We start from the raw sequence: 71,507 nt of genomic DNA, 5'->3' as shown, positions 1-71,507 counted from the left end.
CTATGGGCGGCAACTAGCAATTATTTTCATTATTCTTTAGTTGGCTGTTTAATCAGTTTGTCCATAAAATGTCAGAAAATAAATTTCCCAAAATGCAAGGTGACATATTCAAATGGTCAAAAACTCAAACATATTCAGGTTAATATTATATAAGACAAAGTAATGCAACAAATCTTCACATTTTAGATGCTGGAATCAGCAAATATTTAGTATTTTGTTTGAAAAATTGAAACTTGCACGATTTATCAATTATCAAAAGGATTGCTGATCAATTTCCTTTTCGACTGACAAATCAATCAATGATCTACATGAGATTGGTAGTAAACACGCACTCTTCTTCCACACACATACTGGGCCAGTACCAATCACTTTTTTTTATCTTTTGGTATTTATGCCAGGTTTATAAGAAGAGTAACTGGGGGCCCAGGAGAGACCCTAGAGGAGCTCCTTATCAGGAAAGAGCTGTAGATGAGGAGGAGAACGTAACACTTTTGATAGTTTTGAAATGTCATAAGAGGAAAATCAAAACTAAGAGTGGATAAATAACTCCAGTTGACTCGTGCCAAGTTCAAATAACTGTCATTGACACGAACATGTGTGCAAAACTACAGGTTTGTGGTCTTGCAGTGTTAAATCACTCATTACAGCTTTTTGTACTACATTACACACCGTCACACACACATAAACAACGCATACTATGTACTATACAACAGCTATTATACATACATATATATATATATATATATATATATATATATATATATATATATATATATAGTGTTTACATACATACATCCGAGGCTATTCATATAGGATACATGATTTTATATAAAGCTTGAAATTCCCAATAAAAATATCTAATCACGACTAATATTGAACTGGTGATGTTATCACAGATAAACAACAAACTCATAAGTGAGCAACATGGATTTTAAACCAGTAACAGAGGAACATAAAGGGATTGTAAGATAGATCTTTTTGTTCAGATAAAGGGTCTCGTTAGGCTTTACCTTACAACAGCCTGTAGACGGTGACACAGCCTCCTCTGCTCCCTGTCGTCTGTCTGAAGATGCTGTCGAGCCTCCAATAGACACAAACTGAGGACACAAATGACCAAAATCAAGCGAGTGTGTCCGTCGTTTCCCGTACCATCTTCGATTAAGTTATCAGTTGTCTCAGGCTGGAAATCGGTATTTAGAAAGCAAATCCTCCCACAGGGGGATCGTTCAGCGCCTGTTGCGAGTGGTCAGTTTTCAGATATGCAACCGAAAACCTTGTCCTGTGAGTAGTTTTCTCTCAAAATTAGAGTGACATAGGCTAAAGAAATCAGTGACGAGGGGAGGGGAAACTAAGTGTCATTCAGATCGTGAGGCTGCAGGCTGCGATGTGAATGTCAAATCCGCTGCGAAGAGGTGAAGGCTCTCCTGGAGGCGCATCGCCCAGTTGCGACGCTGGTCAACTGAGCTTCCAGCGGCGGCGCTGAGGAGGGAAGAGGCTGTCTGGGTGGGGGGTGGGGGGTGGGGGGGGGAGACACTGAGAGAGAGCGAGAGAGAGAGACAACTTCCTCCGCCAGCTGTTGACTCTCACGATAGTCTGAACTGTGTGTGTGTGTGTGTGTGTGTGTGTGTGTGTTATCCTACCACCTTCACTGACTGATTTGAAGCTGTGTGACACACATTGCTGAAGAAAAACGAACGAAAGGAAAACAGCGGACACAAAATGAACCCGAATGGCGATTATAATACAAACGGCTTGTATAAGAGAAGAATGCGATGCTGTGCAAGCTGAAGCGAGCTGATACCGTAGCGTATGAACACGGATCGATACAGGAGCTGCAGCTGTCAGTTTGTTCTTCAAAGAAAAGTGCAAAGAGAAGTTTAAAGAATAGATACACAAGTCTCTCTTAAGACAATACCACATATAATATAATTACACTGAGATTTATTCGTTGCTGTAATAATTATTCCTCTCCACACATGCTGGAAAAAATCCCTTGTAATGTGTTTCCAATGTAAGAAATGGGAGATAAGATCCATAGTCCTCTTTTCGTGAAAAATGCATTTTAAAGTTCTGCTAAAGTCAATGTAAGTGGGTATCTTCCTTAGTTACAGTCATTCTAGAACAAAATGACAGCGAACAATAACTCAAACAGCACATACAAATGAGTCAGTGATTAATTAGTTGTTTATTAAAGTCACAGAATTGAAATTGAAAATTGAAAATTTGAATAAGTGTATGTCATTATTTTCCTAGTGAGGACTACATGTTGTATACACGTTACATGTGCTCAAAATCAACACTATGTGTGTGTCATAGGTATATCAGTAAAAACTAACTTTGTGTTTTTACCGAGCAGAAGTTAAAGAGAACAACAGAGGGCCCAGGACTGAACCCTGGGGTGCACCATGTCTGGCATGAGCTAGAGAGAGAGGACAATGTACTTTAACTAGGGCTCTTCATTATCAATGATTAAACATTTTGTCAATGAAATGGCAGACCAATAACTCACATGAATTTAAGACAGATGTGAAAAAATGCAAATCTATTCTCTAAAGGCCAACACAGGTGTTTGACTTATTATTATTGGTGGAGCAATGCCAGGTGAGGTGCCTCACCTATGAGGACGGTAAAGGTGAGTTTGCTCAACAGTAGTACTGTCGGTGCAGGAGAGTGAAGGAGATGTCAATCAAGTACAGTCAGTACACTCCCAGTCCTGAGAACACGTCTCATTGGGTAAAATAAATGAAAACGCCTGTGGGGTTGAACAGTAGTGGTTCCCAACCTGGGGGTCCTGACCCCCATCAGGGGTCGGCAAAGCTCGACGGGGGGTCATGAAGCCCTCTTGAATTTAAGGGTGTAAGAATTTTTATGTATATATATATATATATGTAATATACATGCATTTAATTAATTTCTGTGAAGAAGACAACTAAATTTAATTGTTATTTTAGAAGTTTATGTCTTTATTTATTTCTCATAAAGCCAGGCTGCTTGGACTATTAAAACTTATTTGTGATAGTGAAATTAAAAGAAAATCATAATACAGACATTGTGTTCCTAAAAATATAAGGAAATATCTTCTGATACATTGCAATATCCACAAGAAATAGCCTGTTCAGAATTGTATACAAATTGCTAGTTTTACACAAACTTCCTGCAGGTATTTAGGTTAATTGTTCTGTGCTGTTTTTGTTTTTCATGCAATGGATATAATGAAATATATATACAATATTTCAAAAGAAGGAGGCTACTTTTTCCCCTTTTTATGTGGGTGGGGGGTCGTCAGTATGTAGGGCTTTTATAACACTAAGATGATGACTTGTTTACCATATTTAGCAGCTCGATATTGGTCAGTGCCACTTAATGAGGTCAACAGTTCAGTTGAAAATACAGACAGGGAAAAAATGACATTCAGATTCATGAGGATAATGCAATACATGCACTCTTCTTACAACACACATGCTGCCTCATGCATTTGGCCCTGCTGCAGTCTAACTGTACTTTGTTTCCCTCTAGTGGTTTTAAGTGGGAACTGACAATTTGGAGTCCACTCAGTAATGATGAACCACACTGTAAAACAACAAACCAGATAGTTCACATTGTTTCAGCCAATAACTGTTAAGACATAATGACACCAGTTAGGATTGAAACTGACCTGAGATTATTTTTTTCATCAGTTTCAATCCTAACTGGTGACTCTCCTGTTAGTTCACTCTCACCGCTCTTTAGCAAAAAGGCTCCAAAATCCAACTGTACGCTACCTGCTCAGCACCAAGCAGCAGACAGACACAGTTAGCGACCAGCTGGTGAACATAGTGGAGCATTTAGCAGCTGAAAAAACTAATATTTCCCTCAGGTTTTGGTAGAGAGACCAAAAAATAGAATAAATGGAATATTAACTGTCAATAAAAAGGCAAATTGTCAGCCCTGGGTAATGTCTGCAGGTATTCTTTTCAGGTTGCATAGCACCCCAACAACATTTATATTTTCTATCTTTGCTTTACTGGTAGATAGCTGGCATTCCCTATTTGACTAAATATTGTTGTATTTATTAGAGGTGATTTATATTTTGAGCCCCATTTACATGATGGGATGATTTAAGAGATGGTGGATCACGCTTTTTTATTATGAATGCTATACTTATAATACATTATGTCCATCACTTATAATACTTTATAAACATTGCTATAAGTTGTCATGTATGATTATAAACATTTATAAAGAGTTTTATGAAGCCCTATCAATGCATTATAATGTCTTATGAATGTGCTTATGATGCATTATAGACATGACCTTCATATAAAGTGTTACCAACATGGCAACGTCACATTCAGATATTGTGGGTCAGAGCTCTTATAGCTCTCAGCAGAATGCTAATAAGTCTTAAGTATAACACATGCTGACCACACTCATGTGCAGTTTAAATATTAGCTGGAAGGTTGATGTTGGAAACTTAATGAAGATGCATTTTGCTGATATGTAAGTTTATACGACGGATGTGTGACTGTTGCCAGGAAATTAAAGGTCCGGAGATGTACTAGGAAATCAAGTAATGGAGGGTTTTCTAAGAAAATTGGGTGTTAAAACTGTGTATAAAACTGTACATATATATATCTATAAAATATAAAACTCACTATGATGATTTACAGTAAGTGAGTGACCTTTTTACATTGTAAAAAGACGGCTGTTTTGACTGGTGAGTTATAGTTCTATTTTTGGGGGGATTTGCATGAGTGCATTGCATTGTGATGACATCAGTACAAATACTGTCATTCAATGTTTCTGATTATAAGTTTAGAGACTACTACAGCCATGTTGTCGGCAGAAGTTGGGTGTTTGTTCTGGGTTTCATCCTGCATATATGATGTGAATGATTTTTATCCCCTTTTATACCATACTAAATTATTAACCTGATACTCAATGTACAAGAGATGTGACATATGATTCTTAGAGGGGCATTCCACAGATTTCACACATGAAGTTCACTTAGTTCACTATAGTACTCATCACAAGCTGCTCAGCCTGCGAAAACACTTTTATAATGTCCTCTGTGTCTCGGGGGAGAGCTTGAAGTCTACAGAGGCTCTATGAGGCTGCACTGAATAATAGTGCTTTGCGCTAAATGCTAACATCAGCATGCTAACATGCTCACCATGACAATGCTATGCTGATACTAAAAGGCTGTAATGTTTACCATGAATGTTATCAGTTTTGCGTTGGACAAATAGAAATTTGGCCACACGATGGCGCTAGAAGAAAAGTTAAGTGATGATTAAAGTGATAACAATATATGAAATGTAGGATCCAGCATTTTTGGAGCTTGGCCGATTCTAGAGACTAAAAGTTAGGACATCTAAGCAAGAACTTTTCCTATTTTTAGTGTGTCTCTTGTGGGTCTCCCAATGGCATTGAAGTGCAACACTAAATCACTGTAGCACTCCTTTGACTGTAATCTGTCAAGTGCAGAAGTTCAGTTGTGAAAAAATAATGTGTGTCAAGTAAAGTATTAGTCATCTGAAAATAGATTTATACAGACACAGAAGCATGTCAGCTCTAAAGGTAGTCACACAAATTGTTTGCAATATATAATTGTTACAAAAAGTGATTAGCGTTAACATCTAACATCTATTTTAGAAGTATAAATCTGTCCAGATGTTTGCTAATGAAAGCTTCTGTTAAATGTGTTCAGGGGCAAGTAAACAGCATATGTGCCTTAAAAGGCTCATCAGTGGATCTACGATGCTCAGCTGGATATCCCAACGAGAACACACTGTACACTGCAGTGGCTCCAGGTTTGTTCTGAATGAGCCCTCTGGAGATGCAAGTCGTACAAGGTACAACATGTCTGAAGAGAGAAACACTCTAATGATGATCTAAGAAAGAGTGATACAAGTTCTTACTGCTGCCGATACATAGCTAGCAGCCCAGCACGCTGCTGGCCCGATAGAACTGAGCTCCATGTTGCAGGTACAGTGGCTTCCAGTCATTTGTTACTTTAAGACTAACATCATCATCATCATCATTATCCATCATCTCAGACCTACAAGTAAAGGTGATTCCTGCCACAGACAGACGGAAACACAGAGAAGTTTAGTCCGTTTTAGTCCATTTTAACAGTCACTTTTGCTACTTTCAGATGTATTTTATGTCCGCTATAAAGTTAAAGTTGTCTTTGTTAAGTATTTTTTAAAGAAACTTAAAGCAACTTTAATCGATATTTTCATAATAAAAATGCATCAAATGACAATGTGAAAGGGGTCGCTCAATTATCACCTGAATTTGTGCTTTACAGAGCTTTATAATGAGTTTCAGCTCATTGTTTAGCTGTCCGTTCTGGTTCACATTTGGTCTTTCATTTATATTATAGGTAGACCAGAATAGAGCTGCAGGAGTGTGAATTATGTCAGCAGGAGAACCTGTGGAAGGCTCTTCAGAGAACATTTCAAGTGAATACTCGTATCCTGACAACCAGCAGAAGCCCATGAATAAAGTTTGGTATAAAATACAGAGAAGTAGTGAGGTGAATGCTGAAAAACAGGTCATCTGGAGTATCATGACAACATGAATGAATATCAATCAGAACGGGTTGCTCCCTCACCACATACTAGTAGCAGTCAGCAAACTACACTCTGTCTGTACGGCCGGGTCAGACTTAATGTGGAAACTGATGTAACGCTAAATAAGAGTTGCACACAAGGTTGCATGTCACCTGAAATTTATCATAATGCAGACAGCACCACAGTGGCTTCCTCCAGGTTTGTCTGAAACATGAGGAACAAACATATTACAGTGTTTAGTTTTTCCTTCAGCTCCACTCAAATCTGCAGGGAGCCAGTTCAAGCATTTGAAGGCTGTTTGTGTACCTGGGTGTTAATGCTTCTTGTACTGTGTCATCTAGTCCCAAAACATGAGGCTTCATCAAAATCTGGCCGGCTATAACATTTCCAATTCTGGACCCTGCACACAGCTCACATTCCAAGCAATCAGCGCATTTCTTTACACTACAAGAGCTTTTTAAAATTGTTTTATTAACTATAATGTGTGCATGACTGCAAGTCAGTTTACAGTTTTAAAAGGCACAGTCACGTTTCAAGGATAATATATCTCTTCTACATTGACTGACCTATCTAACCATCTCTCAGGTCTGAAAGTGACGTTTGCTCCCTCTGCAGAGGTGACAGAGGGCCAGAGAGTCACACTGACCTGCAGTACCAGCTGTCTTCCGACGGACAACATCAACACAAACTACATCTGGAACTTTAACAGTTGACCTCTGACCCGGCCAGAGAGACAAAATAAACACCTGGTTCTAGACCCAGTCAGCGGTCAGCATGCAGGAAGCTACTCCTGTGCTGTCAAAAGTACACCAGCTCTTGTGAAGAGACATTCACTGTACAAAGTGGGCATGGCTTTAAATTTTTCCACCTGTGGATGAGGCATTAGACTTAACAGTCTTCTATTTAAATGCTTTTACTTTTACTTCCCATGATCAACATCTTCTTACTGATTTACTTGACTTTTGTTTTTAACAATAATAATTTGCACTGTCTGACCAAAACAAATTCAGGAAGAAGAAAACTCAGACCTCCACCTCTGAGCCTAATGACCAAGGTGAAGGTTGAGTACAGCATCTGACAGCTAGAAACTTGCTGTATGTGTGTGTGTGTGTGTGTGTGTGTGTGTGTGTGTGTGTGTGTGTGTGTGTGTGTGTTTGTGTTTTCCTTGTCATCTATGCTGTTTTCTATACTCTGCAGATCAACTCATTACATGAGAACTTCACATTCCTGGTCATGAATCCTGTGGATGCAGCACAGCAGGAAGACGCTCAGAAGACGACCCTTTGCATCATGAGTTCTGATAAGTGTGGTTTAGCACATGCTGACCGCACTCATATGCAGCTCTGAGAACTGGATAACTGAAATAAACTTGATGAGGGTCTGATATGTAGCTTATAATGCTTATAAATGATTTCTATTTTGTGCTACATTTACAAGACGAAGGCAGGAGTTAAATGATTTGTTTGATTTTTACATTCTGAACATGTGTTTTATCATTTCTCATATTGTATTTTGAATTCTCATTATTGAGCATTGTCATTTCTTGTGACTGTTTGGTTTATTTACTTAAACTATTTTCTCATGATTTTTAAGATGCTTTTTGTTGTTGTGTTTCTTGGAGATATTTTGATTCTGTTTTCTATTGGAAATGTTTCACTGTAAAGAATTTCTACTTTGGATTAAAACAAAGAATAGTTTAACAAAAATGTCTGTTCTGCCTGGTTGATTTCTCCATCAAATATATCACTGACATTAAAATGAACCAATGTAGAACAACAACAAACAGAGACTGCATATGAACACAGTGTATACACTGATCTCGTAATACAATATAGTGAGGTTATATTCACCATAAACCAACAGATAACACTTCCTTCACTAATAGCTTCACATTGCTGTGCTATCTCTCTGATAACTATGTGAAAATGTCATTGGTGGCAATGGCTTCCTTTAGATGGAATCAAGATTTTCCAAGTAAAAACATGATGTTAAATACGTTTTCAGAGACACAGATATTGAAATATGAACCTCAGAATCAGTTCATCACTGACAGAGGAAGGAAGAGGTATTTTGATGTCAGAGCTGATGCTGTTTGACCACCACACACACACACACACACCGTCAGTCCACCTCGTCCTCTTCAGCCTTTACTTTGTTAAAAGACTGCCGTTGGTTTTGAATGGTGAGTTACGTTTTAGGATTTTTATGTATGGTCTTAATGCGGCCGTTGTGAAAAAGCAGATTAAATAATGTTATTCAATCAACTCTCTGATTAGAAACTGAAGGACTACAACAGTCATGTTATTGGCAGAAGCTGGATGTGTGTTTATGGGTTTCATCCTGTACATCTCAGGTATGATTTATTGTTTATCCCTTCTCATACAATGCTGAACTATAACCGTGTTTATTAACTGTAATCTGTAAAAACCAAAGGGAGAAATAAACGGTATTTTACAAAAGTTAAACTGTGGTAGATTATGTTGACTAAAATTAAGAAAGAGCTGAACACATTTTATGACAGGATAATTGAAAACATTACATATCATCTCTCAAGACTATCTCATACTACTGGAACGAGCTCCTCAAATTTCCTGAATGTACTGTATATCATATTGTCATGATTAGTAAACATCCAATATTTAAAAGGTATAAATCTGTCCGGATGTTAAATAAAATCTTCTGTTAAAGGGGTTCAGGGACGAGCAAACAGCATCTGTGCCTTAAAAGGCTCGTCAGTGGATCTGCCCTGCTCAGCTGAACATCCCACTTCAAGCATGAAATGGTACACCATTTACATGAATGACTCCATATGTATCCATAATGAGCTCTCTGCAGATGGGAATCATGTAACGTACAACATGTCAGAAGAGAGTAACTTCACTCTAACAATCAAAGATCTGAGAGACAGTGATGCAAAGTTTTACTGCTGCAGTGAAACTACTGACAAACTAGAACTCTGCTGGAACAACAGAACTGAGCTCCATGTTGCAGGTACAGTGGCTGCCAGTTATTTATCACTTTAAGACTAAAGAGACTAACATCGATATGTGAATTCTTATCTTGTTTACCATCGTCTCAGACCTGCAGGTAAAGGTGATTCCTGCCACAGAGGGACGGACAGTAACACTGATGTGTAGCACCAGCTGTCCTCTGACTGAAAACCCTGCAGCCTACATCTGGTACAAGAACAGAAGGTTTCTCTATCAGGACTGGTCTCCCTGGTACCAGCAGCTGGTCAGCAGTGAGGACGCAGTCAGATACTCCTGTGCTATCAGAGGCTACGAGGATCTCAGAGCCCCTGAAGTCTCAGTGGGTGAGTGATGTTACAAAACCTCTGGTTTGTACTTTGAAGAAAAACATATGACATACTATGATTAAGTTCAACAATCAAAACACTGACCGACATTTCTTTGTGTCCAGATTCTGTCACATCGACCTGCTTTAGTGTGACCTATGCTAAAGGGAGAATGTGTTCTTACACGCAGAAATCAGCGGATAAGCCCTGCTCCATCACATATCCAACAGGTTAAGTTTTTACAAACATACACACACGCACACATATCCCACCCCCACACCCTTTAAAGGGTAACCCCACCCTCAAATTCTGCTTGAACTCTCTCCCAGTAAATTAAAAAATGCAACAGAGGAGTGAAAGGCAACCAACAGCAGGAGGCAATGCAGTGTGTGTCACGGGGGGCCAGGGGGCACGGGGGAGACTGACTGACCACCGTAGCCCTAAATATCTTGTTATGGTCTGAATATAGCAGTTATCGGCAGGTGTTAACTGCCGCAAAATAGGAATAAATCTTGTTCATGTACGACGTTGTCTCTCCGCCGGCCGGCAGCTGTGTGTGAGCATCATTTATAAACATACAAACACACCTCTCATCCCCAAATATATCACAGTGACTAACGAAAAGTGTATTTATCATCTTCCAACAGAAGTACATGTCGAAAAGACTACTGTGTTGGACTATGACACTCTGACCTGTGCCACCAGCTGTCCTACGGCTGACCCTCAATTGACCTACAGGTGGTACTGGAACAGACAGTTATTCGATCACTGTGAGAGTCAACACATCACACTTCTCAAGACTTCTTATAGAAGCTTCTCCTGTGCGGTAAAAGGCCTCGAATATCTGCACTCTGCTGAAATGTGTGAGTATGACCCACACATTTCAAACATTTCTATTTGTAGTTTGAAGTGTCCTTAATCAAATGTCACATTATCTTTCAATTTAAAATATCAGTCAGTATTTGATGATCTGCTTTTCCTCTCGCCTCATTAGATACTTTGATACTTTAATTTGAGTGACTTAACGGAGCAATCTGGCCTCTTAGCACCTTTCCTCATGTCGCCTTGAAATCTCACTTACTGAACGAAAGTTGTGGCCGTTGCTTTCTTTGTGATTTGCTTATTGCAAGAAACTCAAACACTAAACACTGTGTATTACTCCCAGGCTGTGTTGTGCCATACAATATGTCAATAAGTATAAATTCAGCTGTCACTAAAAGTGTTGAATCTATATTTCAGGTTTTGATTTTAGGTACTGCACGAGCGTGAATTACGTCAGCAGGAGAATCTGTGCACTGGAAGGCTCTTCAGTGAACATTTCAAGTGAATACTTACAACTCCACCACGGGATTCTTACATTATGGATTAAAGTAAAGAGGCTTCATGAGGATCATGCTGAGACTTTGACCGCGGATGCTGGTCGTGTGGAGTTTTACGACGGCGTGACAAACCACCACATGCTGAGAATCAATAACCTGATGAAGAATGACTCAGCTGAATACAAATTCGTATGGCAGACACCTGAATTAAAATGTAAAGAGCCTGCTTCACCTGGAGTGACTTTAGTTGTCACAGGTAATACTTTAGCTTAAATACCTGAATGTCTTTGAATAGGGACTCTGTTGCTCCCTCACTGAGAGCAGCCGTCAGCAGAATATACTCATTAACATCTGTACGAGGCTTGTATAAGTCTGGTTCATGCTTAATGAGATAACACTTGCAACATAGTGCAAACAAATAACCTTAAGGTGGCATGCTTCCAAAAATGCTTCTTGTATACTCACAACCTGCAGAGAGTCCCAAAAGCCTTTAAGCTGACAGTTTTACCTTTCATATGTCTTAGTTTATTATAACTTCCCTTCAGCCCATTTGATGTATTTTTAACACTAATAAACTGTGTATGAATTCATAATTGATTCTTGTTTTGGACAATTCAGATCAGTGGTGTCTGTTCCCTGCTGTAAGACATCATATCTGATGGACACAAACAATTTTTAACCTTCCCAAAAATAATAATTGAACATATCAAATTACATTTTCAAAGTTTGTTTGAGCCTTTAGTCCTGGGTAGGGGCCCTGCATTCTGTTTCCTCTATTGTTTTATTAACTATCTCATGCATTACATATTCTGTGAAATAACCGGTATCAATTGGCCAATTTATCCAATAGACACATGAAAGCTTAAACAACCTCTGTTTTTTGTTAATTGATCTATATTTTTTTCAGGCCTGAAAGTGACGTTTGCTCCTTCTGCAGAGGTGACAGAGGGCCAGAGAGTCACACTGAGCTGCAGTACCAGCTGTCCTCTGTCTGACAACACAAACTACATCTGGAGCATGAACAGTCGACCGCTGACCGGGCCAGAGAACCAAAAGAAACACTTGGTTCTAGACCCAATCGGCAGTCAGCATGCAGGAAGCTACTCCTGTGCCATCAAAACTTTCCAAAATATTAGCTCACCTGAAGAGACTCTCACTGTCAAAGGTGAGCATGGCTTTAAATTTTGATTGAATAGCTGATTTCTGAAGCAAATGTCTCAATTTTAAGTACTCTGTGACATGAATTACATCACTCACGCACTCTTAATCTTAATCTGAAATGAAATGTATATCAACATAACTGTGTTCCACTGTACAAAAAAGAATTTCAGACCTCCTCAAGGGTTGATATCACAACAATAGGTTGCCGTGACTCACCCACCAAGGACACTTCATTTACATTTGGTAGAAGGAAAGTGAAGACTCAGTAAAAGCAGCAGGTGGACACTTCACTCCTGAGGAATATGATTTAAGTACAGGGCCAAAACCTATAAAATACAATTCTGTGTCTTACTTTTTATTGTTTTGAAATATGTTTCCCTGGTAACTCACATCTCAAAACCACCTCTCTCCAGCTCAAGAGATATCGCTCCTGATAGTGAATGCGGTAAAACTGACCGTCTTGTTACTGATCACGCCTGCTGCATTTCTCTTCCACATGATAATGAGGTAAAAGACTTGAAAGTCTGACATTTCCATTTTTGTACTTTCTGTAACGTCTCGTCTTGTTTGTTAGTCTGTTTCGTCTTATTTTGTCATGTTTCATGTTTTATGTTGCACATTTCCTGTTTTATTTTGTAGTACTTACCTCTCCTCTCGTTTCAGACTTCACTTCCTGCCCCTCTGTGTTTTCCCGCCTTCGTGATTACCTGCCCCGCCCTGATTAGTTTCACCTGTCCCTCATTAGTCTCTCACCTGTGTGTATTTAACCTGTGTCCTCCCCTCCTTCTCTGCCAGTTCGTCTTTGTCCTTTTGTGCTAAGTGTTCCAGCGATTTCAATAGTGTTCCCTGTATTTTTGACTACCTGGTTTATGATCTATTTTTTTTTTTTTTTTTTTTTGACTACGTCTCTGCCTATTCTGTCCTGGATTAGCTGCACTGTCTGACAGCACAACCATGTACCGAACCCTGCCTGTTTCCAGTAAAGACTGTGTTTTTGCTTCTAATCTGCCTGAGTTATGCTTTTGAGTCCTCCCCCCTGAGAAACCCAGTCGTTACACTTTCATTTCCTGAGTTCAAAGTCTTTAACATTAACAATTTCACATCATCATCATCATTATTGTCTATAAAATCCAGGAAGATGAAAACTCTGCGGCCAAGCTAAGTGACAAAGTACAAAGTGGACAGGTGAGTACAAAACCTGAGCCCTACAAGTGTGTGTGTGTGTGTTTTCTCTCTGTCACCTGTTTTCTCTGCCCTTCAGATTGACTTGCTATGAGAGCATCGCACTCACGGCCATGAATCCTGCAGCACAGACAGAACCAGCAGAAACAGCAGGAGGACACTCCGTAATAGCAGCTTGGATTCTAGATATCTATGTAGGTGCAGATAAATACAAGCACAGCAAAGGCACTGGAAAACTCAGTATGTGGTGCAGCCAAACCTGGAGGACACACAAAGATGCAAACATCCTTTGTGATATCTACTCCCTGCCTTAGCAACCACTGGGGGTTGGATGCAAGGCTTTCTTATCTACAGTTGAATCACACATCTGATCATGTAGGCCTAATGCATCTTCATAACTCTGATGTTGGTTCAAGTTTGTCGGGTGCTCTTGTTAGCTGTTGCATACTGCTGCCACCATTAGAAAACACATCTCAGTTTTGTATTATGAACAGTTTTCATGTTATGGTTATAGTTTTAATGTTTTAATGGTATATTTATCTTATTACTTATTCTTGTTTCCTTTGTCTTATTGGCCAGGTAATGTCTGATAATTACAGTTGATTGAATTTCATATTTTTTTATATACTGGTTGTAACTTTGTACAAGCCTCTTTGCTTCCTTCCTCCCTTGCACAAATCCATGTATTCTTATTTTTGCATGCCATTTACCATGATGTTTTAATTGTGCAAATAATTTCAAATTAAATTACAACAGACTGACTTATTTTCTCTTTTTTTCCCCCTCAACATTGCCAATGCTGTCAGCCAGCTGTCTAGCTGCCCCGCTTGCTTAAAGTTCTGCTAATGAACATAGAAATATTTTACTTCACAAGTTGACAACTCATGACTGAATTATCAGCTGTGACATCTATGAGGCAAGACCACAAACTGTATAGAACTATCTATAACATGAGGAGCAGCAGAACAGGGTTTTTTTTCTATGCATAGTGTATTATTCTTGAGTAAAGGCACTTATCTTCCATTTACATTATTGAGGAATATAGCCAATGGTTGGCTATTCTAATAAACATTCACCTTTCGCCCTCATCTTCCTCTCCTAACTTTTGAAAATAGGCTGCAGATTTAGCTGATATCTGGGTAGACTGTTATAAAGGAAATGTCTCTACGTTTTCAAAGGCCAGGGATGCAAAATGTGTATTTAGTGGTATGCTGATGGAAATTGTTGAAAATTAAAAGAAAATTATACATCAGACAAAGTGATTTAGAGGGGAATTTTTAATGTGGCACCTCATGGTTGGCTCAATGAAATTTCCATTCAAGATTAAGTTTACCTGTAAGTCTAAGTCACTATTCCCACAATGACCGGTACGAAGTGTTGGCCAGCAGGTGTCATCATTTAACTATCAAATGCTTGACTGTGACGGTGTACCACCTGCCGCAAAGTGATTCAGTGCTATGAAAAGCTTCGTTTTCCTCATTTGAATTTACAGAATATATATTTGGAATACGGCTTCTGTTTTGTTACGTTACGTAAGCCAATTTCAGGCCCTCTTTGTAGAAACTTTACCGACATTATATGTAATTACCTAAAATTAAGATCAGGGTGAAGATGCTTTACATACTGATCACGGATAAGACAGAATCAGACGAGATACGTTTCTCATACGTTTCCAACGAGACTTTGGTGGGCTACGTCCCTAATACGTGTGACGTAATGAGGCGTTTGTGGTCACGTGATTTTTTCGCGTGTCTGACAGAGGCGATCCATCTCGCCGCTCTCATAGCCACTCTCTGCCTGAAGGCGTAACCGCTGTGGGAGTATCGTCGCTAGTTTCGACCGGATTGTCTGAACAGCGCACCGTAAAATACCATGGACAGCAGAGGCTACGGTTCGGGTAAATATACACTGGCTATTAGGCATCGAACCTGTGGTGCAGATACATTCACCACGGACACAGTTAACGTTATTAATTCGTTGTCCAGTTAGCTACGTGCTTTGTTGCCGAGAAACATAGCTAGCTAGCCCCAGTATGTTAGCTGTTAGCTAGTTCAGAGTTACAGCTTGCCTGCAACAGCAAGCAACCCATAGCCGGCTGTAGCTTGAAACACACAAGTGTTAGCTAACTGTAATGTTTCCCTGTCTGTTGCGGTAATCCGTTTAATAAATTCATTTCAAAGCAAACGAAACATTCATTTACGGCATAACGTTAACAGTTACCAGGCCCGTCAGCGAATATAAAGGAACAATAGCTAGTTAGGTTAGCCAGCTGCTAATATGCTAACATAGAGGGCTGCCTGGCCCATTGTTTGGATGTTGTAGGGCGTGTTAAATGCTTAGTTAAATTTAGCTACCTAATTCTGTTAAAATGGAGTCAGCGTGGGAATAACAGACTTTTAAATGCTAGTTAATAAAATGGCCGCCACAGCTAACATGCGTCCAAAACTAAAGTTGGTTTAACATTAAGTTACCGTCACAGACACAGTTGTGAATTTCCCATTTGCATTAAATTAAGCCACGGATTCAGAGACAGACAGAGTCATTGTCTGATAGGAATCTAAAGAAAACCCAACCGGCTTGCCGAGTTGAACACTCTTGGGACATCTTTCAGTTCTTTAACATACAAGTTTTTTGTTTTTTATTATTTGTGACAATTACTTGGATGAGTAATTGCACAGCAATATGGTAATTTTGGTAACCAAATGTATTGGCTGCTTAAGTTTGAATATCGCTTTTTCCTGTTCAGTTTGCTTATACCTTTTTGTATTCTCCTTTTGTAGGTTACTCCAGTTGGGGAGGCGGAGGGTCAGGCAGCAGAGGTGAGGAAATTAGTGAATATGCTCATTCACTGTAAAATGATACAAGGACACTCAAACCTATCCTCGATTGTATGGCTGCGGCCAACTCAGTATTTTTTATTAAACCAGATCTAGGTGATATTGACTATATCAGATATGATGGCAATTTTGACAAAATACTGCTTTTGATATTGTAACTGCTTGTGGTATGAATACATCTTTTAAACTATTTGTAATCTAAAATAGAGAGGGATGAAACCGTCTTAGAAAAAGACATTAGCTTTAATTCGGCTAGTATAACCAAACTTTGAGATACTATTTAGTTTCATATCATAGTAACAGTGTGTAGATTATCTAAATTGGTAATTACATTTTTCATCTGTCAGTTTGATTAAATAAGTAGTGGTCTTATAGTAAGGGGGATTATATTAACGCCTTTTATTTCCTCACTATATTAGGTTCTGGTGGCTTTGACCTGTATGGGGGAGGTTATAAGGACTCAATGTCTGGGCTCGGGGGCTATGGAGGAGGAGGAGGAGGAGGCGGCGGCGGCCACATGAAGAGAGGTCTCTCTGGAACATCCCTGCTCTCAGGCACAGGAACACATGCAGATGCAGTCATTGCCAAGATTAACCAGCGCCTGGACATGCTTACTCAGTTGGAGGGGGGTTTGAAAGGGGCTCGGGGTGACAGGTAATAACTTTTTTCCTTTTTCTGCTCTTTACCGTCTTCATCAGTCAGATACCACTACCACACATACATGTCAGTGAGAGTATTTCATTTTCCAGCAGTGTCTTTCATTTATAAAATAAAATAACGTGACATCTGCTTAGTTGAGAACATTTTCTCTAAATGTTGTTTCATGGCTGAACAGTATCCAACCAGTTAAATGTTGCTTGTTTCATGATTCATCTGAAAAGTATCTCAATAAATGTCTTGATTGACATTGTGCAGTGATATAATAAGATGCTTAGGCCTTCTAATGCTATTGGTAATTTAAAAGTCAAACAGATCTTGCCCTAGTTTATGGTCACCAGTGTAACAGAATTCTGTAAGATATAGGCATACAATTTACAAACAAAGACCATGCCGATGTGGCTGGAAACTTAGTTGTTATTGTTTTTAGAGTGGTCAGGTTGCTAAAGCAAATTGGGCTGTCGTAGCTTGCTAAGGCATTTACTTACACTCTATACTCAGCCTTGGTGAAATGTGTATGCTCAATTCCTGTTTGGGATGAAAAGGTTGTGAGTTGCTCACAGTCTGCATTTGAATGCCTCAGCATCTGAGGAAGCTTTGGTTGCTCCCCATTTGCTATGTTGTGGTTTGTCTGGTTGCTGGGAAGAAAATGTTGTGATTCCTCAAAAGCTTAGACGTCATGAAAATGCATGGCCCCTCGTTGGAGGTGCAATGATAGACCCAACTTATCCATTTGTAACAGATTGACATCCTTGCCCATGAAGCCAGTCCATCTTTACCTAGCACTCCCTGAGCATTGCCTTTGTCTTGCTTTGTTTTTATTTGTTCACACACTTTGTTTCTCTCATCCTCCATGTGACCTAACCCTGTGTTCTGGCTTTAGGTTATGGAAGAGAGATGAGCTTACATGTTTTAGCTTGATATTACTTTTCAAGCCAAACTGTTAACTGAAGGTTGCCTGCTGTATCTACAAAAACACTTGCCCAAGGAAAAAAGGCCCAGTTTATGTTTCATCCCCCTCTCTTGGGTATTTACCGTAATCCAGTCACTTCCCAGGATATTTCACTTCTTGCACCTGTCTCAAGACATCACTGGTTCTGATGGACCATGCTCATGTCTGTTCAAGGTTTCAAAGCCTAAGAAACTGCATTTCCCCTAATCTGCAGGATACTGTTTGACCTCCAACAGAGAATGTGGTTGGATGAGTTCCTATAAACTTTAAAGATGAGAGAAAAATCATTACAATATCATAAAAGACCACAAGCGAAGTGTGTGTTGGATCATCAATTTATGATCTAATGCAGTTTCTGAAATAAAGCTGGGAGTGACAAGAAAACAAATGGAGAAAGCGAGACCATGGAGGAGACGGAAAAGCAGGTGGAGAAATCCAAACCTGACTGCCCTCCCTGCATCCCCTGCTCTCTGCTCTTCTCTATCAACCCTCTCCCTCCCTCCCGCAGGTATGACCAGTACGAGTCATTCGACTCGCGCACCTCCTCTCTCACCTCCTCCCGAGATCTCTACAGATCTGGCGGCAGTAGCTATGGTTATGGCGATGGCCGTGGGGACAACATGCTGTTGGGTCAGCGAGGAGTCTCGGGCTTCGGAGGGGGAATTGGGCTAGGGGGAGGAGGAGGCTTTGACAGCCCCTCCTCTTCCTATGGAGTCGCTAAAATGCGACAGAATATGAGGGAGTCCTTCAGCAGTGGCCAGGGAGGAGGCTCTGGAGGTGGAGGATGGGCTGGAGCAGGCCGACGTTCCCCCAGAAGGGGTGGAAGTGCCGGGGGTCGAGGAGCTGGAGGAGGGTTTGGAAGCCGCAGGTCTGACCCCACTCCATTAGGCGGAGGTGGGCGGGGAAGTGGTAGTGGTGGCCAGTCCCACCGCGGCCACTCTCCGGGAGGTGGTAGAGGCAAGCTCCCATCCCTCCTGTCCAACCGCATGTACCCTGAGAGTGGGGGCTTCCATCAGGGTTCCATTCAAGGGCCTCACGACTTTCCTGGGAGGCATTTTGGAGGGGGCCCACGGGCTGGCCGCCAGCGAGGCCGCAAGAGACCCCTCAACAAAGTAAGTACCTCCAGCCAAATAAGACCTCCTCAGACACTGGGCAAAAGTTAAGCCCTTTCTGATTCCCTCCTTTTTTGTATCCTCAACCAACTGGCAAGTCAGCCTAAAGTGCTAGTGCCTGCTATGTGCCATGTAAAGCAATTTGTCACAAAAAAGTCCTGACACACATTTGTCACATCACTTGCCCCTCTAACTCCGCCCAGCCCTTATTATTATGTGGTCAGAAATGCCTCATGGAGCTGCCCTTTTAGTAAAGTAAAGGCAAGTGACAAGTCTCCCTGCCCAATTCTTTGTCTTGTTTACTTGAGGGGGTGTTGAGTGATTTCACATTGTGGATTTTATTTTGATTTTACTTTTCTTTTTCCCCAATCCTGGGTAGTCTTAAGATAAGGCTAACGCTATTGATGAGGAAATGCCCAGAGAATCAAGACATATCAAGTCTGCTAATTGGCTTTGACGAGCATTAAGTCTAGAATTCATTGATATGTTGATGATACGTTCTGGTTGTATTGTCCATGCTTCTTTTTTTTTTTTGATTGATTTGACTGATTTTGTTGACTGTAGCAGGTGAAACCACAGCGTGATGTCCAGAAGAAGAGAAAGCAGACACTTACTGCAGCTGATGAGCCAGAGTCAAAAATGAACAGGACAGAGAGTGCAGGGTCAGAAGCTACCCAAGGTACCATCTTAAACAAATTCTTAATGTACTCAACATAAAAAAAAACATCACTTAGCTGACAACATTTCTACATCAGTCATGGCCTGATGTTGATGTACTCTGTTTTCATAGAGCCAGCAGAGAAAAATGGTGACGACAGTGAACCAAAGACTGCAGCTGTGGTGAGTACATCAAACTTGTTTGACAGGAACTCTTTATTCTTTTTGATGAATAGTGGCCAATAAAGTCTTAAATGTGCCCTTATTGTGCCAGATCAACACCTAGTCATGTATTACTCTCCCTTAATGAATAAACTACCCAATATCCCTTCAAATGTAATTAATCAGTATTATTTAAAAGGAAATGCAAATGAGGAAGAGATTATATTGTTCTATAATGGAAATGGGGCCTATAGGTCCAAGAAGGACTACTGCACAGGCCATGAAGCTTGGGCAGAAGAATAACATTAAAACTATTTTATTCCAAAATAAAAATATAACCTGTTAAAAGTTATCAGTGCCTTTTTTTCTAAATCAAATAAGTAATTGGGATACTTTCCTTCACAGGAGACAAAACCTACTGTGGACGGAGATAAAGGTAAACTCAGCTACAGTTCCTCCTCGTTTTTTTTCTCGCCTCCTTTCATGACACATGACACTATGCTTTGTCGGCCTATATCAGCTACGTGTATTGAACTATTACCCTCTCGTGGACATCTCAGCGTGCCTAACTTCTGCTCTTTTGCTTGTGCTTAGCTTCGCCCAAACAGGAGGAGAAGAAAAGTCCGCAGGGCAAACAGACCCCAGTCCAAAGTCAGGACAAGCACCCTAAAATGAGGAAGAGGAGAGGCTTCCTGGAAAGGTGAGAGGACATATATAATATATACCCCTGACCCCCCTGACTCAAGATTTACTACTTCACCCTCCTTCATCTCTTTTCTTTGCTTTCTTTCTTATTGTTTGTGAGATTAGTAAATTGCCTTTATTTTCACACGTTTCACTATGTATTATTACATCCATGTTTTTTGTTGCAGTCACTGAGATATGATTGTTTGATTATCAGACTGGGTTTCAACACACTGCACCTTCTTTATCTGATGGTTCTGCCTGATTTTTTTTCAGGGTGATGTTTGCATGCTCTGTGTGCAAGTTCCGTTCGTTCTACAAGGATGAAATGGAAACTCATCTTGAGAGTCGCTTCCACAAGGACCACTTTAAGTTCCTTTCCAGCCAACTGTCCAAGCCCACTACAGACTTTCTACAGGTGACTGAGATTTTGTCAAACATCCCATTTAGACACTCTCGATCTAATATAGATGCATAAAGGGATTCACGTTTTCCATCACTTGAATTCTGAATTAGAAATCATAAATTGTCAGTCATATGCTTTTGTATTGTAGCATTTGAGGTTAAATCTCAAGGGCTGTGCTCATAGGGATACAGGGATGACTTTTTTTTGGGTAGGCCAACTCAGAAGTTGGCATCGCCCTGGTTCCCTCGATTTTACATTTGGATTATTGCAGAAAATAAACTCTGGCAAACAAGTTTCTGAAACTATCTTGTTCAGCAAGATAATCTTCACAAATGAACACCACTTTTATGATTTTTGAAGTGCAGACAATAAACAAAACTACACCACGGTCACATTACTTAAGCGTCATCAACACTAAGCATTCAACTTAGATAGATAGATGGATAGTATAAACACAACGAGGCTGTAAAGGCGGACTAGTGAGTAGATGAGTTTCTGTTTCTGTCATGAAGATGTTTAATGTCCCCCGACAACCTCCGTAGTCTCATTTAGCCACTTGTTAGCTACCGCCTTTTTTTAAGACTCGTAAAAGCTTCAAAGTGTGTGTATTTTGTCGTAGAACAAAATGTGAAAATCTTTTAAGCTTGTCTTAACCACAGACCTTATTTCAGGCATCTAACCAAAAAAATTTCTGTATAAATTCTTCTGTAAAATAGTTAATTATGTAATACAGGGAGTAGGGCTTTACCTAGATCTGAATTTCCAAGTCTATTCTGATTAGCCAATTTATGCTGGTTATTTTTATTTATCTTAATTTTTGTCTCTCAATATCTTGCAGTCTTTCCGGTGAGTCTTGACACAAATGATTCATTTTTGTTGGTGTTCTTTTCCCTTTTTAAAAGAAGTTACACCTAAGCCCCACTAAACAGACAACAATCAGTTATCCATTATAACTCATAAGATTTCAGGAGACTAGAACTGCGTACAAAGGGTTCATACATATAGAATTTAAGGGTAATGGTTATTGTTATTTTTGTAAATGCAGCAGGGTTTCCGGAGTCACTGATGGCTACTTGAAGTGTAAACTAATAAAAACTTTGGTTTTGCTTTTGCAGGAATACTTGCAGAACAAGTTTAAGAAGACAGACCAGAGGGTTGGCCAGTTGGAAAACCACAGTGCTGCCATCTGCCAGGTGTACAAAGAGCAGGACCTCACCAGGGGTAAGCAGCAGCAGCATTGTGTGTGTAAGGAGTAAGGAGAGAATTTAAGTGATTGCTCATAGCAGATATTTCTCACGTGTGTTTAGATCTTGGTATGGAGCACTTCATGAGGAAGGTGGAAGCCGCCCACTGCGCAGCATGCGACCTTTTCATTCCCATGCAGCCCCACCTGATACAGAAACACATCAAGTCTCCTGACCATAACTACAACCGGAAGGTATGGCTGATCGCGCCCACATTGATCATTATATTAAAGAAAACTAAATATACCTTTCCTCTACTAACTAATTTGCAAAAAAAAGAACCCTGTGAAGACCTCAACAAACAGCATTACAAGCAACTTATTATTTTTTTCATGTAGACATTTTTGATTATGTTTGTCACAACCTAATGTTGTTTAAGGCTAAGTTTGAGTACAGGCCTGGATTTCAAGATATTGGTCAAAATGATTATTGTCGGATATATTCCTTCCTCCAATCATTGAGCCCTACACTATAAACAGTGGGTCATGGGCCATAATTCTTTCTGTTAGAATGAAGGCATTTGTAATTTAATACCTTCAGGAGAAGAACTTGAACTTGTGTTTGTCTAACAGTACTTGAAGTGGGTTAAACAATGCCAGCACCGTTTTTGTTCAATACGTTGCTCTTCATGTGAAAAAGCCAGACTGCTCCACACATCAGGTGGTATGGGCGGTCTTTAGGTGGTCTAGGGCAGGCCCACCATTCTGAGTAGTAGGCCTGTACTGACTGGTCCAGCACAAATACTGATACACACCAATGCTGGATGACGTATCGTAATGATGTTTGTTCTTTGGATGTTTTGCACTGTACCATGTATGACTTGGGACTCTTCTGTTTGTGACTAAAGGGTATGATGGAGCAGTCCAAGAGGGCCAGTCTGTCAGTTGCTCGTAGCATCCTTAACCACAAACTCATTGGCAAGAAGCTGGAGAGCTACCTCAAGGTATGTACAGTGTCGTGTACCTGAGCATGGGCTGGCAACCAAAATGCATGGTATGAATAGTAAATTTACCAGTGCTCTTTTGAGCTATTTGCTTTGCAAACCGGAATAAGTATAAGAGCTTTCAGATTTTTGTCTACCTGATCATGAATGAAGGGACTTAAAGACAAACAAATGTACTTATAAACGTTCTTTCATTGTCAGGGTGAAAACCCGTTCTCTGGTAACCAAGACGACCAGGATCCAGAGGACTCCATGGTGATGGATGTGTCAGAGCTGGAGTTAACCAGTGAGACAGCAGACAGCCAGACAGAGGCGGCACTAGTCAAGGATGAGCCGGTGGCTGAGGGAGAGACGGGTCAAGAGGCGGTCGAGGGTGAAGCAGCAGCAGCAGCAGCAGCAGCAGCAGCAGCAGCAGCAGCAGCAGAGGAGGACGACGAGGAGGAGGAGGGGGGAAAGATGGAGGAGGAGCTAGGAATGGAGGGAGAGGAGGAACAGGGGAACCAGGAAGAGGAGGAAGGTTTTGAAGTTGGAGAAGAAGAGGGATATGTGGTGCACGATGAGATTGGAGAAGAGGGATTACAGGAGGAGGAGGAGGAGGAAGGAGTAGAGGCAGCAGAGGTTGAAGACATTGAAGACGTCGAAGAGGCAGACAAGAATGATGAATGACTTTTGCATCCTGTGTGACTTCTCGACCATCTGTCCAGACCATTCAGTGACCCCCACAGTCCCATTAAACCCAATTTCATTGCCATGGCATATTAAGAAATATACAAACGGGCTCCCACCGTTTTTCATTGTCTAATGAATCTGAGCTTATGTAATTACAGTTTTGTTAAAGAAATAGTTCCACAGTTTGGGAAATACTCATTCTTTTTTTTGCAGAGAGTTAGATGAGAAAATAGTTACACTACCCAACTGTTTTATGTATGCCTACCAACTGTCTTTGGAGGCGTTGATAGACTATTTTTGGACTTTGTAGTGAGCCAAGCTAGTGTTTTCCCTGTTTCTAGTCTTAATGCTAAGCTAATCGCCTCCCTGCTCCAGGTCCATACTTAACACAGACATGGGCAGTATAAGTGTTTCCTCATTTAAAACTCAGCAAGATGGCAAAAATATTTCCCAAAATGTCAAACTATTCCTCTTGATACTTTTTCTTGTGCCTTTGTTCAAGGTAGTCTTAATTTAGATTAATTTGTTTAGAATTGTTTAAGAAATCATGAGTGTTGTAAAGTTGAGATATTGTGTACTTTTTTTCTTATCAGAGTTTACATAATGCCATAGCAGTCTGTCCATTGGCAGTATTGATGATGGTGAATGGGTGATTTTCCAACCTTTTGGTAAAATCTCGAATTCTACAGCTGGGGTGATTGAGATAATTGAGGAGACTGTAGAATAAGTATGGCATATTCAGACTGGATGTCAATCATGTATCAAACAACCTTGTTTCACTCTGAGTAAGAAATAAACTTGTTGAATAAGTCACTGTTTCACTATTTTTTGTATTGAAGATTTTAACATGTCAGATTGGTGGAACGTGAGTTCAAAGCTTGGTTCAATGAAAAATGTAGACACTACCTCAATATTTAACTAGGTAACGCGTGTGTTATTGTCAAAAGGGCTCAAATTTGACTACGCTGTAGCTTGCAGTTGGCAGTAATGGTATATAGTTACATCAAAGGTCAAAGTTCATCGACGGGAGATTTGAGGATATGGGTTACAACTCATGGCGTTACTTCTACATTAATATAGCTAATTAAATATCTATTCATGACAGCTTCCTTGGATTTAGCACCGTCCTGGACCACTAGGCGGCGTAACAACTCCCTCAGGCTCAAACACATATCAAAAAGATTAGATTAAAAGATTCAGGTGTAATTTTCCACAATGATTGTGATTTTAGTTTTAGAAATGGCTCACATGTCACCCCACCTACTGACATTGTTTCCTCAGTAACGGTCCATGGCAACCTTATAACTATATCAGTTTTATACACATAAATTAAATACCAATACCCACTGACTAATGCGTAATTTAATAATCTTATGTTGCTTTTAAATGTATATACTACATATTTATTTTGACAGGCTTACTCTAGCATTCTTTTCATTTTCTCTGTACTGTGACCATCAACAAAGAGTTACTGACGAGAATAAAATAGGTACAGTAATTGCAGATACAGCTTCGCCCCACAGACCATATGCACTCAGTCACCTAACCACACTTGTGGTGAATTCGAACACAAATATGCAGAATGAGTGGTTATTTACGTCGGGCATCTTTATTTAAGCAAATGGATCACAGACATAATTTGTATGATAAACACCAACCTGTTTTATCGTTGAAATCATTACATGGTATTGCATGATGTTCCCCGGGGGAGGAGGAGGTGGAGTTGTGGGTGACATTTCGGCTGACGAACGTTCGGCCTTCCCCCTGTGCGTCTGACGTCATCGACGTCAAACGGGACTGTTTGTTCTGGATTTGGGGCGAGGAAGGTCTGCGAGCGCTGACAACCGACTGAGGAAGGTAAAAATAGAATTTTATGCCTTTGTGTAGATGACATTGGTATACCAAACGAAAGCATACAACCCCGGAGATCAGGTAAAAGCTTTAAAACGGGCATCGGGGGCGTATTTCGCGCGCTGTCAGTGTGCGCTTCGGCAAGCGGAGCATGAGCTGTCTTCGCAGGCCTTGCACCGGTTCGGGCACACGAGATAGATGAATTTATGTCTTTTAAATTACCGCGATTTGGTGTAATTGTGAATATTCTGTGTTGTATCTTTCTTCTCTCAATACTTGTGTTAAGGTCGTTTTCGTGGCATTGGACACTCCGTGCTGTCAGTGTGCATGTTAGCTGCAGGTCAGTATCATGCTAGCTAGTTAGCTGTTAGGCTGTTTGTTTGTAGCCCCGTAGGCCGTATTCGTGACATAAGTTACGTCCTCTCGGCAGCGTAGTTTACGCGCGATGGCGCAGAAGCTCATGTGAAGTGCGACGTACGTCATTTCGAGAATATCAATCCCGTCCGCGTTGTATTCTGAAAGGCCGTTTACGTGCGGAGCTGTCACTTGCTCACCGTGGATATGGCGATGTACTGACACGGAAGGTTAGCAAAGCAAATGTGTAGAACAGAGTTGTTGTTGAATACATTGTGTGTTCATTGTTGGTGGTAAGTAACGTTATTCATCACACTCAGCTTTGTTAGCTTTTTTGCTTTCCTCATATAACGTTACCGGTAGTGTGAAGAAGCTAGCTACGTGATACGAAATAGTAGCAAAATGGCTGATAAATGCTGTAGAATAATTAATTTAGGTGTCAAATTACGTTTATTCGCTTTACGGCCTGGAGGCTTGGTCTTTTATTCAGATTACCTGCAACATTGCTTTGCACCAAATGTTAACTACATGTATATGTGAGCGCAATTGCATAGTGTATATACTGGATAGACTGGGTTTTTGAGTAGATTCTCTTGTTGGATTTAAGCCTCAAACATCAACCACAGTCTGCTGGTTAGTTAGAATTTATATTAATATATATTAATGGTAAGGTAGTTTGGCACCGCAGTTTTAAAGAGCATAAATCACAATATTGGACATAGTGTATTAAGACATTTGTTCCCATGCACAGTCCTCTTATTCTAGATTCTTGTGGTATAGATTAATGTCTGGAAACTTGTTGACAACAATTTTGTTATCTGGTGCAGCAGTGTTTTGGTTTCTTTTAGGATAGCAAGACATGGTGCTGTTGAAAAGCCTTGTAATATTGACCTGTACCACATATGGTGCAAGAAATTCAGCATTCATCAAGGGACAAAAATGTCAGCTCATGAAAGACAAGTTATTGTCTTTGTATGAGCATTGACAGATTGTCTCACAAAGACTTTCCAAAAAAGGACAGTTGAGCACCGTGACATACACTATCAAAAGGCATCTAGAAACTGTCAAAGTTCAAGGTCAGGCTTCAGTGTATTCATCCATAAAACCATAGAAATTGCATTACTCACATCCTTGTCAGCTTGCTTGTCTTAAAGTTCCAGAAATATACATCCACACAAGATAAACTTTAGCACAAAAACCTATAAAATAGCAACAAATTATTTACATGCAAATGATGAAAGGTGCCATATAAAAGCCACTGGAATACTAAGAATAATGGTCTTCTTACAAACCGCTCATTGTACTGTCTAATTCCTCGGGAAATAAAGAAGAGAACATACCAATAAATTTTACATACGTGGTCCATAATGTGTGCATGTGGTCCTTTTTGCTCTTAACTTGGAAGAACAAAGTCCTGGAAGACATAGATTGTGAGCAGAATCACAAGACACATTCATAAGGTTCTCTTGCTTGCAGAGCAAATGGATGATTGCACTGCAGGGGTGTAGAAACGTCAGACAGGAAGTAAGGTGAACGGTTGTGACAGCTCGGAAACCTTTTATTAAGGCATCAAAACTGGATCAAGAGGCAAAGAATTGTGTACTGTGTATATTGTGTAATGACCAAGTCTCAGGTCATCTGAACAGTTCCAGTTAGAGAGAGACCATTTCCAGGAAAAATTCTTAAACATTTCTTAATTGAATGTAATTGACTGTTTAATTAATTGGTGGATCCGTTTCAGAAATTGCACAGGAGGAAAAAACGTGCATCCTCAAATTAACTGTTTAGAAAAAGAGGTGAAGGGGACATCAAGCACCATCAAATTCCCAACATGTTATAAAGTAATACGACACTTTTGTGCCATTTCTGTTCAAAATACCATTTGTTCTTTGCCTGTATTATGGCGTAGCTTTTGCCTATTTTAATGTTAGTTGGAAACTGCCCACATGTGTTATGTTGTCCTGAATTTCAATCAGAAATCCCTCTTTTCTTTATGCATCTCTCTCTCAGGTGTGACACTCGGTCCTCTATCTGTGTGTTGTGGTTTCCTTGCCCCCACAGCATGTCACTGACAGACCTCCGGTGTTACCTCAGGAAATCGCCACCTCACCAGCTGAGATATGATCACACATGCACAGCAACAAACATGTGAGTCTTCTTGATATTTAATTGTGCCAGAATTAACCATTTGGTCGCCTAAGGCCTTGATAATGGAAATGTTGAGCTGCAGTTTTCTAAAGTAAAATGCTGTCAGTCATTTGTAGAAAAAGTCATCATTATCCCCTTGTATCTGCACACTGCATGGATGCAGGTTATCACGCTAAATAAGTAATAAATAAGGTCAATATCTGATTCCTAATTGAAAATGTCCCCAGACTTTCTACCAATACCGACACATTACCTAACATTAACTGTAAATTGTAAAATTCTAATAAAGCACTATTCAATATATCAGTGTTATTGCTGCAAGATATAACTGGTTGGTCCTTGTGTAAATAAATCAAAGGTTTTATCCTGCACAGTAATTTCATTTTCAGCCAGTTATAGCCATAACTAATGTCCTAATGTTTATCTGGCAACCGTAACTGTTGGATGGTCGTCCAAAAGAGAGCTCAAGACATCTCTCACCTAACTTTCTTTCTTCTTGCTCCTGTCGGTACTTTTCACCCTGTTTACATTAGTCCATAGTTTCTTTATAAATGATAATATCTGAATGTTGCGTATGTTGTGAATTTGAAGTTATACGTCATTATCCAGCATCTTTGATGACCATTGAGCTGGTTAGATAATTTTGAATAGTATTGGGATAGTGTATATTATTGATATTGTGTATTGTAATTCAATAACAAATACAGGCATCCACTGTATTTCAAAATGAACACAAACCATAAAGAATCAGAAATCGTATCTTCTGGAAATGTCATGCCAACATCATAGGGTGTTGTGTGTGTGTCTTAGCCCTAAAGTTGTGATAAGGATTTATATGCAACACTATTATATTATCACCTGCACTGTTATTTCTTTTAGCTGCTTCAGACTAGCTGTGCAACTGTTGTTGCATTTGGAAGGTTCATGCTATACTTAATGTCTTATAGCTTAAGTAAATACTGGGCAGGGCTAGTAGAAGAGTAGAAATCTGTAATGTGTTTACATTTTCCAATTCCACTTCTACCTGATGATGCAGAAAGGCTGCAGGCAGACAATATTTATTTGATTTCAAGCCATGAGTCAATATTTATTCTAAGAATTTGACATCTAACAGGTTGTAGTTGGTCTGGAATGCACACATTTGTTTGCGCAGACGTTGTGTCTTCAGTGCATGATCCCTTTTTTATCTGTCAGCTGTCAGAGCAGCTACAATGCCCAAGATGAGACAGTGTGTGTTTTTCTTCGGGGGAAAAAAAAACAATCTTGCCAAGTTGTCTCCTCCTCACGTACCGATGCTATTGAAGCTGAAGTTTTAGAGCAACATGCAGACACTGTGGACAGTGAGACAGACAGATAATTGAGACAAAGAGTGAAGGAAATAGCTTGTTTATGAGTTGATGTGATAGTGGGTTGTTTTCAGATCTGAGGTGTGATAATGATGCTAACTGTCGTTTGTATCCTGAGAAATCTGAATCAGAGTTGGCCTCACTGACAAGCACAGAAATGGTAACAGTAGTGGCAGCGGTGATGATGCTTTTGTTGATTGTCTTTCCAGAGAGTCGAGTGAGGAGTGTAATGGCCTGAGAGGGGGCCCCCCAGCCCCACCTGCCCCTGCCAGGTCCTATCTGCCTAAACTTTCTGCTCAGCCACTGCAACCCACCACTGCAATGGGAGAAGGACTGGAGGCAGGCAGCAGCCAGAACCTTCCCTCTGGCCTACCGCCTCTCACCTTCAATCCTCCACCCCCTGAAATATGGAACCCCTCCAGACCCAAACGACAGACCAACCAGTTACAGGTATTTCTGGTTGTGTGTTTATATGTGTAAACTGTGTCTGGTGTTTGGACTTTTGATTGATTTTTCTACAATTTTGCTCTTTTTCAGTACCTGCTTAAAGAGGTGTTGAAGACATTATGGAAACACCACTTTGCATGGCCCTTCCAAGCACCTGTAGATGCAATAAAACTCGGTTTGCCTGTGAGTCAAGTGTTTATGTATGTTTGCGTGCCTGTAATCAAAGTGTATACTCCAAAACATTGTGACAGCTGATTTGACTTCTTCACTTGAATGTAAATACTGCTTCTTCTGTGGTCCAGTAACTGTCACAGAGGAGAAACTTGTTGATGTGGAAAAAAATAAAATACCTGGAGCTTTAGTGCCCACAGTCTCTGCAATTAGTCTCTGTTGTTTATCTATCTCTGTTGTTATTTAGCTATTACCAGCACAACAGCTACTCTGTCTGTCGTCCATTGTCGTTGCTGCGGAGTTTGACTTTTCAGAGGAATACATTTATACATTATGTTCTTTTTCACATTCTTCACTTTCGTCCAGACGAGATACTAATGTAATACTCTCTACCTGCTCTCCTTCTCCCTTAAGGACTACTATAAGATCATCAAGATCCCTATGGACATGGGCACGATAAAAAAACGCCTGGAGAACAACTACTACTGGAATGCCCAGGAGTGTATCCAAGACTTCAACACAATGTTCACAAACTGCTACATCTACAACAAGGTCAGCCACCGGCCACATGAGTTCTAGTGGCATGTGACTTTCCTGAACTTGAAGTTCAGGTGATAAAGCAAGACATTATCCTACTCCAGGAAAGCGTCTGTACAAAGAGCCTATCTAAACATGTGCATGTGTTTGTGTGTTTAGCCTGGGGATGATATTGTCCTAATGGCGGAGGCCTTGGAAAAGGTCTTTCTCCATAAGATCACAGAGATGCCGCAGGAAGAGACGGAGATTGCTGTTGTCACAAAGGGACGCAGAGGGGGCAGACGGGAGCCAGGTATGAGTTTCGGATGTAATAAGGACTTAAAATGTCAATATAATACTGTTATTGTTGCCTCAAGAGCCTCCCCAAGAGAGGTTGAGATTGTGTTTGTGTGTATTCTTGGTATACTCTGAAGACTGTGATTAGGAGGTGCCATGAGTCAATTGCAGTGACAAGTAAATGGTACTAACCTAACCAGCCAAGCTTGTATGTAGAGTTCTCATGTTGTCTGTACTGGTTCTCCCTCTTCATCAACTACACCTAGCATGAAACGTTTATTGTTAAATAAATCTTGACCGCTTCAAGCTCATTAGGCATGTCCTGTGCCATTGTTCAAAATCTGTCAAACAGGTTTAAAGTCACCTGTAGTCCAAGTAAAGGAAAAGTAAAGGTATTATTTCATGTTTGTTGTTTTCTTGTGTTCATATTCTTCCTTCCAGCTCTGATCACCAAGTCAGATTCAGGCCAAGACTCATCGTCCCCCTCCACCACCCCACACACGCGAGGCTTCTCATCCCCTTCAACCACCCTGCAGACCCGTGCCGCACCTGCCCCTCAAGGTCCTCCCATCCTGCCCCTGTCCTTGGCCCAGCCCCTGCCCCTGCCCCTGTCCTTGGCCCAGCCCCTGCCCCTGTCCTTGGTCCAGCCCCTGGTCCAGCCCCTGGTCCAGCCCCTGGTCCAGCCCCTGGTCCAGCCTCTGGCCCAGCCCCTAAGCCAGCCTCAGCCCCCACGCGTGCCTCCTACACCCCCCTCCCACGCACCCCATTTGGGACCTCCGTTTCCCCTCTCAACACCTGACATTCTGGCCCAGAGCATGACTTCTGTTCCCCCTCCAGCCCCAACACACCCAGGCCTCCATCCCGCCCCGATGCTGCAGAACTCCCCCGCCCTCATCAAGGTAAGGAGAAGTCAGCATTCTCATTAATCACAAGCTGATTTGTTGACATTTTCTAAACTCTGATCTCTGATGTTCCAACAGCAAAGGAAGAGCCAGAAGAGGAAAGCAGACACCACCACGCCCACAGCCAACGACCAGCTCAGTGAATCATCTCCTGTCTCTGCTGAGACTCGCCCGCGCAGAGAGAGCAGTCGTCCATCTAAGCAACCCAAAAAAGACGCGCTGCAGCCCGACTCTCAGCATCACCTGGGAGGCGGTTTGGAGATGGGAGGTGCGGTTACGCAGAAGAGACAGGACCAGTTGCGTTCCTGCGCCCGCCTCGTCAAAGAGATGCTGTCTAAGAAACACGTAGCATATGCCTGGCCCTTCTACAAGCCCGTTGATGTTAAAGCTCTTGGCCTCCACGATTACCATGACATCATCAAGCACCCCATGGATCTAAGCACCATCAAGGTGATTTTATTAGGAATGGTGACCTGTGTGGCTGCCAATACCTTGTTTTTGATACATTACATAGAAATTATATTCTTTACTCTACAAAATCCCGTTTTTCATTTAATAAAATAACTACCCACACAAGAACTTTGCCTAAAATTTAGTATAAAATGATCAGGAGAAGGATGTAAACAGGTATTATATGATCCAATACAGGAAAAGAATACCTATGATTAAAAATGTATTTTGTATATTTGGATTTGTTTTTGCTCAAGGCTAGTCTGTTAAGGATCCATATTAAGATAAAGCATTGTGTGCCATATTTTGTTATTGGTCTGCTTTTATTTGATACTTGGTTTTATAGATACAATTTGGTTGGTACAAAGAAAATATTCAGGTTGAAATACTCTCCCTTCCTTCAGCAGCACATAGCTTTTTTTTAGATTCCAAAAATGAAGACTACGTTTTAAAAGTGAAAGAATCTGGATAGGTTCTGATCATGGTGGTGTATTTGTTTGTCTACTCCAGAAAAAGCTGGACAACAGACAGTACCGAGACGCGCAAGAATTTGCGGCAGACGTCCGGTTGATGTTCTCCAACTGTTACAAATACAATCCCCCAGACCATGAAGTGGTCTGCATGGCGCGGAAATTACAGGTAATCAACACGTCATACTACATGTCAAGCAATCCATAATAAACATATACACTGTATGACCAGGGCCAGATGAACCTACTAGGGGCCACAGGGCAAAAATGACCCATTGACCTCATTGGCCCCCTGTTTGTCCCACTCTGTGCATTGTGCATGTATTAGTAAGTAGTTTGAGTAATATGTTTAGTATTAAAAGTACTGTTACCTGGTTTTTGATCTTTGACATTGAAGTTTGCAGAATACTCTATATACTAGTTTATTATTCCCTTGTTGAACACATTGTATCCCCCATGCCTTGATGGTGTCATACACATTTCACTGTGTTTGTTTACGATAACACAGCTGTTTTAAGTGTGTTGGCTTGGTGTATGTGTGTTTGTACTTTCCCCCAAAAGAATATTGTGAAAATGTTGAATAAGAAAACAGTAACAGTATAGTTTTATTTCAAAATTGATAGCATTAACATTTTGGCCATCAATCTACACACAATAATATATAATGACAAAGCCATGTTAACTTGTTTTTAGTAAATGTGTTATTTTATTATTATTATTCAATTTTTTGTTTAATGAAATCTCTTATTTACATAAATATTCAGTTCCTGTAAATATGATATGCAGTATTCACTGTATAGTATATGTATTGAAACATCCATGTAGATGCACAAACACTAAGGTCTTTTTTCCAGCTTGTGCTGTCATTGTTTGTGGTTCAAGTAGAGTTCACAGTTTCTCCTGCCGTCCTCCGTCCTAACAGGACGTGTTTGAGATGCGTTTTGCCAAAATGCCTGATGAGCCAGAGGAGCCCGACCCTGTTCCCACCCCGTCATCGGCCCTCCACCCTGCCCCCTCCACTCGACAAGCCCCGCCTCCTTCTGCTGTCTCGGAAGACGATAGCTCCAGTTCCTCCGAATCGGAGTCCTCGGGAGGAGACTCAGAACAAGAAAGGCAACACCGATTGGCTGAGTTACAGGAACAGGTTAGAGGATGGAAAATGAAGGGGGAGGGAGGCTTATGAGACACGACAGGTGGGTGGGCCACGCAGAACAGCTTTACCGAACGTGGGTGAATGCTGAAACACGGAGAAACTATGAAGGCTGCTGTCTGTTCGTCTCTTAAGACCACAACTGTCTGTGTTTGTGTCCTCTAGCTTAAAGCTGTCCATGAACAGCTGGCAGCACTCTCCCAGCCCCAAACCATCAAGCCCAAGAAGAAAGAGAGGGAGAAGAAGGAAAAGAAGAAAGAAAAGCACAAGAAAAAGATGGGAGCAGAGGAACCTGTGGAGACCCCTCCCACTGTGGTGATTCAGACTTCTAAGAAAAACAAGACCAGCAAGGAGCCAATCATTGCAAAGAAGGACAGGAAAAAGCCCGGGTAGGTGTTACAGAGATAGGTGATGTTTTTGTGGCAGTGTTAACTGGAGCTAATCTAATCATTTGTCAATTACAGAAAGAAAGAAGGAGTTAAAAATAGTCGCCCTGCTGTGCCCCCCCAGCCTGGGCCAACCCCTCTCGTCCCCTCTGCCTCTCTCGAAGCAGAAGATGAAATGGGTATGTATAGGAGAGATCTGTTGAGCATGATTTTATGTTTGAAAGTGTTGTTAACAATGGCCCGGAATCAACCTGCTGCCGTGCTTTCCTCTCCAGATGTATTCGGGGGCGTGTCCACCGACAGGGGCAAGCCAATGTCGTACGAGGAGAAGCGTCAGCTGAGCCTGGACATCAACAAGTTGCCCGGTGACAAACTGGGCCGCGTCGTGCACATAATCCAAACGCGTGAACCTTCGCTGAAGAACTCCAACCCGGACGAGATCGAGATCGACTTCGAGACGCTGAAGCCCTCCACGCTGAGGGAGCTGGAGAAATACGTCTCCAGCTGCCTCAAGAAGAAGAAAAAGTCGTCAGGTAGGCTGTTTGTACGTGAGCTCAGGACTGCTTTTAAAGGTTTGTCATGCGACTTATGTGATCCCAACAATTCTCACCTCACGGCACATGCACATGAAGGTCTTGTTCTACCACTCATTATTAAATGCTGTTTAACCATTGAGCAGTGACACATCTTCAAGACTGCATACTGTAGAGAGACTAGTTACTCCTGTCTTTCAGCTTCTAAACATCACAGAGAAGATTAGTATTACTCTCATATCTGACAGTTAAATATAAGGCTGCAGCACAAAGATCTGAAACGGGGGGGAAACTGCCTGGCTCTTTCCAATGGGAAGCTAAGCAGCTGCTGGCTGTAGCCTTATATTTGAGTATTATCAATCTTCTCATCTAACTCTCCAACAGAGAGCGAATAAGCGTATTTCTCAAGAATGTCGAACCTTTGCTTTAATATTGTTATTTTGATTTCATCCATGTGTAGCTTTATTAACAAGCCATCAGGTGTATTGTAAAGGAGTTTAGCTCACTGCATGACCTTGAATTTATTCAGTATGAAGAATCAAGACATGTTTGCCCAACTGTTAAAAAACTAACAATTTTTATAATAATTTTTCCAGTGTTTGTTTTGTTTTGTTTTTCTTCACACTGGCTACATGTCTTGAGTTTACACAAGTGAAACAGAAGCTGAAATGCTTCTGTCAATTTCTGAGTGTTGTGGGTGTGTTTTTGTTGCAGTAGAGAAGCCTCTGGAAACAACAAATGTGACAAAGATGAAGACAGGATCCTCATCTTCAGACAGCAGCGACTCCTCTGACAGTGAAGACTCTGAGAATGGTAACGTACATACACAACCAAACAGCTGTCATATATATTCTTTTGAGAAACAGTAGCTGTAATTCTTCAGTATATCAGCTTACCTCTCGTTTCCTCCATATGTTTCATAAACCTTTGTCTACCAGGGCTGGTTCCCAAGCAGCAGAAGAAGACCTTGACTAACAAAGACAGCAAGAGACCGCACCACCAGTCCCTCAGTAGCGCAGCGGGCCCAGTCGCCTCTCAGCCTCAGATTCAGCCTCAGATTCAGCCTCAAGTGGTCCACTCCAAACCGACATTTGTCCCCCCTCCCCCTATAACTGTCGCTGTCCCGTCTCTGGACTCCTCCCAGCTGTTAGGCTCTGGATTTGATCCTCTGGCTCACTTTATGAACCCTCACCTGACGCAGTCGAACACAGAGCCCAATCCAACCATTACTACTGCCGGTGCTCCCGTCGTGTCTGGCCTCCTCAACGCAAACACACCCACTGGCCAGACGCCCACTGAGACGCATCCTTTCCTAAACCAACATCCCATCATACCTTCACCAGGTATGTACGCTGCAGTAACACTTTGCACAGCTTGCATATCTGTAGTTAATTTTAGAAATTGTTACGAATTCGAAAAATATTCATGCATTTTAGGGCTGCAAGTAATTTTCCAAATCAATTAATCTATTGAACATAGTCAATAGATTAATTGATTAGTTAATTGTCAGTCAAATGTCAGAAAATAGTGTTAAATCACAATTCCCCAGAGGTGACGTCTTCAACAGATGAAAGTAGCAAATCCTCAGATCTGAGAAGGTAGAAGAAGCAAATGTTTGGCTTTTTATGCTTAATAAATCACTTAAAAACTGTGATCATCAGAATAGTTTTAGATTAAGTTTCTGTCAATCAATGACTCGACTTCGAGAGTTTCAGCACAAAGGTTCCATAAACATGTCATCCCTGGATTCACTTTCTGGTTCTCTGTTCTTCGGGACTGTAGCTCTGCTGTTGTTTTTTTAAATTCAAGACAAAGTTGCAGCAACAGGTTTTTTTGTCTTAAGTGGGAAAAAAATTCAACTTTTTTCTTTTCTTTTCTTTTCTTTTCCCACTTTTCCCATCTCTCTCTTCTTGTTATTGTTTGCAGCGATCCATAATGCTCTTCCCCAGCAACCATCAAGACCTAGCAACCGAGCAGCGCCACTCCCCCCAAAAATCCCACAGCCCCCCCCATCCTCGCTCCCCTCCCTGCCTCCATCCCCCTCACCCCAGCTTCAGCCCTCGCTTCCACTCCCTCTCCCCCAGCCTGTCCCCCGCCCCCGCGTCCCTTCACCCCCGTCGCACGGCATCTTGGGTACCCTCTCGGCACAACCTCCCCAAGCCCTCCTCGAGGACGACGAGGAGTCGACGCCCAACAGTTCTGAAATCCTGCCCCTCAGTCAAGTTCACACCTTCTTGCAGTCGCTCCAGGCTCGACCCACCGCGCAGCCGCTCCAGGCGCACACACATTCGCCCGCACAGAGCGCCTCTCAGCTGGTTCTGTCAATGCACACGCAGGCTGTGACGCCTTCCATCCCCGCCCTGACGCAGAGACACAGCTCAGGCCACGCGCACATGCGGCAGCCGTTCCCACATACTCACACGTCAACGTCACAGCAGCAGAAGGGGGTGGCCCTGCAGCAGAAGGTACAACAGATGCAGCAACATCAACAACAACATCAACAACAGCCATCACCACGCAGCAAAGCAGAGCCCTTCTCAACAGGTAAGATATCTATATACACTCAAGGCAGTTGTTCCCAAACTGAGGGTCCGGAGCCCCCAAGATGATCAAAGGACAAAGAAAAACATATATTTCTGTTACACAAATGTAAACTTCTTTTTGACTCTTAGGTGCCATTGTGGCTCAAGACTAAGTGAAGTAAGCAGTATTTCAGCAGGAAAGTGCAATTAGGTCTTCAAATCCAAACCAACATTTAAAGCAACAGTAGAACTACTTTTTTCACACTATAACATGTTGATAAACCCAATAATAACATGGACAGGGCATTGCTGCTATTCTGAAAATAGATAAATGAGTAAATTGAGTTGGGTCAGACCGGTACTTCAACACTTTTTACTATTTGTCCTTGTTTGTCTGAAGTGTAAGTAAAACCAAATTGAATGTATTGTGTCATATCTGTGTGTGGCCATACAACTAGCTTCCTCTCCAAGGACAGCTACATCCTGCAATGCGAGGGCCTTGTGACCAGTGGATGCCGCTGAAGAGGCTACCCTTTTGGGGCTTTTGCTAATTAGGCGGTTCTCATTAAATATTGAAGCACTGCAAGTTACTCTGCAGTTGTAAATGGTACTTCAAAATACAAGCACTGTGCATATTGTAATTTCTTTTATTCTGAGATTGCGATTATTTCTGTTTACAAAATTAGATTGACCCGTAGTCTTGGGAACCACTAGACATAACTGTTGTAGATGTCACTACACATTTAGTTATATGGTATTGAATTAGATTGTGGAGTGTTTGCAATATTTCCTCTCCTGTTTTTCTAGGTTGCCTGCGTGAGAGCCCTTCTCCCCTGATGATGCATTCTCCCCAAATGCCTCAGTTCCATACAATGGGACAGCAGTCACCCTCACAGACCAAGAAACATGTGAGTGATCAACCTATTTCCAAAACAACATCTGCTGTGCCACATTTACACACGTGTGTATTTTGAGCCAGTTAAAGGTTGGACACACACAAATGCTGAAAGGAAATGTCATCAATTTTAATGCTGAAAACATCATTTGACAATAAAAAATAGTTTTTGTTTAGTTTGTGATTCTTGATAATGGTATGGATTTGTATGTAAATGTACTGTGTGTCTGCCTGTAGGAGCAGAGGTCCAACATGGTGGTGGTCAAAAAAGAGAAGCCTTCCCAGTCACCAGTTCTGCCCCCCTCGCCCTTCAGCCCTGCCATGCGTCAAGACACACACAAACCCGACAGCAAACACAGTGAGTTTGTTGTATTTACTATGTTTTACTTAAAAGTAGTAAAATATAAATTGCCCAGGTTTTGATGGCCAAAGCTGAGCAAGGTGTCGAAACCTTGAACAGGAGCATTTCAGTTCCTCGTCTATATTACTAAGAAAAATGAAAAAGCGTGTCATTCCTTTGTTACCTTGAATTCAGAAATATTTTGTATGCTTCCTTCCAAACGTATTTACAGCCACTTTACGGAAGCATTATTTCTTATGACCCTCTGTCCAATGATTTAAGCTGCATATGTTTCTAGTTAATCCCCATTTATGTCTCCCACAGGATTAGATCTGAAATCAATGGATGGTTCTCGCCCTGGTTCCCGCCTCCCAGACTCCCCAGCACCACCCTGCTCCCAGCAAGACCACAAAATCAAGCAAGAGCCCAAGACTCCTATCGCGCCCAAGAAGACACAGGTGTGTATGAGTGTGAGATACTACACTACCCCTTGTGGTTTGTCTGTTTTCTCTCCTTCCATTTAACTTGTGATTTTCTACCCCCTTCTCCTTGTCTTCTGCCAGGATGTGAAGTTAAAGAACATGGGTTCTTGGGCTAGCCTGGCTCAGAGGTCCCAGTCCACGCCGGCCTCCTCCGTGCGCTCCTCCAGCGACAGCTTCGAACAGTTCAGACGGGCCGCCAGGGAGAAAGAGGAGAGAGAGAGACAGCTGAAAGCACAGGCTGAACAGGCCAGGAGAGAACAGGAAAAGCTACGGTGGGTGGGGGTGTGTGAAAGGGAGAAGTCAACAGCAGACAGCATGGGTTACTATCTTAGTCAGAGACTTGACAAGAAATGATGAAAATCACACCATTATTATCATTACATGTTTTAACCTTTTCCATTGTTTTTTTTAGATTTTCAAACATGTTTAGCTTCCAAGCTTCCATTGGTTTCCATTCATTTCAGTACAGAATGAAAATCAACTTGAATGTTATTTGAGATGGGTAATCATCAGAATCAGATGCGAGATGCAAGAAACTGACGTTATGAAAAGGATTATATGAATATGAAGTCTTGTTTGCACTCATGAATGTTGTGGTTTTCAGTGGCCCACTTGATAGTCTAATTGTTAAAAGTCAACTTTTGAAATCTCACTTTCATCTGCAGCTTTCACTTCAAGTTTCTGAAGTTTCAAATCAACTGACACATTAGAGTTGAGTTTTCATACTGTACTTAAAAGAATGGAAAGCAGTAACTGCTCGCAGTCTGTCAAATAAAATGAATAAACTGTGGAAATTAGACGGCATCAGCAACAGTACATCATTTCTGGTAAAACATTGAAAAACTTGTGCAGATCTACCATATTCAGGCTCCCCCCACAGTGTTGACTGAGTTCCTGTTGGATGAAGTCCCATCTACTATTTATATAAATGTGTAATGTCATAGTTGACTCACTGGAGGTCAGGGTTTTATACGTTCAGTAGTGATTTGTTGAATATTTTATCCAATCAGCATGTCGAAGTAAAAAAGACCTGTGTCCATATATATAATAAACTTTATTAGTAAAGCACCTATCAAAGATACAAAGCACTTTAAAGGAAAAGGGGAAGCAAGCAAGATAAGCAAATGCATGTCGTATCGCAGACATGTCAGTCAGTATCGCTAATGGGTGACGTGACAACAGCACAGAAATATTCAAAAACACAAACTATGTGTATGTCTGAGATATATATATGTATATATATATATATATATATGTATGTATATATATAAAATCTGGGAAAAAACTGATAAAACATTTTTTTTCAATTCTGAATTCTCAAATAATATCGGTATGGGGTATTGGTTGCGTTTACTCATATTTCAGTGTCAGAGTTAACAGACCTGCTGCAGCATTCTTACGTTTAGTTTTTTGTTTTTTTCTCAGAAGCCGTGACGACGACGACACCGTGGAGCAGACTCGTCGAGCGCAAGAAGATGCCCGCCGTCGCCAGGAGCAACAGTCACCGCTTGCTCCCACACCTCCGGCTTCCACCCCGCCCACTCACTCCCCGCAGGCCCCACCCACGCAGCCGCAAGCTCCGCCCCCGTCCTCTACACCTGCACAGAACGCTCTCGACCAGAGGGAGATGGCACGCCGCCGCGAGCAGGAGAGGCGCAGGAGAGAGGCGGTACGCACTAAACTGTAAAAAAAACAAACACTGATTTTTGTCTTTTGAAAGACTTTAGAGTCTTTAATTCCTCTTGCTGTTCTCTCTTCTCCTCTGCAGATGGCTGACACCATCGACATCAACTTCCAGAGCGACCTGATGGCCATTTTTGAAGAGAATCTGTTCTGAGAGGGAAAAAGCAGATGATGGGAGTGAGAGAAGGACCTATAGACACACGTAATCATGTACAAACATGCATATAAACCACAATGCTCTGATACACATGGTCGCTGCTCTCACACACACACACACACACACACACACACACACACACACACACACACACACAGACACACACAGACTTGATAGTAACTGTCCCTTTCTCTCAGTAGTTGAAACAGCTGGCTTGTGTCATGTGAATGAGAGGGGGGGAAGTGAAATTGAAATAAGCAACCCTCTTTTCCTCCAACCTCAGATACGTTTTGGTGTCTGGCTTGGTGTTTATTGTTGTTGGTCTGGGTCTCCAGGGACGACAGGACAAAAACGGACAGTGAAATAATGAGATAGTCGGCTCCCTCGAGGAAAACATGAAAGGCAGAATGAAAAGGAGGGGACAGAACTTTTACATTAAAAAAAATAATAATAATGGCGGTGAAGAGGAGGAGATTAATTTAAGAAATTAAGTGAAAAACCGTATTCTCTAATGTCTGAGAGGAGAGAAGGGGGGTTTAAAAGGAACAGGTGAACAAATTACAGACGGACAGATCACTTTGTTTTTCTTTTTTTCCTCTCTCCTAATCTCGTCTTTTTTTTATTTGTGTTATAAGTTGGATTTTAACTGGGAGGAGTGGGCTGGTGTGGTCTAGTTTGTCAGGTTCAGCGGTCTTCTGAGAGTTTTTCTCAGGACACAGTGGGAACGCAAAACTCCGGGCCACATTCACACACTTTTCTAAGACATCCTTCCTCCCTTCACTTCCTTCTAATTCTCTCTCTTCAGTCACTAGTTGGAGAGGTGGAGGCTTCGGTGATGCTCGGTTTGTGTGCACGTTGAACATCCGAGGGCGATGAGGAAGCAACGTTTCAGAGTGTGTCCTTTGCCTTAGCGCTCTGGCCTGTAAACTAACAATCATACCCTACAAATTATACATATTATATATATAAATAGATACATGAATATATATTATATACGATGAAAAGTCAACGAATAAGAACATGAGAGGAATTTGGATTTCGGGGAGCAAAGCTCGTCTCTGTGTTCATCTCTGAGCTCTGGTTTTGATTTTGTAGAATTTACTGTAAAGAAGAAAAAAAAAACTTTTTTATGATTCTATTGAGAGGATTGTTTCGTCTGTCTTATTCTCTCTCATACATTTTCTGTTTGTTTGGGGTTTTTTTCTCGACTCTATGCCAAAACCAATCTATTGAGTGCTGAAAGTTCATTCACATTTTTTACATGTAAAATGCATCTTCTTTTCACTTTATATTAAAGGCTATGTTTTTATTGCTATTTAATTTTCCTTTACCCCTTTTTAAATCGGAAGTTATGCAGCAATTTGCCCTGTAATAGTTTGAAGAAGCGGTTCCAAAATCACTGTATGTCACTACTTTACTAGACCCCATCATTGTGTAGCTGTTCGATATCTGCACTTGACTGTTTCATTACTTACATCTTCTCTCTTTTTTTTTTTTTTTATTATTTCCTTTCATCATGTAAATGTTTTTAGTCTTTCTTAGCCGTCTCATCCACCACTATCTTCCTTACACCTTCGACAGTCTGTATAATAGGATCTTGTTTGTCATCCAGTCTTTTAGTTTTTATTTTTAAAATATTTTCATTGTCCAAAGTAACTGTTTTGGGATGTCGTGTGCCATTGTGTTGTTGTGGAAACGGGAGGTTTTCCTGGTTTCCTTAGGTTGGCCCAGAGATCTGTGAGTGTTTTTCAGTTCTATAATCACTTTTTTTTATGTTTCATTTCTTTTCCCTTTTCATATTTGATTGTTTTGAGTTCATTTTGTTTTCTTTTCCCTTTGCTATTTTTCTCTGATTTTATTTTACCCAGAACAACCTGTTGGTATGTTGGTGAGTGAGGCATTGAGGTCAATAGATTCATCTTGTTCAGATTATGGAGTACAACATCTTTTTTTAAGAAAAGTATTAAAATAATATTTTAAAAAAATCTTTCAAAATCTTGTATTTGTCTTTTGTCTTTAGAGAGTTATTCTCACACACACACACACACACACACACACACACACACACACACACACACACACACACACATTGTATTTCTGTGGTCCAAATGTTGAGCCCTGCTGCAATGATCCCATTTCAGCCAGAGGGGGGAGCTATTCCGAAAGAAGAGGACAGGTACAGTTTGAGCTCTCATCTACTCAACATACCCTATATAGTCAAAGGTATGTGTGTAAGTATTGTGTTGGGCTCTTTCCTGTTTCAACATGACAATGCTACCCCAACCCCCCCCCCCCCCCCCCCCCCCCCCCTTTAAAATGGTGCTGCTGTTATAGCTTTTGGAATGAAATGTTCAACTATCACAGTGTAATGTTATAGAAGTATAGTGTGTGTATATATACATACTTTCAGATAGAATCGACAAAGATAGAGGCCAGCTGATACTGATAAAGATACTTCAGAGTAATGAAAATCTGGTAACAATGGAATATGTTATAGTTAATTGGAGTGCTGTCTATAAACCAAACCCTAAAAAATGTGAAGTGAGAAAAATTAAGGTCAAATATACATCAAATATTCTGGCAGTAAAAATTTTTTTTTTTGCTGGAGTTTACGCCTTTGCTATTTCTTTTTCGATATCAGTGAAGGTGAACATGATGCTGAAGCACTGGAAGTTGCTGCCACATTGTTAGGAAATGTTTCCTTACCCTGAATTTAATAAGACACACATTTTTATAAACAATCATTCATGAAATGTGTTAAAGGACACACTTTGTAATTGGACCACTGTGCAGGATGTACTTTTACAACATAGCAACAGAAGATGTTGTGGTTGAGACCAGCTGAAACCAGCCGCATGTTGGTAGAGAAGCAGCAGACTGATTCAAATGCAGCCAGTCACATGATTTTAACACATCCAAAGCTGCTTCAAACACCTCTGTTTTGCATTTTAGGACAAGCCTTGACCCTCAAGTATCACGCATCTGAAGACTTGGCACACACACTGCTAATAATACTGTCCACAACGTTGTTTAAACTGTATCCTAAACTGTGTCTCCTGTGGCCTTGGGCGGTCTGATAATGTGCTTAGTACACTGATAACCCTGCTGTTGTGAGGGTCTGTTCTGTTCAACCGTTCTTTATCTTATTCAGCAAGCAGAAAGCTTTTCCCGTCCAGCGCCTTTGACTTTCAAATGAGTGCCTTTGTGGTTTTTTGCATCGCATTTAACTCGTTAAAATCAAATCCAGGGCGTGACAGAAACCTATTGCATTTCCAAAACCCCCTCTTGGGGGAGAGGTCAGTGAAACCAAATGTGGGAAAACTGCCAAGCAGGCCCCTGAAGTTATCAGGCGAGGATGAGAAAAGGCCAACATAAAGATAAGGGATGCACTCGCTTCTTCCCCCTCTAGACAAGAATGGCAAAAACTATACAGGCGAAAGTGAGCAAACCTAAACAGTCTGGGAATGTGAAAATAGCAAAGACTGAGGGCTTGTGGCAAAGACTACCCGGAAGTGAGAACAGGGAAAAGGGAACCCTGGAGCATTTGTGGTTAATGAATGAAGAAGTGAAACATATGCTAAGACACAATTAAAGGCAGACGGCTGAGGAGAGGTGAATTACTAGCAGAAAAGGAATGAGAATGAGTTACTACTGCATGTGGCAACAGATACTGCAGAGAGGAGGCTCAATGGAGTAAGCTCTGAGTGTTCATGGAGCGGTCATGTGATCCTCTTATAGACGCACAGACGCGCAGCTCTTTGCATTGTTGACCTCCTCTGTTCAGGTCCAGTTTGTTTTATATCTACCATCACAGGAGAAAGGTACATTTACTCATTTGTGTATTTAAGCACAGTTTTACGTTTCATTTCCTTTAGATCTCTCATGTGTAATTTCCCCCCGGGGATCAATAAAGTAGTAGTAAGCTTTAAAACAAAGCAAATTGCCCCATGTCAACAGTTGCATATGTCCACTGGTCAGTGGTGGAAGGTAACCAAGAACATTTAGTACTTGTACTTACAATTTTAAGGTACTTCCTTAACGTATTTCCATTTTCTACTACTTTGTATTTCTACTCCACTACAGCTCAGAGGGAAATATTGCACTTTTTACTCCACTGTATTTATTTGTTTTAGTTACTTGTTACTTCAGATTAATAATACAAAATATTATCCACAAACAAACTGAGTGTATTATCGCCTTGTTGACGTGGCTTATTTACACATTCAGCGGTGACACATTCATTTAGAGTCGTGTTTCTGGCCACCTGTGGAGTATAATTCGCTCTATTTTAGCTCTTTTTTTGGGAAATATCTGGCTCCTTAGCTGCTAAACGCTCCACTATGTTCTCCAGCTAGTCGCTAGCTTTGTCTGTCTGCTGTTTGTTTCTGGGCAGGGAGCACAAAGTGGGTTTATTAGTGAGAACTGCTGCCTGCTGTGTCTGGATATGACGTGAACGGTGAGACTGAACCAAATCAGTAAAGTTGTGGGCTGTGAAACCAAAATAATGAGCTGAAAGATGCTAAAATGCTCCATGGAGCTGAGGGGAACTCCAGATTTGGGTGATAACTATCTCCCGTATCACATCTCACATATTTGAATGTGGGACTTTTAATTGTATTTTCCAGTGCCGGTGCTTTTACTACTTTCACTAAATACAATGATTTGATTACATTTTCCATCTCTGCCACCACTGATCAAACGGCTGAACAAATTTTAATTTCATCCAATTTTTGTTTGTATTGAGGCATTTTGTCTCTGCTACGGCAAACAAAACCAAACAGTCACGACCTTCTTGGGAACTGCGACGATCTGTTGAGACAGAAAAACGTGGCGGTGGAGATGATTTACAAACGTACAGTTCCACAGCAGCTTTGTAATGAACATGTATGGCTTCCTCTCCACACTCAGACTGAGTAAGAACTGCTGCAGTCTTCCCGTTAAGGGCATCAAGAGCGGTGGGGGGTGGAGATTACTGATGAGGACAATCATTGGGACATCAAGGCCCTCCCAAAATCGATGCCAGATGATGATAAACAACTCCATATGTGATTTATGCACACCCAAACACAAACAGTCTCAGTTCAGCCTTGAACACATTGCACAAGACCCCACATAATTCTCACAAACACACACTTATACACACTCGCTGACACATTCTGCTGCTCACACGCAACGTGCTCTCATGCTCTTGATTTTCCTGTTTTATGGTGCACATGGTCGCCCGTGGGAGGTGATCTGGCTGTCATTCTGCTGTTGACTGGGCCTTCCCGCTCCGGCTCTGCCGTTTCACCACACACTGGTTGAAAATGTCCACGCCCTCCTCGATAAATCACTCTGAAGCACTTCCGTTTTTGCTCCATTGTTGTCTTGGGATCCATGCAACATTTCCTTTTCCTCCTTTTTCTGCTTCCTGTTCTAAAATAGAACTTCCTTTTGTCTGCTTTGGCTTTTTTAGTAACAGAGCACTCATTTTTGATATAACCTTTTGGCTCTGTTGTTTCATCACTACTTTATGGACCCCTGGTTACATAAATAGCACCTGTACATTATCTATTCTGCGGGGCTTTGGCCTTCGCACAAGGGACGGCAAGATAAATTAATATTCATTTAAAATTCATTATAGTAGAAAAACTTGTTGAGATTGAAAGCTTGTCTTGAGCTTGGAAACAACAGTTGACAAAACAATCTCACCAAGGTCCAGGTGGCTGTTGTTGACCTCTCAATCGTATCATGCCAGCTCCAGCTATTGCAGTGAAAAATATTGAAAAAAAGACATATATTCATATATTTGTGCTAAAGAGGAAAATAAACAAAAACATTGGTTTGAAAAACTGATCTTTAGAATCTTTGGTAGCTGCCAGTTATGATCATTGGATAGGAGAAGCTGAAATAGTTAGCAAGCTAAAATGAATGGATAAATAGTTGGAATAGCTGGCAGGGTAAACAAGCTAAAAGTACAGTTGAAATAGCTCATAGTAATGGATAAATGGTTAAAATGTCCAGCGTCTGCCACTGCAAGAGGTAGCATGAAGAGTTCTTCATAAAGAATGTGATTTTTTTTATGTCAGTATATCTTCAGTATGCTGTAGTATCAATTTATATGTTGCATTATCGTAAAACTCTTCCTTTTACTGCTTATCGTGTATTTACTGTGATTGGAGACGTTTTGCAACAGGTGACTCAAATAATTTCTACATAATTTTAATAAACAACTCAGACATCTTTGTTGTAGTTTTGGGTGGGAAAGTGAGACAGAAAAACTGTCTTTGTACCTCATGACAAAAGAAAAAGGAAACTATACGAAAGAGTGACCACAGCCAGAGCCACATTTCCCCGTTTTAAATGCTGTTTTGCTCAGGCCTTAATGCTGTCAGTTCAAAGCCATGAAGTTCACCATTGAGCCTCGTAAATCACCCGAGGTATTGTCATAATCATTTCTGAATGGATTTTATTGATCAATAGGTAAACAAACCTGCCATAAGATATGATTTATGGTGCAATGATAGCTCATTTCAAACCTTAAATGGGATCGTATATTGCTCTGGCCTGCTGGTAACCCTGGCCTGGTGGGTATTATGCCCAACATGGAAGATTTGTTTGGTCAAGTACAGTGACACACAGGTGTGGAAGGCATGGAGGGCAATCAGCATCCTCGTCGCCATGGCGACAGCGTACGCAGCCTCAGGGCAGCTGTCTGTGACACTGAGAGGAAATAAGAGGATGGAGAGGTCCGATGCAACAAACTGGAAACTATGACCGCTGGAACGCACACATCGGCTACACACTGAGACACGCAACCTGCCTAATAAGGAAAGCAGATTGTACATGTTGAACAAACACGCCTGTCACATCTCTCACACGCTAACTCACACACACTCGGCCGTTTGTGTAAACAGGAAAGAGTGTCCGTGTCATGGCCATGGCTGTGCCTCAGTATTTTCCTTTGTGTTTCCTCATGTTTCCCCCTTCCCTGTGTCTCCTGCGCTCCCGTCTGTCTCTCTCGGTGTTGGCGAGGCGAGTCCCTCTCTGACTCTCCTGGACACCTGCTGAACCTGCCTGCTGTCCATCTCCTCATCAACCAGATCGTCGGTGCAGCTTCAGTGGTAGTCAGAGCTTGTATCTCAGTGCAGTGTATATAAGTACTGTTCCTCGTGTTCAGTCCTTGTAATATTCGTTGTCTTTCCCTGTGTGTCTTAGTGGATCATCTCCTCCCTGGTTGCCTGCCTGCTAACCCCAAAGGTTACTCCAGCCTGCCCACGCAACTCACCCTCATCTGCCATCAACCATCGCCCCTCTGCCCTCTGTTTCTGCCAGCCAACTTCTCCTCGTCTCTCCACTTCCATTTCCCCTTTTCCCTACGATAAATCCTCCTTATCTCACCTTACCCCTGCGTATGTGTCCTGCGTTTGGGTCCACCTTGCTAAACCATAACGATCGACTTTTTCCCCACCCTGCCTCTTCACTCTTGCTCCACCTCTGTTTGCTGTGCAATCTTCCTGTTATTTCCCGCTTATCTTTTCCCTTCTTTTGTCTGCTCATTCTCATTATGAGACAGTAGTTTGCACGTCCGATAGGCCTCTGACGTTCCATAAACCTTATTGCAGCAATCGCAAGTGCAAACAGCTCATCCGGAACTAAAGCTTAATCTCTCGTGGTCCTGTACCAAACTATGGAAGAAAAACAAACCAGATACAGCTTCATTTTGTTTCAGACATTTGTCAGCTTCTCTGGATTCTGCCCTCTCACTGGGGTGGTGAACTGGGCTGCCTGTGGGCCTCGTGCCCTCATCTTCTGAATAAAAGATGAGCCTGACAGCCCATTGTTGCTGGAGGTTGGTGGTGGTGTTTCTGTGGCTGTCATTGTCATTACTGTACCGTACTAGAAGCAGATTTGGTTGTGATGAGGATGGAGGTCAGTAGGCCTGATGAACAAAAAGGGTTGTTGCAATAGAACTTGTATCATCTGAAGGATTGTGCATTAGTACTTCTTCAGTAGATAAACTAACAATATCTCTAATATGTGGTTGTAATCCTGAACTAATGAATGTATTTGATCATCAATTATAATGCTTCTGAGATCACAAAGTAACAGCATCTGCTTCAAATCTTTCCCTCCAAAAAGCTACAGCGTCTCTCCCGGGTTGTTTTTTAACAAAATGTGACATTAAAACGAAACTGATGTCAAAACAAAAGGAAACAGCATCCAGATTAAAACCAAAGATTCAGCTACAACCTACAGAGGGAGAGTGTTGGCATACGGATGAAATTTCCATCAAAAAATGACACACCAATGAGCGCACAACTCTTTTATACAATGCGGAAAACTGAAGGGATTAAAAGCATGAAACTGATTAGTTAAGCTATGTGACAAAAGGGGAAGGAGAGACTGCAGCTGCTCGCATGGAGATTTAAAGAAACGCGTAGCGGTGGGAAAACACTTGTACTTAATCACAGTTGTGGGGTTCTTTACATGTTTTCTTATCTACTGACCCATCACTGTTAACAGGGATGCTGTTACATGAGTATATGTTATGCATTTTAACCACGAGGCCAGCAGGACACCACAGTCACTCTTCACATAAGGAATTTACATTTAACAAACTCATAAAATCATCTGTTTATTTGTCTTGTGCCTTTTTCTCTCATGTCATTTGTTTCCGTCATTAAACTGACCCCCAAACCTGGAAAGACGGGGTTTTCACAAATGAAAAGAACCTAAACGTCTTTACAACCAGAACTGTAGTACTTGCACTGCTAATATTGTTTACATTCAGTCATAGAGTTTGTTTTTTTTCGACTGTGGCATTGCATCTTTCACTCAGGATTGAAGTACATCACTTTAATGTTGTAGCTGATTACTTTCTGAATCTGAAAAATGATTAAGTTATCAAATGTAGTAGAGTAAAAAGTACAATATTTCCCTTTGAATTGAAGTGCAGGAGCAGTATAAAGTAGGCTAACAGAAAATGGATATACTCCAGCAAGTACATGTACCTCAAAATTGTACTTAAGTACAGTACTCTTTGCAGCTCTTGAATAAATTAATGTCCTTTTAGTATAACTATACACAATATTCCAGTACTACCTCAACACAATACACAGAGAAGCATTGTCCTAACCTCCAGCTAACCTTGGGCATCAATTATTCACCTCCCGTCAATGTCACAATCACGTAAACCCGCCTGAAAAGCGTCCCTGCCCGCACTGTCTATAACTCTTCAGCTCCACTCTCATTGGCTGTTCTGCCGCCTCCTCAGCCAACAGGGGGGCAGTTGGGGCGGGCACAAAGCGCTCAGGTTGGCAGAAGCAGCATACCAAAGAGCTCCAGCCCGCTCCTTTGTGAAAGACAGCAGCAGCACCAGCGGAGGATCGTGCCGCACCCTTTCTGCCCCTCCTGGGACTCACTGCGCGGATCGCTGCGCACAGGTAACCGCTCAAACTACCGGAAGCACAGGAAAAGTCCGAACACAGGTGACGGAGACTGTCCTCCAAGTTTGAGTTTGTGGGACGAAAAGAAAAAGACCGGAATGGAGCCTCGATAGAAACAGACAAAAAAAAAACCCCACAATAATTTCTTTTTATTTTGTCGCATTTTTTTCCCACCTTGTGCTGTTGAAAGTGCGCAGGACGTGACCTCAGGTACGACAGCACATTGTTCCTCAACTCGACGAGGACTCGGATCTGGATTTACTTGATAAACGAGTTCATAGACACGAGAAAAGGTGAGTTCAGATTTTTTTTTTTTTTAAATCTTCCCCTGAACATGTGTTTTTCTTTTAGTGTGAAATGCCCCTGCTGTGAGTTTTGAATGTGCGCTGTTGGAGAAGTGTGTTTGTGAGCTTTATTGTTCCTGCCCGGAGGTCCGGACTCTCATCAGCATGCTGAGGCATCTGCGCTGTCTCAAAGCGGCGTGGAAGGAGTCTGGACTTCATTACAGCCTGAACATCCTCCACACTGTCAGTGTGACCATTTATGAGAAGTGATCCCATCTTGTAATGCCGCCAGGCGACTTTTGTCCCAATATTTCCCCTTTTTTTGGGGGGGGGGGGGGGGGGTAACCACAGCACACATCCTAGGTGACACACACAGCGTCCTGGTTTCGAGCAAGATAGACAAATAACATGATAAGCTTTTACGGTTCACATTTTACAGTGTGGGTGTTACAAGTCTTTTAGTTACCCGCACAATCTAATGCTCTCTCCAGTACAACAGCCCTGCAATAAATCCTGTCATTGTGAAGGTTTGACTGTTCAGCTTCGAACAGTGTAAATTCATTCAGGGGCTTTAGAGCTGCAACTAGTGATCATTTCATTATCAATTAAACTGTGGATTGTTTTCTTAGATTCATTTTTATTCGTTTAGTCTATAAAATGTCAGAAAATGGTAAACAAAAAAAAAGCTCCTAGAGTCCAAATGGCATTTTTTTTGTCAGACCAACAGTCTAAATATATTTAATTTTACTGTCATAAAACTGAAAATAGTTGCAAATCCTCACATTTATAATCTGAAACTGACAAAATGATTTTTTTGACTGACTCTTTTTTTGTTGATTAAGTAATTGTTTAGTCAACTAATTGTTTCAGCCCTACATTATATTTCTCATATAATACTGTCTAATATGACCTCACCACTAGAGATGATTATCAAACCTCAATACTTATTGCTACTGACTCAAATGTGTCTGTAGCACCATAATTAAAACTACACAAAGTTGGCATTGACTGTTGCCGTCCATTGATGAGATTTTATGAGATTTAAATCTTTTTCTTTTTTTTCAGGCAAAGTTCTGGTACGACTGCTTGTATTTACATTCAACATTAACAAAATGTTCCTCAAAGTTGATATAGAAAAAGTTATTGTTTTGGTGTTGTACTGAATCTCAGGTATTTTATTGGCACTCATCGGCATCCTAATCAACGCTACCTGTGGCCACAAAGAAAACCATATGCCTATCACAAGTTCCCAGAGCCCAAGGTGATGTCTTTTTAAAATGCTTGTTTTGTCCAACCAGCACTCCAAAACCCAAAGATATTCCAGTTACAGGGATATGTAAAACAAAGTAATGTAGTAAATCTTCATATTGCAAGGCTTGAACTGGAGAATTTGGGGGATTTCTGCTTGATAAATGACTTAAACAAGAACTGATTATCATATTTGTTGGCTATTCATTTTCTGATGATTTGCGCATATATGCATGTGGAGGATCTGGGACAGTTGTCTGAGTCAATGAGGGGAAATATTGACGTTATTTTCTTAGTTTCTTCACTTTCGGTGAACCACCTGCAGTAAATGCAGATTTCTCATTCTGACAAATATGAATGTCACTGCGATACAGTTTACTCAGAGATTACTGAGATTTAAATACACAACGGTAAAATACAGACGGCAGCTTCAGAGCTCTATTTGTGACAGCATCTCCAGAGGATTTGATATGAGGTAATTCATTTAAATCCCTAATTCAGTAGTTTGTATGCATAGCAACAAAACACATGTTGTGTATAAATGTGTTGTTTACTCTGTGGCTTTTGGTGCAATCGGGTCTCCTGTTAAGACCTCTCCGGTAGATCGACCCCATTGGTGTCCTTGTGTGGTGAGACAGGAAGTGTCAGCGCCTATGTGATAAAATGGCTAATGGTGATCATTATGCACCATGTCCGAACTTCACAGCTGGATGGAGACGCTTTAGAAGAGGCAGTTAATTAAAACAAATGCACCCAGAGAGAGTACTCCTGAGGAGATGAGCAGAATTACAGTTTTTACCTGGAATTAGAGGTCACACACACACACACACACACACACACACTACCTCCGCTGCAGTATTGGTTTTAGTCAGATGGGTGTGTGGTGTAAATCTTTCCTGTTGTAAAGAATTTCTGGCTGAAGTTGCTGTGGTAAGGCTTTAGTTTGAGAGAGAGAGGGGAGGAGGGAGAAGAGGAGATTCGGGTGTGGCTGCTCTGGTAATGACCGGTTTGCATTCAAACTGGTGTTTACTGATTCAGCCCAGTCCATTCACACACAAACAGACATATGATGCATGAAAACACACAGTCATGCAAATGCAGTCCCTCGGAGCCACACAGAGTGAAAACACCAACAGTGGACTTGGTGTCCAGAGTCAAGGAGTCAAATACTTTTGAACTGTGAATCCTTTCCCAAAGAAACTGACAAAAACAGTGAGGTGTGAGAAGTTTTTAGGACGTACCCAAAGTTTTAACGAGCAATGCTAATGCTGATATCACTTGATTTTGTGTAAGCTAAATTTAAGGCTACAGTGAGCAGCCAGATAGCTTAGCTTAGCACAAAGACTTGAAATGGAGGGAAACAACTAGCCTGGCTGTGACAGAAGTTAGCATAGACTTCTGTGGTAAATGGTGTCAAAATCTCATCTGTTTCATACGTTCAAAAACTGAGGTGTAGTAGTGTCGATTTTATTCGGGTACGTGTGCTGGACTTGTTTGTGGCCGCTGGAGTCTCTGCTGGTTGCCAGGCAACAGTTCAGAGCCGAAGTCACTTTTACACTTTGGTTTTTGTACAGGTTAGACAGCTTAGCTATAACATGTTGAATAGTGAGCTTCAGAGGTTCTGGTAGGCAGAGCCTGGCTAGCTGTTTCTGTCCTTATGCTAAGCTAAGCTAACTGGCTGCTGGTGGTAGCTTCATATTTACTAGACAGACATGAGAGAATCTAGTCATCTAACTCTCAGCAAGAATAAGCGTATTTCTCAAACACTTCAACTATTCTTTTAAGCCAAATGAATGCAGTCGCGTCTGGAAACCTTATTATTACAATATGAATGTATTTTACAATTATCCTGCTCTCGTCACACCAGAGCTAAATAGACGGGGGTTAATTTGGTTGCAGTGGTCCCACATCCTGTGATTACAGCTGCATGTGACCCGAACCTGCGGCCACATAACCTGCAACTGGTTTCATGTGTGCCTGAGAAGAAGTATTAATTGTTTAGGACTGGAATTACTAAATGCGCACACCACCGAGAGCCAAGGACACGTTCTTATTGCACCTAACCAAATATTAAAAATAGGTGACACACAGTATATTCAGCCTCACTGACATGAAGTTGGTGTTTGTGCATCTGTTTTGAGCAGCATGAAACCTGTAAGAATGGCTTGATCGTTATATGGCATCAAGTGTGGCGCTTAGAGGTTTGTTGCTCTTCTATGAGCGCAAGCTTTGTTGTTCTGTGACCTTTTTGTTGCACAGATTCAAATTCACTTGACTGCTTCAATTGTCTTGCAAAGTGCACGGACGATCAAAGGCTGTGTTGGGCTCCGGGTGCACACTGATGAAAGTCAGCATTTGACTGGTGGCTGAACACCTGCTTATGATATATGAAAACATGTGGGGTGTTTTTTGACTAATGAACCTCTTTCTACACGCAAAGCTTTCAAATGTTAAATGTTGTTTAAAGACAAGCAGCCGCACACGAACTTTAATGAAAAAAGATACAATCTAAAGTTTGTATGAATGTTTTTATATAAATCTGTCTGATTTTAAAACAACTACTTGACAGTTGATCTTGAAGCTATGGACACATTTCGGTTGGTACCCTACAAAGTATACAAAAGACGTAGTCAAGGTGCAGTAGCGGAGGTGAATGTGATCAGCTTGATTAACTTCTTTCGAACTCCACACCCCCAGAAGTGACACCACTTGAGGCAATTTGTCAGGCTTTACACAAGTCCTTCTGTAGGTATTGAAATCGGTATCAGGAGAGAAAAGATCAGAGTCAACCTGCCACTGGTGGGCGGGCTTACATTGAACACACTGGGTGCGTGTGTTTTGACGGGCATCGTGCACTTCCTGTGTGTTTACCTTGGAGTGATCCAGCATGTTTGCAGTATGAAAAAGTTGAGGCACAAGACGGTGATCGTAACATCGATACAAAGACAATTGGAAAGGTAAACTGAACCGTAAAGAGGTCACAGGTATGTCCTGACGCGGACAGGAAGTGGAGCGACTGTGTGGACTTTGATCTAAAGTGTCTGCAGTCAAAGGTCAGCTGTAGTTCAAGTCGTTGATTGACGGCTCGTGTCTCCGGCGGTGTGCAAGAGAAGTGGGGGGGGGGGGGAAAACTTTTCATTGCAGTCTCTCACTTCCTGTCTGCGCACGACACGGGTGAGGACTTGTGGACATTGTACAGTCACACAGACACACAATTGCATGCACACACACCACAAACTTATTCTTGTTCTGACTTTTTGGTCCTTTCAAATTCTCTCGCTCCTCTTTTCTTTCACCTCCCTCAACAGATTTACATTGTTTCCTTGATCAAACCCTTTTCCTGCACTCGTGTCTCATCTATCATTTCATTCTCAAGCCTCTAAAGTTCTCACTCTCTCCACATTTTTCTGTTTTTGATTTGGCATCTCCGTACACCCTTGGTAGGAGAGTGGGTCACTGAGGCTCCCTCCCTGTGTGTGTGTTGTGCGTGTTTGGATTGAGATTGAGTTACATAGCTGGATTGTGTAATTGTGAGGTGTGTCTCTACTGTAGGGAGCTGCTCTGCTGTTTCCATTGTTGAGAGAGAGTTGAACTCAAGAGTCCACGGTACAGTGCGTGTCGTCGTGCTGCGCTGGCGTTAGCTGGAAAATGGAGAATGTGTGAGGGAGTGTTGTTGACTCAAAACGCAGCATGCGGCCTGTACAAGTTTACCGTAAATAGAGGATTAAAGCGCGTTGTTGTTGGCCACACTTGTTGTCTTGAAGTGGAGGCAGAGTTCTTCCCTGAGCTGTGGTTGGTTTTAATTACAGCGTCGCAGTCATAAAGCCTCGTTCCTGTCGTGACTCGTCAGTCCGCAGAGATAGTTGGTTATTGAGCTCAGTAGTATTATGATAATGCAGATAACTGCTGTTTCTGATTATCAGGATTTTCTGGTTTATGGAGATCAAAATTCTTTAACACGTCAGCTCTGTGAGTAAGATATGTATTTGCTGTTTGCTTAAAAGCATAATTTACTTTTTTATATTCAAAAAACCCAGTAAAAGGCATCTTTGGCAGGATACATTTACTATATTTATTTATTTATTTATTTATTTATTTATTTATTTATGTTAGTTGGCCCCTTTGTGTATTTAGGCACACAGTATACTGTAGTGGGATTAGCAAAATTCACACAGTTTAATCTTGGAACAGATTATTTTCATTATTGATTAATCACCAAAGACTCCTCATTTACGGTCATAAATGACATATAAAAGCAGCAAATCCTCACTTTTAAGAAGCTGAACCAGCAGATTTTCTACATTATCGAAATAGTTGGCAATCCTTTTTTTCCGATCGACTAATCGTTGCAGCTCTAATGGACAGTGAATTAAAAAAATGTTCTCTACAGAGTCAGGCGCACATTGGAGGCCTCAATGATTTAATCTCAACTCTCTCATGTTGTCACATCACACTTATGTAATGTTGCATACGAGAGAGAGAGAAACTGCACGTACGTCACTCTGCACAGTGAAGTGACAGTGAAGAAAAACACTGTTGAGTGGAGGTGGACTTCACAAAAAGCATCAGTGCATTCGATATTTTCTGTTGTGATTTCTCACCAACACTGGCTGATAATTCTAGATTGTTACAACTTTAGGACAGCAACTAATAATTATCATTATCGGTTCATCTGCAAGTTATTTTCTTGATTTAATCGTTTGATCTATAGTACATAAGGAAACAATGAAAAGTGCCTGTCTCTTAGAGCCAAGGTTTATGTCATTAGATGTCTTGTTTTGTCTAAAACCCAAAGATATTCAATTTACTGTCATGTAAGACAATGAAAAGCTGCAGGTTTTAACATTTGAGGAGCTGGAACCAGAGAACGTTTCACATGTGTCCCTGAGAAACGAAGATAATCAAAATAGTTGCTGTCATATATACACACTGTAAAGCAAACTAGTGATTTGGGGCCAGATAACTAAAATTGACTTGACTGGTTTGAATAAAAAGTGGCAACTCTAATCCTCAATAATATTATGATGATTTCAGCCATATGGTTCATGAATGGTATTGTTTGTCCTGATTGATGCTCTGAACCTCTGAACTTGACTGTTGGCTGATTGGCTGGTTATTCGTCTGGATATTGTTGAGTGTTGTAGCTTTTTATCAGTTTAAATAATTAAGATTCACACAATTTAATTGTTATATGCATAAATTAGGTAATGTTAGTAGTACAATTAATCTGGTTCATCGTTCAGCATTAATACATTGTTTTTGGAATGAAGTCATGGTTGTATTTGTTGTCTTAAACTGATTTTGAACAATTTTTCCACAGATTGGAGACCAGTGGATCCAGAGTCCCAAACCTCCGTCCCTTGAAGGCCTCAGACTTCAAACGGGATCCCTTCAGTCCTCACCTGTCCAGCTGATGGCATGCAGATCTCCAACCCACCAGCCAGGGCGAGTCTGAATGGCGCCCTAGACCTTCCCCTCTGCTTCCTGTCTGCAACGCTGCTCTCCTCTCCGTCCTCTTCAACTCTTCTCTGATCCCACACCCAGCGGATATCTCAACATGGATACGCTCACCGACGACACGGAGGGATGCTACTTCAACCGAAGCGTCAAATTTTTCTACGAGAAGAGTGGCAAGAACATCAGCGACCACTGGCGCACACGTGACTATGTGATCGTCACTCTGGGCATGACGGTCTGTTTCATCGTCATCTTTTCCAACCTTTTGGTCATCTGCGCCATTTTAAAAAACAAACGCTTTCACTTTCCCATCTACTACCTGTTGGGTAACCTGGCTCTGGCAGACCTCTTCTCAGGTACAATTGTTTTACTTCATGTGCGTCTCTTATTCCAACTTCTCGTATCCTAATGTGAACATAGTTTATAGCGAAGAACATTTGTTATTAATAGAACGTGTGGCGTTTTAATAATGTTGTAATGCAACCACAGTAATGCAAACATGGATGTTTTTGTGTCTCTCCCAGCACTTTGTGAGTTTAACCCTCTCTTAGCATAGATATGTGATGTCTAATGTGCAACACACGCACAGGCTGTGTCGTGTAGCGTCACATCTGGGGAACATCTGTGATAAAATGGTTGCTTTTATGGAGAGCTGGTGAGTGTCGATTCTGGGAAATGGCACAGTGGTTTATCTGCAGGTTTACCAGCATCAATACGTCCAATGGCGCGTGTGAAGATGCAGCTGATGAGTCTCATTATATGTCCTTAAGAGATCAGGGCCTGTAAGAAGGGAAATGCACCTTTTTAATGCTGAAGGTTTATTAATTCAGACTAGTTGGCCCAGTGTTAACTGTATACTGTAAGTATATATGATATCCTAATATCCATATTGTCACTACTGTTTCTGCAGCTGTGGGTGCACGCTAATGGAAACTGAATGGAACATTTAAAACCTCATGTCTTTTTTTAAAAGTGAAATTGGAGATCTTGTAAATACAAAGTTAAGTTTAGTGAGACAATCGCCTCATCTGTGGACTTTGGTATTGCTAATGGTTGTGCTATAATAGGCTTATCGCACCCTCAGGTTGCATGACTGCAAACATTCAGAGGTTTGTCCCACTCTTGGGTCGGTAGAAATTTCTCTGTAATTAAACTGTCTCTTTCCTCTTCCCAGGTGTCTCCTACCTCCACATGATGTTTCATACTGGTCCCTGGACCATTAAGCTGTCTAAGCACCAGTGGTTTGTGCGACAGGGGCTGATCGACACCAGCCTGACGGCTTCAGTCCTCAACCTCCTGGCAGTGGCCGTGGAGCGTCACCAAACCATCTTCAACATGCAGCTGCACAGTAAGATGAGCACCCGGCGTGTTTTCATCATCATGCTGTTCATCTGGCTGGTGGCCATAGTCATGGGCCTGGTTCCCACCATGGGCTGGCACTGCCTGTGCGACCTGGAAAACTGCTCCACCATGGCGCCGATGTACAGCCGCAGCTACCTGGTGTTCTGGGCCCTTCTCAACCTGCTGACCTTCTCCGTCATGCTGGCCGTCTACACCCGCATCTTTGTCTACGTGAGGCACAAGAGCAAGCAGATGTCGCAGCACACCACCCAGATGAGACACAGAGAGACGGTGTTCAACCTGATGAAGACCGTCTCCATGATCCTGGGTGAGGAAGCGCACACAGTAGTTATACACATCAAGGGCTGGGCAGTGAACCCAAAAACTTGAATCCCTCACCGACCTCATTTAAGTAACGTCGGTATGTCTGGTGAAGTCATTTCTTCAGATCAGCTGTCATTTGTAGCCTGGCCCTGAAATCTACAAGTGCAAACAACTGAGTGTGTGTGCTCGTGTGGATTCATTCATGACAGAAAACATTGAGTCAGCGTGCAGTTTTAAGAACTGTCATTAACCACGTGTGCCCAGTGTAACTCGGACAGAGAAAATCACTCATATGTCGGACAATCTGGGGGAGTAGCTGGTTCTGGGCACACTTTGGCATCAGAAAACACAACACAGAACAAAATAGTTAGAGCTTTATGAGAAAACGGGAGTAATGACGCACACTTGACAAGGGTTCAGATGCAGCCGTTTAATTCAAAAGCGTTTGCTAATATCACGATATACACCCAAACACGGCATGAAAAGTGTGATTATTTATATTATTGAGCATTAGAGTTCATAATTGACCTTGGAAACAGTAGTTCAAGGACAGATTTTGCTCTAAAATTCAGCTATATGCTCCATTTTGTAAATAATCTGGTTCAAATTGGTAAAAAAGTGAAAAGCACCTAAATTGTAAGTGTTTCTTAATAATAGTAAATATTTGTGATTTTTAAAAAAGCAAATCAATCAAACTCAACAGCTTCTTGAGGACTGTTCGGATGTAGTTTGATCACTTATTTCTGTGACACCACCGTCAACCAATCTGATGTTAGTGTAACTACACCCACTTCAAGTCTAGAAGAAAAGCCCAGACAAAAACAGAGAAACCTCTCCAGTGAAATAACCACTGTCATTCTTACTTTGGCGGTACTTTTATCACGTAGGACCTCATAGCTCATAGTAAGAAGCTGACTGAAAATTGTTTTTTCTGGGCCCTTAATTGTACAGACCTTGTACCACGTACCACCATATTTCTCATTTAGTTGTACAAGAGATAACGGCAGTTTTCGGGGAAACGCTCGCCTGAATCTTCACAGAATAAAATGATGAACGCCAACAGCCTCTTACACCTGTGACTGCACACATAGGCTGGCATGCAGGCTCCTCTCTCAGCTTGTCTGTGCTTGTTAAACCAGACTTTATCCCCCCCCACACATTCACTCCTTCCCTCCTTCTGCCGCCAACTCTTCGTTTTCTGCTGAACTGGCCGTGCTCCCTCGCTCCTCTGCTCTCTTTCCCAGCCTCCCCTGCTTCTGCTCACGCATTTTGAACATTCGATTAAATTCCTCCAAGTTTTGAAAATGTTACACGTCTTTCTCCCGTCGCTCGGCAGCCAGGATTCAGCACCTTTGGCATGTGAGAAGGGCGAGAAAAACCCTGAGCATGCCCTGACAGGGAGCTGCATAGTTCAGTTACTGTGACAGGAAACGGCTTCTCTCCTGCCCGTATGACACTATGTTTGTGAATGAATTGAATTTTTGACCTTGAGAGACATTTTTGTAAAGTGGGGACATTTTGGCTCCTCGTGTCTTCAAACTGCTGTTTTTATTTTATTTATTTTTTAAACATTTGAGGTTAAGCATGTAGTGACAGTTAAGCTTATGGTTGGGGGCTGCATTAATGCATTACACATTGTGAGTGTGTGTGTTACCACATCGTTTACACATTTCTGTCTGTATCTTGTACGTGTGCATATATTAGTGCTGCGAATGTGTGCACATAATGAATTCCTGAGCTGCCTAATCGAGTATTATGATAATGAAATCTGATCATACAGACTAAACCCAGTCCACATGCTGACATGTTATGTGTGTGTGTGTGTGTGTGTGTGTGTGTGTGTGTGTGTGTGCACATTGTCTACAGAGGAATTTACAGTACATTCCCCTTCTCCCTTAGCTAGCCCCCTACTTCTTCACATTCTTTAGAAACTGTCTGCTCATTTTCTTTTCTCTGAGTTACTCCTTTTTAATCGGTGACTTTTCTTGTTGATTTCCGATGTTATTACAAGTTTTCTAATGACCTTATGTACCCTTGATCCCTCCCCCATCCTCCCCCGTCAGGCTGTTTTGTGATCTGCTGGACGCCCGGCCTCGTGGTGCTGCTGCTCGACGGTCTGGGCTGCGACAAGTGTAAGGTGCTGCGCTATGAGAAGTACTGCCTGGTGCTGGCCGAGTGCAACTCCTTCGTCAATCCCATCATCTACTGCTTCAGGGACAAAGACATGAGGAGGACCTTCAAGGAGATCCTGTCCTGCCTGTGCTGGCGGGGCGGCAGCAACAAGGGCAACTCTGGAGTTCACTTTAGCACCCTGGAGCAAGAGGTACTGTCCGAGAGCAACGGAGCCGACGACAGCAGTCACAAACAAAACAACCACTCGCACTAAGGACTGATCACACAGTACGAGCATGACAGCCACCACTCAGACAGTGTCGCAGCTATACAATGACAAACTGGCAACTTGGCCGACTTGACAACTTTACATTTAAATGCGGCTCGTTGTGAAATCTGATTTAAAATAAATAAATAAAAGTAAAAACATCCAGGTGCCAAACAACAGAAATTTCAGCAATTTTCTTTTTAAACTTGGATAAAGCGGCTATAACTGACATTTTTACAATAACAAAGTATCTTTGTGATTTAAATTGTGAAAACAATGTGACTTGTAAAAGGAGTCGCCCGTTGTGATAAACTGACAGAGAATTATCACCTGAATCTGCAGCTCCCCTCGACTTAACGGAGCTTTATAGTGAGTTTCAGTTCGTTGTTCATCTGTCCGCCCACAACTTTATACTTATATACTTTTGACTCTCACTGCTCTCATAGCACCGTTTCTCCACTGCACGAGCAGCTGTTTTCAGTGAAAAAACCTACTGTACACCACCTGCTCAGCAGAAAACCGCAGACAGACCCAAACATGAGTATCTGGTGATCATAAGCAGCTAAAGAGACAGATATTTCCCCTCAAGAGTTGGTGGAGACCAAACACAGAGCTAAAAGAGAGTGAATATTGGACTTACATTCATCAGGTGGCCACAAACGCGACTCCAAATCAATGATAATGTTGCTCTGTGACTGCTGGACGTGTAAATACGCAACTGTCTGCTAACAGTGTGTATGCTGTTAACATAGCAACGTAACTTGATATATGTTCACCACTTGTCTCCATTGTAGGTTTAAAGAGAGAACATAATAAGAAGCTCATTTCCATTTTCTCCCTGTGTTTCTTTTGTTAGATTTTCAGCTGAACTTTTCATTCAGTTCCTCATTTATTGTAAGTTGCAATGGTCAGCGTCTTTTTGCAGCAGGAAATGCAACAAATTTTGGATGCACAGGGACATAAAATCAAGTCAAAAATAGCTTTAGATTGCATGCTTTTTTTGTGTCTGAAAATCGTCAAACTAAAATGATGAACCTAGTCCTAGATAGTTATTACTGTAATCTCAGCCTCGACAAAACCGATTCATCATTAGATGCGAATGTGATGATTTATTGTTTGAAAGTGACTTTCTGTGTACTATAGTCGTACACAGAAAAACTGTAAAGTCATTACAGTGAAACTTTATATCTGTCCTGCTTTAATTCGCTGCTTTGACCAAATATAAACAAACACGCTTCTGCTTTTCAGGTGCTCTGTGTTTTTACATGATTGTCCTGCAGTGTCACTGTGTTGAGTGGTGGAAGACGATATGTAACTGTTAATTAATGTTGCTTATTCGACAGCACTGCTCAGTGTATGAACACACATTGTTGAGCTCTGTGCTGCCACTGTTGCAAAAAGCGACGTGCTGTACATGAATCGGTGAACAAACGAAAGCAGAGAACAAACAGTTAATTCAGAGGTGTCATGAACCAGACACGACACCTTCAATACTGGTTAACCTACACAGAAAAAAACAAACCTTGAAGTGCATTGACAGCAGATCCTGCTGCTCTGTGGTACATGCATCACAGCTGTTATCTGGTATGTTCTAGACCAGAATCTCTTGTGTGTTCGTTCCTGTTTCACACACAAACAACTGAAATATATTAAAGAAATCTGTCATTTGAATGTGATAGAATAACAACAGGAAAGACTGCGTAATATCAGTCATATGTGGGAACTTGACACTTTCATATAAAAAGGCAACATTTGTGTGTTTTTGTTCATCCAGCAAGAAAAGAAAAAAGCGTCTGCACACTCAAACGAAACACACTGCTCTTTCAGTTTCAATGTTCAGCGCTCGTGTGATTCTATATCTGTATATCTGAAGATATTTTAAATCTGTTTGCGTTTGGTGGAGTTTGGCTGCCAGCAGAGAGAAAGAGGCAGCGACAGAAAGCACTTGAAATCTCATTACAGGTCTAAAGAAAGAGCAATGAAAGGGCTTTTTTTTTTATTGTTCATTAATGTGTCTAAATGCTTTAATTACTCACTCAGTCTATAAAATGTCAGATAATGGCCAAAACTCAATACAGCTCTGGGAAATGACGGCAGCCATTTCTTCTTCTTTTTGATATTTAATTTACAAAAATAAGCGAATCCTCATTTGACAATATTGCTGAATAAATAACTGTAAAGATTTGAAGCATTTGATCAAAATTGTGGGCGATTAATGTTTTGTCATTAACCATTTGATTAATCGGGGTGTGGATTGGGGGAAGGGTCAGTTTCAGAGCGGTCGCCCTTTTTCTTCCCACTTGAGGCCTGAACTTTTCAACATGTCACCAACAGTGTCCGTCACTTTATTTCCAGCTACGTCCAGCTAAAATAGGTTGCTGAACGTTTGATGAGACCACTGAAATATTGTTCACGTTGAAGCTGAAGGACTATTCAACACTTTAGAACTCACGGCCAAAACATCTGTGCCTTTCACTCCCCTGAGCTGAACATAGAAACTGAGAGAGTAGTGAAGTAAAAATGCGTATTCAGATTGATTCTTGGTGAGAAAACTCTTTTTGTGTTTGCTGGACTTTGACTGTAGTTACAGGCATCCCGACGCTCTTTGTTGTATGTATGGCATCATATGTGTCTCAATTCTGGGCACAGAACGGGACATTTTTGAGCACATTTGCACCCACAAACGTTAGATTTTGTAGTGAACAAGAACAGTCTAGTATCGTTTCCTGTCAGGTGCACAATAATCCCCTCTCACACAGTTTTGCTTATTTGCGCTCTCTGTTTCCTTTCTCAGTGTCTCTGCTGCTCATAACATCATGAGTTTGCCTGCACAGTTGCTCAACCTGACAGAGTTACAGTGTGCCACAATGTCAGCCAATCGTAGCGTTGGAGTCGGCCATTTCTGATCGGCTGTTTCTGTCTCCAATCTTGAGTATCGGTCACTATTGGTCTTTGTATGATGATAATTTCTCTACAAAATATAATCTGTGTCCCATCATGCACTGAGAATTGAGGCACAAATATGAATTCCTTACATGTGTACATTTATCCAGGCAAAATGTTCAACTTTCCACGAGCTAAACTTCAGCAAAACAAGGAGTGACCTTGATTAAACCTCCTCCTCAAATCTCATAAAACGGGGCCTTTAATGGTCTCACTGCCTCGTACTGTAAACAGGTTTTTCTTTTGGAATTACCCAAATGCCGGGAATTGTCGCCCTGTTGCTTTATGCGATCACTAGTTAGTTTATAGGGAGCACCACATTTCCATGTTCTCTGTGCTGTTTGCTAATGTGTGTGTGTGTGTGTGTCTAGATTGTGTGCTCATGTTGTACAGTCTTAAACCAGTCCAGATGTGTGCTTGTGGTTGGAGTGGGTCGTGCTCCTTGCCACATTTCCTCTGACTTGTTACTCTGGTATGTGTGTATGTTGGAGGCATGCACTGGGGAATGACATCCCTCTCTCTTGCACACGCACGCACACACACACACACACACCCTGTTATTGCTGCAAGCAGGAAGTGCAGTCATGAGTGAGTGTGGTCTTGTGAGAGTGTGTGTGTATACACTGATTCACGGAAACATTGTTTTGCATATCTGTTGTGAGTGACATTAAGATTAGATGGGAGGACTGACAGGAGGGGAGGCAGGAGCGAGATGGTTAGGACACATTTGCATTGGCCCTCTCCGTGTGTTGATAGTAAAATATGCAGTGATTCACACAATTTAAAAGGAAGTTGGACATTTATGGATGATAGCAAATCATTAACTATAAGTACTCTTAAAGGGAATACCATTTCAAGAAGCTATTAAAGGGATAACCGTATATTCAAACTATATTCTTTGCCTTCAGATTTTGGATAAATCACCTTGTTGATACTCATTTTCTTATTATTAAAGCTATATATCACTGTTGATATTGTTTAGACAGTTGAGAAACATTTTCATATTATTTAGGGTCTATTTTTGTACAAACTGTCACACCTAATATGAATAAATGCATAAATCTGCCTTCATCTGTGAGTTGTGTGGTCATGTCTGTCTGCCTGCTTCGTCTGCTTTTCGGCGTGATTTGCTTCTTTGTGACAACCAGTGAAATTTACATTTGGTTTCATGTCGGATCGTGTGAAAACACTCTCTCAGGGATAAACATGTTTTTCATGTCCGTTTCTCTCAGCTTGTTTCGCTCTTTTTGCTAGTTTGGACATGACTAACCCCGTTTTCTCTCCTTTCTCTTTCACTGCCTGTTACTTTCTCCTGCACCTAATCCCCATTCCCTATTTTTTTTTTTTTTATCCCTCCCCTCTCCCTGATTCCTTACCTCATTTCAACTCTGGCCACATCTTCTTATCTTTCTGTAGAACCATAAGTCTCGTACTGCCGATCTGATGGAGAGGAGCAACGGGGCGCTTCTTATCCGCGAAGGCTCAGAAGACACGGCTGTCTCTTCAGAAAAGTGGAATTAAACAACGATAAACTTTCAACACACTCGAGACATGCAGACACACACTTGACATTGAAATTTACTGATCTGTGTATGCTCACATAAACAAGCCTGAAGGCCCGTTTTTCCTCAGCCAGCGGCATGCTTTTTTTCTTTTTTTTTGGACTTTTACGACATCGACATAGACATAAGGAGGAACACCCTCCATTACTGGGCCATTTAAACAACATGGGGGGACATTGGAGAGCTCATTTCCCGTTGAGACATAAATGAACCGCCAGCACTAAGGGCTGCTGAACAACTGGGACATGCTGGCAGTGCACGGAAGAAAAGACCTGGAAACGGTCGCAAAGCAGGAATATGTGCTCTGTTGAGTGCCATCAAGTTATATAAGTAATAGGTTCTGCCACAAAGGACTTTTAATAATATCCTCATGATGGATTAATGTGCATGCTTATTAGCTTCACTGAGCTAAAACAGTCCAATACAGTCCTGCAGTAAATCCTCCGTGAAGGTTTTAATGTTGAAATTGTTTTCGATTCGATTGTTTTGCATTATACAGAGCAGAGTGTCTGTTATTTAGCCAACCCTCATTGAAATATATGGGGTATGTACTGTCAGTATAACGCAGTGTAACAACTCCAACTGCACACGTCAAAATGATCCTACAGCTGAATCAACACCTCAAACTGTTCAAACAAAAACTGAACATTATAACCTTCATGAATATAGTTTATTGTTGGATTGTTGCATTAGACTGCATTAGTTTTATCTCGCCTAATAATAAACTGGCAACTGAGTATGTATGGAATCACTGAAGAGTTCATTTATGCAGTCAAAGGCCACTGAGGCTCACGGAGGAAACCAGCACCACTCTGTACTGCTGGTTATACGTTGTAACTAATGGATTTGTTAATGGTTGATAAACAATTTACCAGTGTTTTATTGGTCAGTCACAGGCTATTATAAACAACAACATTTGGGTTGCCAGGTTGTGTAACCTGCCCTGTGTTTTAACAAGCTCTTCAGTTCATGCAGGAATACAGCTCGTACGGACGTCTTGGCCACCCACAAAGCTGCCGAGCATCCAGACCACAATCCAGTTCTTAACAACTTAATATTTACTGCTGCTGCTTTTCAATCACAGGTATGATCCAAACACCTTTTATTTGATCGTTGTTAGTGAAGCGCTAACCAAAAAGGCAGCAAATTACGCTGAAAGTGGATAAACGCCAACCAAAAGGGATTTTTACCAATCTGGCAACCCATTAGTTATTCTTATTAAAGGCTTATTACTGATCTAACGGTGTAAATAAACGATTTATTAACATTAATAAAGCCTTGGTTAGCGTGTATAACCTTGTTTTAAAGTATTCATGTGGAAAGCGTCTTGGGTTTATGATTCTGGTTCGATTGTTGTCAGATTTTAAGGATATTTAAAGTTTTTACGCAAATATTTTAAGTGTATGACGTCAGATGACCCTTAAAGTGGAAGAGACCCGAATCTCAGCCTCTGCTGTGGTTAAAACTCAAACAGTTTATATGCAGTTATAAACCGTGTGCTATAAGCTGCTCCGTCCTCAAGCTTTTGTTTTTTATTTGTTTTTTGTTGTTGTTGTTTTTGGCGCTGGATGCTGCTAACACTGTGGTGTTTGCATCATGTAAACTGTCTCTGTGCTGGATCCTCACAATACTCCTTTTTGTAAATTGTCTGTGATATAGAATCAATTATTTATGATCACATTATAATTGTGGATATTATGTACAGTATTTAGTGCACTTAAGCAGATTTGCCATCAGAGGCAACTAAAAAAAAAAAAAAAAAAAAACACCATGAAAGGGAAATCAAGCTTGTCATTTTTCAATATCAGAAATGTTTTGGGTTTTTTTTTTAAATGAACCTTTTTGTCGAGCGTGACTGAACGAGCAGTGCGAGATGAGGCTTTATGGCAAATACATTGCAGCTGGTTTATGTTAATGAGTAAAACTGACACCAGGGTGTTGATAGGAAAGAGCCTTTATGAGTGTAACGCTGTGTTTTGTTTTGCTGTGTCTCGTTTTCAGCCGTGATAATGTGCCCTCAGTAACTGACAGTGACGCCATTAAAAACTTTGAATACATGTTATCTCTCTGACTCTCCTGTGGCCTGTTTACTGACATCCTTTCTTTTGTCTTCCTGCCAAATTCAAGGTTCTCTCTCTCTAAATTGTCCATTTGCTGACGAGTGGAGTCTCTTTTTAGACACTGTAGCTCCATTTGTCTGATTTTCTTCCTCCCTGTCCTTCAGGTTCACAGAGGGAGACACATCCTCTTGTTAAGTGCTGAGCCCTTTCTTAGGTTCTTGAGAAAATGTCCTCTTTATCTGCTCTCCTACTTTCCCCAGCCCTCCTCTGTCCTCCCTCCTTCCCGGTGAGGCAGTCTGCATCGACTCCTTCCTTGTGTTACCAAGAGAGAATCTTTTCAGCGATGTCGGCTCTTTCTTGTCTGTTGACAGTGAGAAGAATCTCTTCTGGGAACGCTTCTCCCTCTTCAGGTTATCCAGGTTCAGTTTATTCAGTGACAGAGCTCTCTTCTTCTTGCGTTTCTTATTGGGTAGCGCCCCCCTCAGCTGACTCCAGGCTTTGTTCAGAGGCGCCTTCTTCTTCCTTTGCCAGAAAAAGGCTCTTTTAGAGGAGAAGCCACCCATAGCCGGTTGACCTGCAGGAGGAAGAAAAACATGATCAACTTGAACACGAAGATTGTTTTTCACAGCAGAAGTTTGAGGATTCGGATCTATTTAATCATTTGTGTGGTTTGAATGTCCCTCTTTTGTACCTGTGTAATTTGTAGTTGGTGATTTCAAATTCAACTTTAAATTTCAAGATTAAGTGTTCAGTAGTGGTTCAATTTGAAAACAGGTATTCAACTGCGTATAACTTTTAAATGATTGTGGCTTTTCCAAACAAATGACTACTGGATCCTGTTCACATTCAAAACAAAGAAAAATATGATTTCACTTTAATCTGAACTGATGAAAGTGTTTTACCACAAAACTGCATAGCGATTGCGCCAAATTTGAGCAACCAGTAGACATTGGCATCTGGATAAAACGTACCTTCGTTCATTATATACAAACAGATGCAATGTGTTACACAAGAGATTATTAACAAGAAAATAAGAGACTTGACAAATCAGATATTCAAAAACAAATACTGTAAGTAAAGATTAAAGATAAAAGACTTGAGGTTTGTGTAAGTTCCAAAGTTCTTATTTATTTTATTATTAAACCTCATAAAATAGTAGTTGTCTGAGTTAATAGGTAAAGTCTACATGTGCTTTGTTTATCTCATACACACACAAACCTACGTACACTAAAATGTGCATACACACCCAATTTCTTGTAGTCCGTCGGAAGAGAAGCTGTTGTCCGTGTGTGTCCTCCGTCGTCCTGAGCTTCAAACTGAGTCTAAAAATACGAATCCGTTCTTCCCTTCATCGTCATCCTCATCAGATAGCGCCACTGTCTTCCCCTGCACTCACTGATCAAGACAGATCAAGATCTATGAGTGTTTACGGGATTTTTCTTAATACATGTATATGCAGCCACCGAACAGGAAATGAACAAACTGGTTCTGTGTCATTCTTAGTGGCTGACGCTGACACACCAAAAATGTTTTTTTAAAATGTCCATGGACTCTTGTCATGTGTGTGTAATGTCACATGGGAAGTTATTTCAAAGACACCACTTGTTGACCTGGTAGAAGCTTCATGTGTGTGTTTAACTCTTTAATATAACGCATTAAATGGGTTTGGAAATGTTGACTTGTAATAGTGGGAAAAGCACGGGTCTTACTAATAATATTAACAATTGTGACAGTGAGGCAACATGCACAATATCCAGACCCTGAAACTGAAACTGGAATCCAGCCATCATTCACACGTGTGTTTTTCCTGCTGAGACATGTCAAAGTCTCATAAATGGTCACTAAGCCCCTCAGAAGTCTCAGAGTTACTTGACAGAGTTGTTTTTATGATCTGCCGAGGAAAAAAAGGAAGATTGTAATATAAAAAAGGGGCTGGCGTCCACCTGAGAGTGCTGATTACAGCCAAACTAGAGGGCACTGTTGGTACTCGTCCACTGTGAGTCCTGAAAACGGGACTATCACAGAGTTACACATTGACACGTATGGACGGTTTATATTCTTGGATGCAATTCGTCTTGCACATCTTTAAACAAGCGTTTCATCCCTATTCTGCTTCTATTTTTGCTTTGTTTGTTTTTTGCACTGGCAGATTCAACTCTGGCAACTAGGTGCAATGTGGAGCGGAAGTGTCTCACTAGAGGTTCAGTTTAACTGTCCATTAAATGCTGAGTGAATGTGGACCTCATTGATCCAGAAGGTAACTCCCTCACACATTCCCTCACTCAATCAGTCATGGTAAGACTATCTTCCCACTGCACCTCCTGTCTTGTTTAGTCTGTGGTGATATTATTCAGTTTCTTTAGACGCTGCACAGCAAAACAAAACAACTTCCTGGACTCCCTCCTTTGGATTCTGTTCTTGCTCAAATGAGAGCTTCTTCTTGTTTGCATGTTGCGATTTTATTGCGTGACCCTAACCCTAACCCTCCTGTTTCCTGTTTTGTGCCACAAAACCTTGAACCACAGAACCTTCCTTTTAGATCAAAGATTCCTGCGTTAGGGTTGCAAATAACTCTTTGATAAAAGGAGGAGAAGGTTCGGATTCTTTCTGAGTTGCTGAGTTTTGCATCCGGACGATAGATTAGATTAAATGCATAGATCTTGTAGAAGCTTTGGTGGGATTGTCATGGTTTTCCTGTTCTTTTTTTTGTGGTATACAAACTAGATATCATCTCTGTTTGTGTGTCACTTCAAAAAATGTAACAAGCGCAGTTTAAATGTGTTTCTTGCTGTGTTAATTTAACTACTGTGTTGTTGTCTCAGTATTTATTGCTACACTAGTGGTGTGTACAACCTTCAACCTTAGCAAAGCATACAGCCAATGGTCTTTACATTATTTAAGACTTGATCGTTTATAATCAAGATTAATAGTTTATATCAGCCCATCTTAATATGTTTTTCAGAATAGACGGTAAGAAGAATGTAGACAAATTTCAGATATTAAATTCTGCTTTGTGACAGAAAACCATCCCACCATGTGTCGGGTGCAGTTTGCTTTTATGGTAAACTATTATCAGCCTTGTTGAGTTCACTAAAAGTTTGATTTGAATTTGATCAGAATCAGAATCAGAAATACTTTATTGATCCTCGGGGGGGGGATTGTAAGGTACCGGTGCTCCCATTCAAGAGTGCTGATCCAGTCCTACTGGGAACACTTAGCTTTAGGCTGGTTTACGCCAGTCAAGAACACTTCACCTGGTGTGTGTTTGTTTACCTCCACAGCCCTCCACTGTCTCTGCTGACGGGGTCACCTGGTCAGTGGCAGGGGGTGAACTCGGTGCCTTGCTCAAGAGCACCTCCGTGTGGAAGAAGGGGGACACTGTTACTGACATTTAGGCTTCCAGCCCACATATGAAACTCTAATCTGCTCTCGCAGGCAGAAACGGTGAGGCTGTTATTCCCCAACAACATTCATCGGCCTCTTTCTGCCGATGCTGCTTTCACGTGTGTCGAAAATCTGAAACAGAAGAGTATTTTTTTTTCT

General features: G+C 41.3%; 3 protein-coding genes and 2 long non-coding RNA genes across 5 annotated transcripts; 4 read left to right on the top strand and 1 right to left on the bottom strand.

Annotated features, from left to right (window-relative positions):
• Positions 1–15,316: 15,316 nt before the first annotated feature.
• akap8l (A kinase (PRKA) anchor protein 8-like) lies at positions 15,317–24,647 on the top strand. The gene is made up of 13 exons (XM_070920724.1): positions 15,317–15,411; positions 16,295–16,333; positions 16,771–17,005; positions 18,469–19,072; positions 19,637–19,751; positions 19,863–19,912; positions 20,297–20,327; positions 20,486–20,591; positions 20,852–20,993; positions 22,097–22,202; positions 22,289–22,419; positions 23,073–23,168; positions 23,370–24,647. The coding sequence occupies exons 1-13, from the start codon at positions 15,387–15,389 to the stop codon at positions 23,832–23,834; spliced, it is 2,145 nt and encodes a 714-aa protein (XP_070776825.1). The 5' UTR covers positions 15,317–15,386; the 3' UTR covers positions 23,835–24,647.
• Positions 24,648–25,654: 1,007 nt separating this feature from the next.
• On the top strand, positions 25,655–40,934 carry LOC139297860 (bromodomain-containing protein 4-like). Its single transcript, XM_070920673.1, has 22 exons — positions 25,655–25,694; positions 28,053–28,190; positions 29,746–29,986; positions 30,074–30,166; positions 30,569–30,706; positions 30,851–30,983; positions 31,409–31,866; positions 31,948–32,319; positions 32,830–32,958; positions 33,712–33,933; positions 34,105–34,328; positions 34,404–34,504; positions 34,601–34,858; positions 35,573–35,671; positions 35,797–36,201; positions 36,785–37,402; positions 38,188–38,288; positions 38,513–38,633; positions 38,940–39,073; positions 39,179–39,369; positions 40,523–40,766; positions 40,866–40,934. Exons 2-22 carry the CDS (start codon positions 28,105–28,107, stop codon positions 40,932–40,934), a joined length of 4,437 nt encoding a protein of 1,478 aa, XP_070776774.1. The 5' UTR covers positions 25,655–25,694; positions 28,053–28,104.
• Positions 40,935–40,943: 9 nt separating this feature from the next.
• On the top strand, positions 40,944–42,932 carry LOC139298015 (uncharacterized). Its single transcript, XR_011598492.1, has 2 exons — positions 40,944–40,982; positions 41,743–42,932. It is a non-coding gene; the product is annotated as an uncharacterized lncRNA (long non-coding RNA).
• A 7,369-nt stretch (positions 42,933–50,301) lies between these two features.
• Positions 50,302–67,961, top strand: lpar2b (lysophosphatidic acid receptor 2b). Its single transcript, XM_070920779.1, has 5 exons — positions 50,302–50,658; positions 57,218–57,710; positions 58,529–59,023; positions 61,083–61,342; positions 65,759–67,961. The coding sequence occupies exons 2-5, from the start codon at positions 57,455–57,457 to the stop codon at positions 65,861–65,863; spliced, it is 1,116 nt and encodes a 371-aa protein (XP_070776880.1). The 5' UTR covers positions 50,302–50,658; positions 57,218–57,454; the 3' UTR covers positions 65,864–67,961.
• LOC139297992 (uncharacterized) lies at positions 66,767–69,389 on the bottom strand. The gene is made up of 2 exons (XR_011598489.1): positions 69,211–69,389; positions 66,767–68,538 (listed from the first exon to the last, which is right to left on the bottom strand). It is a non-coding gene; the product is annotated as an uncharacterized lncRNA (long non-coding RNA).
• Positions 69,390–71,507: the final 2,118 nt, after the last annotated feature.

This window comes from Enoplosus armatus, chromosome 2, assembly GCF_043641665.1.
Source record: "Enoplosus armatus isolate fEnoArm2 chromosome 2, fEnoArm2.hap1, whole genome shotgun sequence".
Taxonomy (NCBI): domain Eukaryota; kingdom Metazoa; phylum Chordata; class Actinopteri; order Centrarchiformes; family Enoplosidae; genus Enoplosus; species Enoplosus armatus.
The sequence above is the reverse complement of the archived record's forward strand: the minus strand, read 5'-3'. Positions and strand labels throughout refer to the sequence as shown.

Bases quoted from the DNA above. Each gene is read 5' to 3' on its own strand.
- akap8l (XM_070920724.1), top strand. From the start codon at position 15,387: ATGGACAGCAGAGGCTACGGTTCGG. The intron at 16,334-16,770 runs GTGAGGAAATTA...TCACTATATTAG, and splicing joins CGGAGGGTCAGGCAGCAGAG to GTTCTGGTGGCTTTGACCTG. The intron at 19,752-19,862 runs GTACCATCTTAA...CTGTTTTCATAG, and splicing joins AGGGTCAGAAGCTACCCAAG to AGCCAGCAGAGAAAAATGGT.
- LOC139297860 (XM_070920673.1), top strand. From the start codon at position 28,105: ATGTCACTGACAGACCTCCGGTGTTACCTCAGGAAATCGCCACCTCAC. The intron at 31,867-31,947 runs GTAAGGAGAAGT...ATGTTCCAACAG, and splicing joins ACTCCCCCGCCCTCATCAAG to CAAAGGAAGAGCCAGAAGAG. The intron at 35,672-35,796 runs GTAACGTACATA...TTTGTCTACCAG, and splicing joins CAGTGAAGACTCTGAGAATG to GGCTGGTTCCCAAGCAGCAG.
- lpar2b (XM_070920779.1), top strand. From the start codon at position 57,455: ATGGATACGCTCACCGACGACACGGAGGGATGCTACTTCAACCGAAGC. The intron at 57,711-58,528 runs GTACAATTGTTT...TCCTCTTCCCAG, and splicing joins TCTGGCAGACCTCTTCTCAG to GTGTCTCCTACCTCCACATG. The intron at 61,343-65,758 runs GTACTGTCCGAG...ATCTTTCTGTAG, and splicing joins TTAGCACCCTGGAGCAAGAG to AACCATAAGTCTCGTACTGC.